Genomic DNA, 71482 nt, shown 5'->3' on the forward strand with positions numbered 1-71482 from the left:
GCAGAAGCACAGACTTCATGAATTGTACAGAGGTTGCAGAAGTACTTTCAATTTTCTCTCTGCTCGGTGGAAAAATGGATAGATAGATGGATTGTTAAGTGGCGGCAACATCCTTTATTTACTCAGACCAGCTGAAATAGTTTGCTTCATAGACAACAGGGCGGCTCATCACACCACCTCCTGGTATTACAAAATGACTGCAATGGTTTGGCTGCTAACCAGCGTCTGTCTTCAGTGTTTTGAAGGACACTTATGGCAAGATGCCACAGATTTCCTCACATTATGCCTATTATCCATATCACAATATGTCATTTTCAGCTAGAATGCGGGTGCATGTTTCAAGACAATGCGCTGCTATATATTTCTATTGTCATCATACTGATTACATCTTCTTCAAGAGAAGAATGGACAAGCTCTTCTTTTCCTTCCTGATAAATTCCACAAAGATGTTATTGTTCCTGTCTGTACAGAACCGACAAAACACATTATTGTAGGTGTGAGTCAGACGCTTTTACCTTGTAAAGTGGAATTCAAGTGGAAATGTCTCTAATAGGGCTGAAACTATAGCTGTTAGTCTGTTATCATTTCAAATCTTCTTCATTATGCATTCACATTCAATTCTGAAAATGTGTCTTTATACATTTTAGGTTTAATCTCCTCTTATTCATTTTTTAATCAGTATTTTTTGTGGAAAATTCTAGGTATTTAGTTCCTCTCTAGGCTGTTTCAGCTAAAGATTAACGAACCGTTTTAATTGGAGCAGCTGACCAGTCCCGCTCAGAACACTGGAGGGAGTGGAACTCACAGAAATGTTGTGGCTTGACAGTGAACAGTGAACCGCGGTTCTCTGAGCGCGTCTCAGCTCTGCACCTCTGAACAGTGTTTTTCAGGTAATGGAAATAAACCACAGACGTCCGGTTATTGGCGTCCTGTTCATGTCTGCGCACAATGGAGAAGTTCAGGCACGAACAAATACTCAAACTCTTAATTGTTCACGTTATGTTTTGAACGGCATCAGTAAATCAAAGTGACAGGGAGGGTTTAGTGTTTTCAGATTGACATGCAGCGATTACAGGGTGGTTCAGGGGAGAGGATGAAACATGACTCTTCCTCAAAAAGAGGTGTTTTTAACGGAGGACAATCATTCGATACAAAAACGGTGGCGTGAGCCGAGCAGACGTCACCAGTCCCCGCCTCAATTTATAAGAATCGATTGTTCGATATTTTTTTTCTTTCTTTCTGTCTTTGTGTTTTTTATTATTCTCCGGAATCGGAGTACATGATTGGAGGCGCTCTCTCTGTTCGGCACGCAGAGCGCGCGCAGCTCTCGGACGCACCAAAACATCTGGACAAGTCAGATAGAAATTAAAAACTCTGATCAGCGGACGCAGCAGCTGAAGCGCCGTCTGGATCATTTTCAGTGGGAAACAGTTGAAAAGGTGTGAAACGATGCGTCGCACCTCAGCCTGGGTTGGTTATGCACTGTGCTTGTGCGCATCTCTGGCCGCGTGCGCGCAGGATTATCCCGAGGACGACGAGACGATCCCGGAGCCGATCCGCGAGGACGAGACTCAGTCTGACACCAGAGCCGAGTCCGCTGCAGAGTTCCTCAGGTGCAACAAGGTAATGACACAATCACGAGCCCTTCACGGGCGTGAAGGCGCATCATCTCCATCCAAAGTCTCCGTGTCATTAATGCAGAACACCCTCCCGTGATGCGCATCAACCTCCATGAAATGTGCGCACCTTCACCTCCAACCGGCTACTTTTATTATTTTCTGAGGTTATTAGGAGGAAATCTGTCTTTCAGGCTCCCGGGAGCACGAAGTCAGTATTTCGCGAGAGCTTTGACTAGTTTGTATGGAAATGATTTCGAAAGCATGTCTTGAATTCGTGTGCATGTGGACACCACGCACGCAGACCACCTGTACTGTCTGTTCTCCCGCGCTGCGCTCCAGGTGGCGTGGCGCGTGCCCGGTCAGTACCTTGTCATCCTGCGCCAGGAGACTCACGAGTCTCAACTCCAGAGGACCGTCAGGAGGCTGACAGCCAAAGCCACCCGGAGGGGCCACAACCTGGAGATCCTGCAGACCTTCTCCGGTCCACTGCGAGGATTTGTGGTTAAGATGAACAGTGACGTCATTCACCTGGTAAACTCACCGGACAGCATGCACCTCAGATTAAAAAACCCCAAAACAAAACATAGAACACAATGGATAGATAGACGGCATTGATTTGATGAACTGATCCGAGAAGTAACAACCTGACCATGATCAGTCTAAAAGTGCCCCCCCAAAAATAAAATAAAATAAAAAAGAAAAGAAAACGGAAAAAGAAAAAGGAGAAACTCTGGACCTGTCAGGTGTCTAATTGGGACCACGGGCTGTCATAAAATGATCTTGAGGCTTGTCAAAAGCCTGACAGTTTCTTGTAGCAGCTGCGGTCTGGTTCGTCTGCCGAGACCAAAATAAAACGGATCACAGCAATAAAGCCTGGTTGAGATGAAAGAATGTGTGACCTTCTGAGAGGAAGAAGGGGAGAGAGAGAGAGAGAGAAAAAAAGATTTCCTTATATGACTCATATGAGAGAAATAATAATGCAAGTCTTTACACTGTTAAAAATGCAGACGTGGAGACTAATGGGCTTTTAGGAAACCCCGCATTTGGAGAATTTCAGCAAAAGCAATTTAAATCCTAAAAGCAATATTAAGAGTTTTAGTGTTGCATTAAGGCTTCATGCATCAATGAAAGTCTGTATAATATGAGTCAAAGAAGGGGGATCATCACCAAGTGTTTGGTGTGTTTTAGACAGCTATGTAAAAGGAGTTATTGAATCTGTGACGCTCAAGGAGCAAAGGAAAACTCTGCTGGGAGAAGTTCGGTCATCATTAGATTTCAGTGAGAACGATCCATTTAAGACTGATTGTGGAAATAGGCTCAGCGACCGACACGTGTTTAGATTATGATGGGAACAAGAACCAGCTCTGAACAGCTCCACTCACACCCGTTTAAAACCGTGCTTATATCTAAACTTTTCTTTCTTCTGAAACTCACCAGTAAGTTTCATTTGGCTTCTGTCAGGCATTAAAGCTGCCCCACGTCCACTACATTGAGGAGGACTCGTCCATCTTTGCCCAGAGCGCCCCCTGGAACCTGCAGCGGCTCCTGCAGCCCCGAGGCGTCTTCTCTGAGAACGGGACGTACAGGCCCCCGAGTGAGTCTCCATCCAGCACCCAGCGCTCTTTACGTGTCACAGATGATTAGAAAAGCAGCGGTAAACAACAAGTCGAACACAAGTAAACATTCTGTTCTTTTCTCTGTAGTTGTGATAACATGAAGTCAGGCCAGCGAAATGGATGAAAACTTCTGAGCAATAAGTCGGAGTTTGAGATGAGCCGCGCGCGGTGTCGTCTCAATTAAATGGCTCGGCAGTAACTCAGCGTCGCCATGGCAACCCAGGTGTTTCACATGAGCAGATTAGACCGAGGTGTCTGTGTTGTTTACCAAACGCTTCACGACAACACAACCCAGAATATCTCAAGCCTTTTTAACACTTTGAGTCATAAATGTTTCCCAGTGAAGCATATTCAACATTTACAAATATTTATTACGACTCTTTCACTGCAGTCATCAGGTGGATTTGGACTGTAGAAATAAATACATTATTTCGGTCCCATTAAAAGTTAAGACGCGAACATGTGCTTCAGGAACTACATAGGGAATTAGATTGTTTCTGTAGCGGTGAGCAATCTGGACTCACAGTGAGAACATACCCAGTCAATACCTTCCTTTGTGGGCTTTGCATGTTCTCCCTGTGCATTTGTAAAACTCAAAGATAGAAAATGTTTTGTTTTTTTAATAAAATGTATTTTATTTTGCAGTTTTTATTGCAATTTTTTTTTTTTTTTACATTTTAATCTCCTCCACATTGACTACATCCCACATTGTCCTTGTGTCATTATTCCCATTATTCACTTTCTCCCACGTTATCTGGCTTCTTTCATTCGGTATAATTCACGTTTATTTCGCTGCATCTGCAGAGTTAAACCAGTTCAGCTTGCAGCTCCAGGTGCAGCCCTGCAGCTGAATATATTATTCTCACCGTCGGCTGAAGCTTCAGGAGCAACTGTTTTTATTAATCACGTCAGATCCAGTCACTCACAGTCTGTCCTCTGCAGATGATGGAGGGAAGGCGGAGGTGTACCTGATGGATGGCAGCGTTCAGAGCTCTCACCGGGAGATTGAAGGACGAGTGCTTATCACAGACTTCACCAACGTCCCCGAGGAGGATGGAGTCAGAGTTCACAGACAGGTCACAGACGCGGGCAGGGGGGGGAAAAAAAAAAAAAAAAAGAAAGAAAGAAAGAATATGTGCACATTTTTCACTGCAGCTGAGCAAGAAAGAGTTCATGCTGCTCTGCTTCGCTCAAGTCGTCTCTCCTTTGCAGGCCAGTCAGTGTGAGAGTCACGGAACGCACATGGCAGGGGTCCTGAGTGGAGCGGACTCAGGTGTTGCTCGCGGCGTCGGCATTAACCTGGTCCGTGTGCTCAACTGTCAGGGCAAAGGGACGCTGTCAGGAGCTCTGGCAGGTACGGCTTCTTCCAAACTCTACTACTGCTACGAATACTACTAGTAAGAGTACCACTAATACTACTATCAATATTACTACCACTACTACTACTATTACTACTACCACCATCTATATACCTACTACTACCATCAGTTTAGTTATAACTATGTAATAATTACATGATCATGTATTGATTTTGTTAATTGCTTTTTGTAGTGTTTTGACAAAAGCATACATAAGACAGTAAAGATTATATGAACAGAACATGAAACAAATAAATCAAAGTATAATGAGATCCCATAACAATATAAAATGTGATTAAGCATCATCAAAAGAATAACAAGGGAATCTCAGTGAAGTAATGATTATTCTTTATAAAGTGGTTCTCTTTAATTTGTTGGTCAGAACGATATCTGGATTCTTGACATCTGAGATTTCCACGCATGGTTACGAGCTGCGGTTTACATCCTTCTGGAGCGTCCCTCTCCCGTCTGTTTCAGGGTTGGAGTACGTTAAAGCGACTTTAGAGGCACGTCCCGTGGAAGCAGCGGTCATACTGATGCCATTTGTCGGAGGCTTCAGCCGTTCGCTCAACGCAGCCTGTGGAGTCCTGGTGGCCAGTGGAGCCGTGGTCGTTGCCGCTGCCGGGAACTACCGAGACGACAGCTGCCTGTACTCCCCCGCCTCAGAGCCCGAGGTGACCCAGCACTTCCTCTGAGGAGCCCGGTGTGTTCACACACACAGTGCAGACATGATCGCTTCTGTGTGTGCAGGTCATCACGGTGGGGGCAGTTAACTCGGCCGACCAGCTCATGTCACAGGGGGCAGGTGGCAGCAACTTCGGACGCTGCGTTGATCTGTTTGCGCCCGGCGACGACATTGTTAGCGCCAGCAGCGACTGCAGCACCTGCTTCACCTCCCGCAGCGGAACATCTCAGGCTGCAGCGCATGTGGCGGGTTGGTGTGATGCCACACGTCTCCAAGCAGACAGCACATCAACCAACCAACCAACCAACGGTTCTACCAATGTAGATCCCATGCTTTAATGCTTTTATCTATTTGCAGGTATAGCAGCAGTGATCCTGTCGTCCAGTCAGGCCGTGTCCCCGGTGCAGGTTCTGCAGATGATGCTTCATCATTCCATCAGCAACACAATCAACCTTCTGTCTCTGACTGAAACACATCAGCTCACCACTCCCAACCTGGTAGCAGCCATGCCGCCCGCCAACAACGCCGCTACAAGTTGGTGACTTACCCCCTGTAACTTCACACACACGTGCCCAGAGACCACGAGTCCTTCACCCTCTGTGTTTTCTTTCTTCTCCAGACGAGGAGCTGTTGTGTCGGTCGGTGTGGTCGGAGAAGTCAGAAGTGGTCGGTGGCGACGGGGTCGTCAGCCGCTGCCGTCGGGGCGAGGAGATGATGGGCTGCAGCAGCTACGCTCCGCACGGCGCCCGTGTGGGAGAAACCATCACTGTGAGTTCAAACACATCTGCCAACATCTGTAAAAAACAAACAAAAAATAAACAAACTCTGACCTCAAGTCTTCATCTACGCGCTTGCAGGTGACGAACGGGCAAATGGAGTGCGTCGCATATAACGGCCCTGGAGGTGGAGGCGTGTACGCTGTGGCTCGTTGTTGCGTCATAAGTGGTCTGCAGTGCCAGGTCCACGCCAGTCCTGGACCGGGACACGATGCTCGTTGTGTCGGGCCGCAGCACCACCTGACCGGTGAGTCACAGCGACTCCACGTCAAAATGTCAGGAGAGTTTAGGAGACACTTTGTGAGATCTATCTTATTGCTTTGTCCTCGAGCTGTAAACAATGGCGGTGACACCGCCACACATGGCTGCTCATAGACGTGAGGCTGCAGCCTTCAATGGGTCGATGGGCCTCTGCTAGAACAAGTGGGGTCTTTCACACTTTGACAATATAACACTGTAATACGCTATAATATGTTACCTGGAACCAAACTGTCAGGCTGAAGCAGGGGTGTCTAATCAAATACACACCGGGCCAAAACTTAAGAAGTTGCTCCAAGTCGACGGCGGGACTGAAAACATATTAAAACAAGCTTATTGTACATATTCAAACATTTAATAGAATTAATTTCTTATAGGTTAAAATCACATCAGACAGTTTAGGGCCTAAAGCACAAATAGACTTTCTGTTATGTACCAATTTCCAAAATAGAGATAACAGTAATATTTGAATATTAAAAATAGTGGTCCTTGTGGCTCGGTGATGGGAATAAAATCAAAGAAGTTTTTTTGGCCAAATACCTTAAAATGTGTGAAAATGTTGTGAGGAAGACAATTATAGAATATAAATAATCTGGCAGAAACCCAAGAGGTTCAGTTTGGGGTGTGGCAGTGTAACTTTTCAAGTTCCACTGCTCAGACTTTGTCTTACGACAAGTAGTAATGTTTACTGGAATGCCAGACTTACTGATATTTTTCACGTGATAAGAGCTTATTTTTAACCAGATATTTAAGCAACAAAAAAAACCAACTGTTTGCTGCCCATTAGATGCTTCCTCTTCAAAACATCCAACGAGTCTTTATAAATCCCCTTTCAACTGTCATGACGGTTACTTTTTAGGTTTTGTACTGAAGCTGATTTTATCATTTGTAGTTATTTTTCCTGTTTCAGACTTCCTGTTTATTCAGTTCTAGGAGAAGCCACCTGCCTGGCCCCCACATTCTCATGATTTTATTTTTTTATTTCTGTCATGATTTTGATCCTGACGGGCAGCAGCTCTGTATTCTTTCCACCTTCCGTCCATTAGTGACAAAGATAGATCGATGATGAACAATCCTTTCAGACACAAGTGGATGAATTTATCTGTGGCCTTATTACACCCTGGTTTATCAGATGTGAGGTCATTATCTGTCTGTGTTTCAATTTTTTTTTTTTATCTAAAAAAAAGGCTGACTCCTGGTAAAAGGATATTTCCTCTTAATGGACGCTGATGCGGAGTGGTGAGACGTGCTCTGAATCCGTATGAAACTCTTGGCTTCGGCATAAAGTGTTAAAAAGCGGAAAAAGCATGAAGGCAGCTGAAAGAAATTGTGTTTTGTGGCAAAAATATGTTTGCATGAAGCTTTTATGAATAATTGGAAAGTGGGGGAAAAAAAAAAAATCTTTTTTTTTGAGAAAACTTAATCTGAAGGCTTCAAAGTTTCAAGAAGACGCGTGCATGTGTCCATCAGCATGAGAAATAAGCACTTTGTATTTACATATCTAAATTGCAAATTTTGAGAAAAGAGCTGGATTTGATGAGGCGAGTCGTGGCCGAAGCGTCCCACAGAAAACACGAGCTGAATTACTAATGCTGACTTCACGAGCGTTACTTCTGGTTTGTATGTGTAATGACAGTATTGTTTTATATGCGCTGGATTGACGAGTGGTCACACCATCACGCTAACACTCCCGACTCAATGCTTGGGAATCTCCCAAGTGGTTTGAGTCACGTTGTCTTTTCTCAAAGGTCAAAGTTTGACAACGACGCTTCTTTATCCCGCAGGAGAAATGGTTCTTCTGATGAAGCCGTTTCCAGATGATATTCCTCACTTTGAGCTAGTTACCATGGCAATCAATCTGAAAATAATATCCACTCCCGGCTAGCATAAATAGCCGCTACTGTATCTATGTGTGATGTGATGTGATGTGTTACAGCACTTAAATGGTTTTAGATCATAGCGTCCATTTACCGCCTGCACAGTGATCCTGCAGTGTCGGTACGACCTGCTCAAGCTTCAGTTAAACCTGCAAACACATCAGGTCTTTTCTGTCCAGGTTGCACATCTTGGTCGGCGGCTGAGATCCCGGCCGACTCGCGCCCGCATCACGGCCACAGGAGTCGCTGCACGGGTGGAGACGGCGTCACGTCGCACGCGGTGTGTTGCCACGCTCCGTCGCTGGAGTGCCGCATCCTGGAGAACGTGTCGGCAGACGAGCGCCAGGTGATCAGACTTCGACGTGACCTTCGACCTGCGGGACCGGCGTGGAGAGCAACACATTAGAGACATAATCAAACAGGGAGCGCAGGCCTTCGCCAACGCCACTGTTTGTTTGCTTTACCCAGTTGAATCGCGAGAATTAATGAGACAGCTCAGCTCGTTGATACAACTGTGTGTTACTGAATGGACACGGACATGCCAGAGACAGAAACGTCCTCAAGCAGCAGAGTAGTAGTGAACATTTTGACTGGAACTAAAGTTACTTTGCTTAAAATGTACACAATCACAAGTGAAACTAATGTTGATATCAAGAAAATTGCAATATACTCTATGAAAATGAACTGTATAAAATAAATATTCGCTACATCAGAAGGTTTAAATGATTTTAAAAGTATGTATCGATTAAAATGACAAAATACTGTGTACATTACATTTTATTTCCAGCAGACAGCTAAGTAATTGTAAGTGACGTCCATTTCTGTCCTGCAGGTGGAGGTGTCCTGTCCCTCCGGATGGACTCTGACAGACTGTCACGCTGTCTCTCAGGACTGTGCTGTTCTGGGACCCGTCGCCAAGGGCAACAGCTGCCATGTCCGCAGCACGGCGGCGGCGGCCGGAGCCGGAGGGATCGCCGTCTGCTGTCGCGTCAGACCACAACCCTTCGCCGACGCAGCCGCACAACACTTTGCTGTCCCATAAACAACATTGTCGTCTTTTCAAATCAGTCTTCGTCCCGTTTTCCCCTCTGAAGACTCTTTGTTCTCCTCACGTTTACATTAACGCACTCGCGTAGAGCTGTTTGTGTTTCAGCTGTAGGATTGAGCCGATACGGTTGCCTTGACATCCTGTCTGTTATTTTTAAGTCATCTGCCATGCACAGTTTGTAAAATGTAACCAGATATTTTTGTATCTTTTTACTAACCAAGAATAATAAAAGAAGAGCTTTCATGAACACCTCACCCGAATGCCGACCTGCTGTTTAAATGACCGGAGCCGGAAGTTAAGGTTATGTGCTGCCTGATTGTGGGAGGAGCCAAAGGGAGGGCCTACCTTGATTGGGATTGGACAAACCCCCGATGACACTATATAGGGTTTGATTTCTGATTCGCTCGTTAGAGCAACACATTCTTTAAAAACTGAAACAAGCCAGGAAGAGAGAGGACAGATTGTTTTCACTTCTGGGGCGTCATTCCAGGTATGGGCACGATTATTACTGTTGGAAAACCTTTAGAAATTTTTTTGCCTAATATGACCCCTTTATACAAGGATTGAATGTGGCATACAATGCGCCATTAAGAGGTGGGCAGTGGTGGATTAGATGTTAACGAGACAAGCTTTCAAGTTTTAACAAGGCCTGGACTGATATTAGATTTTAAGTGAAAAGCCCCAGCAGGTCCGCTCCTTAATTGCCTCCTCTGTGGACCCTTGAGCAAGACCTTCAAACCCAACGCTCCTTGCAGAGAGGTCAAATTAAACGTCACCACACTAATGTATAATTGTCATAGATAAAGGATAAAGATCAAACAATAGCACGGGCATCTTTTTTTGCGCGTGTTCCTGTCACATGCATGAGGCTGTGTTGTTGTCAGGAGCAGCTGCAGGTAACCCAGCCTGATGAGCAGCTTGATTAATTATAAGCCTTCTACCTTCAGCTCACACTGTTTCGCTTTTAGCGTGGAAAAACAGCAGGCGCCAACAAGTTAAATAGCTGATGTTAAAGGGGGATGTTAACATTTCGGTGTGCAGGACACACTCTTCTGTACTGAGCAGTGCAATGCATCAACGCAACAGGAGCTTCTATCGCTCCACAGTTCATGAGACGATCAATGAGCTAAGTAAGTTGCCTGTGTCATGACAACCAGGGACGTTCGCTGGAATTAACCCTCTATAGGGCAACCAAGAGCCCAGAGGTTTATTTCAGGATACTTGAATACAGAAAAGTCAGAGTAAAAGACCCATGAATACATTTGGAAAAACATCATTCTGACCAAAATCACACATATTTCAGCATTTCTATTAGAATAATACATATCTTCTAATAAAAATAAAAAAAAGAAGTGACTGAGCCACACTGTGCAATGGAATGGAAGGTTTGCAACAAACAATAATTAATATGACTTATTAAACAACTTCCACTTGTGCTTGAAATACTTCTATTTTGTATAATTTCTAAGTTAGATGCATTAATACACTGATTAAGAAAACGTGTGTTGCTACAAACAATGGCAGCAGCAGCTATCTCAATGCTTGGTATACACTTGCCCGATAAAAGATAAAATCTTACTGCCACAGAGGATGAGATCAGAGCAGGAGTTCCAGAAATTGTGACGATTATGAAAATGACCAAGAATTCTGCTTCACATTTCTTCAGACGACATCGGCACCAATGTCTTTCGCCCTACCGACACCGTGATTGATGGTGAACTCTGCCCCCGTGAAATTTGATGCGGGAGACACTATTTTTCCATTTTCACTCATTCACTGAAGCCGAATTTATCAAAACAAATTGAATAACTTTGCATATACACTAACTGTAATAATTATTAGATCAGACTTTGGAAAGACATGGATAACCTTAAACAGAAGATTCTTTTCCCCCCCATAGAGATATTTTTTAAGTTATTAGACATTAAATATCAGCTGATTATCAAGTATAATGTGGCACATCTATTTGTCCTCAACTATTCCGCAATAACAAGGTGAAAATTTCCCAAGTATTTTATTGAGCTTCCTATAAAGGGTTAAAGTGACTAACACAGTGGACAAAGGCGCCAAAAAAAAGTTGGGACGTTGTGTGAAATGCAATTAAAGAAGTGATCCAGTGATTTGTGAATCTCAGAAAGCCGTTTTTCTTTCACGGCAAATCGTAGAGCAAAGATGTTGAAAGTTAGACATTTGATCCTTATTGATAATCCGTGCAGTGAGGAGTAGGAGCAGTTTCTGCTGCTTTAGGAGAGGATTCTGGATGGCCCCTCCACTCTCAGTTTTCCAAAAATAATCACCAATTTAAATGAAACATTTAACCACATGGCTGAGGTCAAATAGCCAAAATAAAATCTCATCAAACCTGCTCTTTGTTGGCTGTGGGCCAGTCTCCTCTCCGTCTGGGCTGTTTTATAGGATTACATTCAGTGGACGACACTGTTGTCAAAGCAACATGTGAAAGCTGCAAGTTGATCGGTTTCAGTGACAAAAAATGTAAATAGATGTTAGTTGAAGGGCACATGAACCATAGGATAAACAACCAATCCTAGTCGGCATTACTGTATTTGGACTTTACTGTGTCCTCATAGCTCATCTATGACGCCGATGACTCTTTAACCTTATAAAACTACTGAGCAGCCGGTGTTCCTTTTGTTTTCATTTGCAAAATGAAATCGATGCACGGAGAAACCAGTTCGGGTCCCAACTGTGCAAAGAAGGAGATCCGGCATAAAAACTTGTCACGTCTACGGTGCAAGTGGCGAGATGTTAAATTGACACGATAAGTAGACGTTTCATCCAATTCACTTGTAAAACAGATTATTAATCTCTTATGTGGTTCTCCTGACTAAATAAAATAAAATGATAATTCATTTAACAAATGTTGCATGTTTAAAGAAAAATAAACTTTATCACCAGCTGTGTGGAATCAGGAAGACAATTTCACCAAATAGTAATTTTTATTTTATTTTTTTAACGTGGCTGTTAAAGGTTAAATGATCTTTAGACAGGTATTATTAGACTGTGGGCAAAAATGGTAGTTTGCCTTTAAATGATTTTGTTAAACTGCTCACAGAAATTGATTTCTGTGTCTGTTGGCCCAAGCAGTAGTTTCCAGAACAGAATATCATCTGTTCTTAATGCAGCAGCTTCCTTGTGCACTGATTTATTACACAACTGATGTTATTATGAGTAGCGGGTAGCAGGATCATTGTCCTCTTACCAATTTCACATAAAGGAACATTTGTCATAAATTCAACTACTTTTCTATGTTTGAAAGTTTCTGTAAATTGCTGCCGTTTCTTTTAACGTGAGAGTTAAGTTTTATCTTCCACCTTAAGCTCATTTTAATTTCTTTGAAAATGAAAGGAAGAAAATTATTGTGCATTTGAAATCCACCGTCGTGGGGGAAATAAAGAGTAAACGACATACAGAAAAACAAGGTTTACAAAAAGTTGTGCATTCCAGTTTATTTTATATCAAATTTCCCCTTAATCAAACTGATGTACAAATCAAAATTGAATTTAACATGCAGTACAGAATCCTTTTGATGTCAGAAGAGCGTTTCTAAAATTGAATGACAGTAAAAACCCGTAACAGATGCCAATCCCTACCCACGCACTCGCCCGTCCTTCCCTGCATCCCAGGATTAAAACAAAAAGATTGTTTTCAAGTTGTTTTTTTTTCTTCTTCTTTTTCTCGTGTATTTTTGAGTAGTTGGATGACGTCGCAGAGGGCCGCACCTAATGACACACTCTTGGCTAAACGCGACTGGTTTCGCCAAAGCTTTGGCACAGACGACATGCAGCTTCCTCAGACAGCAGAGAACCAGCCAACAGAGAAGGGTCGTGTTTGTGACCGTTAAGTGCGAATGACATGGGAAACAAAATGTGTTGGCGGGGGGGGGGGGGGGGGGGGGGGGGGGGGGGGGGGGGGGGGGGGGGGGGGGGGTGGGGGGTGGGGGGGTGGGTAGACAAACTTTCACCACTTACTGCCACACATGCAAAAGTGCTGGAGAGCACAACGTGACATTCACATCTAGAGAGATAGAGGGAAATGAAGCTTGTGTGAAGTTGGCGCTTGTTTATGTGTGATCTTAAAAAAAAAAAAACTCAACAAAAAACTTTTTTTTTTTTTTTTTTCCTTCACCCAAACTCTCCTCGAGCTCTGAGGATGCAGAGGAGACTTGGTGGACTGACTGCAAGCAGATGCTGAAGGGAAAATGAATTCTGCATGATTGCCCTAAGGTCCTCACACTGTAAACATTGACCTGTTAAAGCTGAGAGGCTAATCTGCTAAACTAGTTCAGGATCATGTCTTCAGAACAAGTGTGACCGAGCACGGAGTGAAAAGAAGCAGCATTTATTGTATTTTTCTTAACCTTCACCTAAACCTGCGCTGATGCCTGCACCCTGTTTCAACAGAGTGAAATGGACCCCCCCCCGCCCCATCCATCCATCCATCCATCCATCCATCCACACACAGAATCAACAGTTACATTCCTACAATCCTGTGTGACAACACAGAGGAAAGAAATTCCCTGTCTTAGTTTGGGGAGTGATGGACATGAGGCAGCCCTATTGCACTCCCACAGCGAAGCACTGTGGCCACAGGAGAGGCTGGTTTGGTGTCACGGATGCTGACGCACCACCTCCGAGATGTAGCGGGTAGGTAAGGGCGGGTGGTATCGGGAGGTTAAGGCACTTCAAGTCTCCCGAAGACAAAGGTGGGGGAGGTGGGGGTGGGGGGGGGTGATGGTAAAATGCAGGTGTTGCTCTCCAGTGAACACCGGAGCGATATTTGCGTTCAGCTCCTCGACGCGTGTGTCCAATGGTAAGACGAAATGAAAAAGGCAAAGAACAAGCAGAACTGGGGAAAAAAAACAAAACAACCCCAAAACGATAAGAAACCTGATAAAGTGGAGGTAACAGTGACGCGAGGACAGCCTGTCCTGTGAGCGACGTGGATGAGCTGCACACACGCTTGCATGTTTTTCACGAGTTTTATCAGCGTTACTTGTCGTGTTTTTAAGTGTAGAAATCCGCAACCTTGGCACCTAAAATGAAAAAAAAAATAAACATACTCTTGAGCCCCCGCCTGAGGGCCCCCGTGCCCTCAGGCGGCCCACCACATCTGATCTGTTCGCTTTGAGATCAGCTCGTCTTGCATAAGGCTTGTGAGTCCTTAAAAATATACTCCGGCATTCAGTCCGTCCAGAGAAACAACAAAAATGGCAAAGAAGAGTAGGGACGCACTGATACCAGAAGAAATCCAGTAATTTCCCATAAAAAGCATCTTGTGTTAATGGCACGTTTATTTCAGTCGATCGGTGAACCTGGTGTCTGCAGGTGTGCTGCAGTCTGCAACACAACGTCCACAACAACGCTTTGTGGTCGGGATGAAATAATAATAATAATTAAAAAAAAATGCAATGCATGGAAAGAGTGGTAATAAAAACATTTAAAATCAAAGGTTTTTTTCTTTCTTTCTTGTTTTTGTTCAATTTACCCACACGAGGATGTCTGAGTGTGTAGCCATATCTGAGAAAAAACAAAAAACAGTCAATGATCAAATGTTGGCAAAAGAAAATTTGTTAAGTCGGGGAAATTCAAAAAAATCAAGAAAAATGATAGCAAGACACAAGTTTAGAGATATATATATATATATATATATATATAAAAAAGTGGTATCTATGCACCCCTGAAGATGAAACGCTGCGATAAAAAGAAAAAAAAAAAGTTGCACATGAGGCCGGCTGTCAGCAAGAAGAACAAGGATGAGGAGGAGTGGAGAAAGAGTGCTGACTGTGGCACTGCTCATTTCAGATTTGCTGAGGGCCTGAAACTGTCCCGTTTGTGGGACAGTGTCTGCCTCCATACTGCATAAACCCCCCACCCCCCCGAGGATACAATGTGATGGCCAGGGGTCAAAGGTCAAGTTGCAGCCTTTGCCATTGGTGGCATCTGCATGTCTGCATATGTGGCTCTGCAAGTATAAGTTTGTTAAAAGCAAAAAGAAGAAGAGGACACGAGTGCGAGGACGCCCTAGAGGAACTGACCGGAGCTGCTGCTGCTGCTGCTGCTGCACGTCACCACGGACCGGGCTAGACTATAAAGTGCATACTTAAACCCCTCCCCCCTCCCAGGTGCTTGTGTGTGTGTGTGTGTGTGTGTGTGTGTGTGTGTTTGTGTGTGGAGGCGTTCCTGTACAAGTGAGCACGTGTGTCTGCGGGTTCCTCTAGAGCGGCTGACGTGACCTCTCGCTATTCGTATGGCTGTGGAAAAGAGCACAGAAGACTTATACTATCTTACACTGGAAATTACATATCTTTACAGTATGAATATGTCTTATGTAGGTACATTGGCAAATATGAGCAGAAAATTGTTAAAACACAACCCAAACCCATCCTCCACCTGGCTGTCATTCTGAGTGAATGAATGATTAAAAAGATAAAACAGAAGTCAAGATTGTGGAGGGTTATTTGCTCATCCCACCCGAATCAACTCTGCTGCCCTTAATGATGATGCGTCTGTCGTCGCCCCCGGCTGCTCTCAAAGGAAGTAATTCACCACTTATTCATAGCTCCTTCGTTGCCGTAGCGACCGCGAGACAAACTGTTCTGATTGGCTATCTGTGGAGTCCCTAAATGTCCGGACCAATCAGAGGTGAAGTGCAGCCCTTTTATTTATTTATTTTCTCGTATGGCTGCCGGAGCTGTGCTTCGTCTCCGCGGGGGAGGCGAGGGGGGTGGGGGTGGGGGTGAGGGGCGAGGGGGGGTCCCACCGGCTGGAGGAGCTAAGAGTCGACGTCTTCTAGGTCGCTCTTCGAATCGCCGAGCATCATGGGAGACTCTGACCCCTGTGGAGGAGAAGAAGAGCGCGATAAATACATGAGCGTCTCATTGTCACACGTTTCCACACTCATTAGGAAACTAAAAGGTTTCAAGCATATTTGGACAATTCTGGACTTTGCCTTCAAAATCACTATAATTTCAGGAACTATTGGTGAAAATGAAGATTCCTGTTTGTAAACATTTCTTAAATATATACAAGTTTTCCTGATAGAACTTTGTTCCATAATTTTCAATTTGTTTTTTGAGAAGCATGTACTTTCACGTGAATCACTTTTAATAAATATATAATTTGCTCAATTGCACCGTCTATCTTGTATTTACTCCACTGTAGTTTCCTTTTGGGAATAATAATGTGTAAAATTCTTTAAATATGAAAGCAGAGACATTTTTTTTTTTTTTTTTTTGAGAAAATAAAATTGAAACATCCACGTTTCCAGCAGTCACAGTGGGATTACAATTTCTCTAAACCACACTCATTATCCAAGGCGCTCATGCCAGAACGAGTCTGACAATCTCACATTGTGCGAGAATCTTGACGAGCTCAGCGGGAGTCAAAGAAGAATACAGCGGCTTCCAATCTGCCACTAATAACAACCGTGGGAGGCAAAGAACTGCCGTCACAGCTTTCCGAGATGCCACAGAGATGATCCATTTTCTTGCCGTTCGTCTGCGTTTGGCGGCTGGAACTCGATGAGTCACAGCCACGCTGCGGCGGAGGTTTACCTGTCGGAGGCTGCGGTCGGCGTTTTCGTTTGCTGGGCTGCCGTCGGAGCCGTTACTGCTGCCAGACTGCTCCTTCTCGTTTAACAATGCTGTAGCATAGGCCAAGGTATCCTGTGGAGTTACACACACACACACAATAATAGATCTTGTGTTTAGCTGAGAGAGGCGTACAATAACAAACATGTTTGTCAAGTGTGTGTGTGTGTGTGTGTACCTGTGCGGAGATAGTGCGCTGGAAGGTTTTATTGGTGGAAGTCTCGTTGGAGACGTTGCTCTGCGGAGTCCAGTAATGTTCTGTCATCTGAGAAGAGAGGGAAATATGAATCACTCCGAGCAGACGGGATGATTTAATCACAGAACGTGAACTGTGCTGCACACCGGGGATTTCTAACAACGAGGTACTTGTAGCGTTGCTGTAGGAGGTGGATACCTACCGAAAAGCTCAAACAATGTGTAAAATAAAAATCACGATACAGAACAACACATGAGTTGCGGGGCCACAACAGCACGGGGAAGAAGAGGCTTTACACTACAGAGAGGGAGTTCAAACAGCATTAACTTTTAGTCAAATGACAATCACATGAGTTAAAGTGAAAAAAAAACCCAATATCAGCAGTAGTTTTCCTGCCAATTCTTGCAATTGTGTGCATACAATGCATAGCTGCAATAAAACATTGAAATATAAGACTTATTTATAAGCTTGCCTTTTTCTGCAGCCACTGCACAGCCCAGCTCCAGTGACCAGACAGGTCCTTGAAGTAATCCTTGGCTGGAAGACACCTGGAGGGAGAAAGGTGTGTTTGTGTGTGTGTTGTTAAAGAGAAAATAATTCACAATAATATACAGGTTGTGGGGAAAAAAGAAGGTGATGTTTGATCTCTATTTGTACTCACTTCTGGGCTAATGTGACCAAGAACTTGACACACTGGTAGCAGCGCCGACTGTCCACGTTGTTGCTCTGATGCATCAAAGCTGTGAGAGAACACAAATTAAATGCATTCATATTTTTAACTAAATATGTAAACAAAGCTTTTTTTTTTTTTTTTTTTTTAATAAGATTTTTTCTCAATATTCCAGTGTCTCAGTTATCTGCATTGAAGCAATAAACATGCAGGTAAATCATTTATTCAACTATTTGTACAAAATAAAAATGTTAAAATACTTTAAAAAAAGGTATTGTTTGGTTAATATGGCATATGGTAAAAAAAAGTAGGAAAAGATTTGAAAATATAAGACTGTATTCTTAATTTTATTGACTTATCTACACTAAAGTTAAATGGAAAAAACAAAAAATAATTTATGTAAAAATAATTTTCTCATTGTATTTTAACTTTGTGAGATGAACCTGTATGTATATAGAAGCAAACAAACAAAAAAACCCAACACATTAATAAATCACCAGCCGTACCCAACAGGCCTTTCTCTGATTCAAACGCATATTTCAGTCTCTGGGTCTGTAGAGGATCTTCCACAACCTGAAAGTAAAAGATTTTCTTGAGGTTAGTAAAACACAACAAAAGACTCTTCCATACTTTCTGCAATGTGCATCCGCAGACTGCTTTGACTTGTGTGCGGACCGCGAATGCGCAAACAATTGCATTCATACTACACTTCTGGGTTCACGCAGGCGCAGGTTCCATAACGATCCCGAAAATATGTCCACTTCTGGTGGCCGGCGTTCTCTTCCTTTCCTAAAGTTGTTTGTATTTCACTCCCGGAGTTCTGAGCCGTCCGGCTATCTCTGATTTCTTTTTCGGCGGATCTCCCCATAGAGAATCCTCTGACTGCAGTGTGCAATTTGGGGCGGAGCTCAATGTAGGCGGAGCTCAACGTGGCTCAACGTGGGCGCAGCACCAAGTTGCCTCTGGCGCAAGGGCGTGGATAACAAAATTTACGTCCCACGGACCAGTGCAGACTCTGCAGACATGCAAAGTATGACCCTGCCTTAACATTGGTGAAACGGCGGCGATGTGATGGACGAGAGGTCGATGAAGACGATGACTCACCAGCAGCTCCTGCAGCATCTGAAAGACGTTCTTCAGCTCGTGAGGTGGAGCAATCTCCAGCTGGGTCTGAAACACAGAATGAGCATTACGAGACGCACTCGTCTGTGAGTGAGTGAGTGAGTGAGTGAGTGAGTGAGTGAGTGAGTCTGCTGCTTTTTGAGGGTTTCTTACCTTCAGTAACTGCAACACTCCCAGAGAAAAAGGCTCATTGCAGAACGAGCTGTAGGTCACCATCTCCATAAGGACTGAGAGTGGCCCCGACAGCTCACGCATGGCGAACATCACCTGGCAGAGAGCCACAATGAAGAGAAAGACATCGGTGACTTTCAACCATGAAAGAAGATCAGAACAAAAGTGGGAGTTGCAGTTTCTTTCGTGCTACCTCAAGAAGATAAGGTTGCCCCTCTGGCGTGAAGAGTGAGGCCAGGATGTCTGCGTGGAGGGGGAGGAGCGGGGTGGATGACGGGATGCTACCGAGACGCAGTTTGAATTCTCCTGGAGCTACAAGGGACAACAAGAGACGTGAAAATGCATTTGGACCGAGAGCCGGATGGGATGAACGTGTGGGAGTACCGGGGAGAGAAGTGATGGTCTCACCGTGCGTCTGATGGGGGCCGAGGTCAGAGTGCAGCGTGATGAGGGCCAGAGTGGTGTGGAGGTGAAGAAACTCTCGAGCCTGAGCGGGACTCCACCGCCGGTTCTGGAAAAATACAAAAAACTCTTTCAATCATCTCCAGCAACCAGATAATTTATGGTACTATTCCGTCTGGCGTCTCAAACACCTGTAAAGTCTGTCTGACAAGAAGAGGCTGAACATTGTAAAATGACTTGGATTTTAGGAGCAAAAGTGAAGGAGTACGAGTGTTTTAACACAATCTTCCCATATTACTGTGCAATACTGAACACGACGAGTGATCTCTGTACCTGGTTGTTCTGCCGATTCGGTCCCAACAGGAAGACGAGCATGCGGCGATACGCTGAGTGTTTTAGCAACAACTGACAAGGACCACATCCCTGTGAGAGAATGGACAAAAACAAACCATTCAGAAAATGATTTGCAGAGTCTTTAATTCTTGCCTTTCCACCCCCCAACTAAGTTTCAGGAGTGAATATAGTGCAGCCGGGTAACATTCACACTCTGGAAAGAACAAGAACAGAAACACCCACACCTGCTTGAACGGGTGATACTGCAGTGGGACGTTGTGAATATGGTGTGAATGCAACAGATCCAGGCTGCGCATTAACTGATTTTAGTACTCAGCTCATTGGACTACTAAAGCCTTTAAGCCCAAAAGTGTGGTGTTACAAAAGCAATGAGCACATTGATATCCGTCCTGTGGCGTTAACAGAGAAATGCAGATTTACCCTTTGAGCAAAGTTGCTGAAGAGGCTGAAGTACTGCGCACAGTTTTTCACATTCTCTGGGACATCTTTGTCCAACAAGGAGAGCAGAGCGTCTATCAAGTTGTCCACCCCCGGGTCTCCGAAGTGAAGCGCGCTCTCCAGAGTCTTCTCGAGGATGGATGCGACGACCACTCGCACCTCTCTCACGCTGCATTCCAACAGACAGACCCTGAAGAGGAGATAACATGATAATCAATACCTGCATCACAGTGAATGAGCGCAAACCGAGCAGTCTTGAAGCTGTTGTCTTGTGATGTGGAAAGTAGTATTGTCAGGATTTTATCAATACTACTGTTTTTATCTATATGCTCCTGGTTTAGTATTTAGGTACATTATTGGCTTGTATTTTTATTTTTTATTTTTAAAGAAATTCAAAGACTCTTTTTTCTTCTTCTTAAAAATATATTAATTTCAGAACAGGGTTAAAATATAACTTTATGCATCTCCTCGTCCATTTTCTATGATGCTTCATGTTCATGCTTGTGGGGCTGGAGCCAATCCCAGCCAACTATTGGAGAGGTCACCAGTCCATCATCACAGGACAAAAACACAGAGACAAACGACGACACACTCACACCTCTGGGAAATTTAGAAGTTCGAAGGGGAGAACATGCAAACGCCTAACCAAGACCTGGCCTGTTTATGAACCCCTCTAGAATAAACAAGCTTTCCAACAGTTAACAACAAGTTTGAATTGCCCTTTTTTGTGTGGTTTTTTCCCCACTTGAAAGGAAGACGGGATGTATAAACTAATAAAAGAAAGTGTTGATTGTGTGACATCATTATTATTATTAAACGCTGAACATTTCTCTCTCTAATCTGCAGAGTCTGTCTCACACCATATTTGCTTGTTTGCGAGTGAAGGAATTCAGGCCGGCAACATATAAAGCAAACAGAGGAGGGATAAATAAACTACTCCAGAAAGAAACCCAAGGACATCAGGAGTTGTTGTGAAAACAACATTTAAAAATGGAGCCACAGGGAGTCAGAACCAAGTTTTGGGACCCGTTCCCGTCGTAACAACGTTAGTATATAAATATTGCCCACGCTCGGTATCCCGGGAGGGAGAATACATCAAAGAAAGGAGAGAAGGTTATAAAACACGTTCATGTGCTGGCAGATTTTGGTCTTGAGACAACGAACAGAGCTGAGAATGACACCGTCTACCTCCTTTCTCTGTGAAGAGGCGTGTGGTATGTGAAGGGGGGGGTAGTATTGCCCAAACATCTGATGTTCAACAACCAATCATGTCTGAGGACCATATGATCACCCCATGCTCCAATACTAAGTAGTAGAAGCAAACACCTTTCTCTGGAGGACACAGTCCTCTGGCTCTGCATGCTTACATTCCTGAGACTGACCGGCTCTTTCAGCCAATCAGCGCTCCAGCAACATGCACACAGGTGTTTTTAATACCCGTGCCGTCAGTGGAGATGCAACTGTAAGCGCACTCTCAGAGGAGTACTACAGAGGAGTACTACAGAGGAGCAGAGAGTGTCTGTGTGATGACACCATGTTATACAGTAATGAGGACACTTGTGTATCGTCAGGCGAAGCTCAAGTATGTGATTATATGTATATAAGAGAGAAGCTTCAGCAGCTCGAGCAACATTTATCAGGCCGCATTTGACCCTGAGAGTTAAGTATGCATTGATTAGAGTGGGAGAGCAGCGCTGGCAGCTGCCAAGCCTCTACTATCGCATATCACCGGGACAGCTATGAAAAATGCTGCAGTGATTAAACCCAGGCCAAGTCCCTGTAAAAATCACTGCTAGAAAAAAACTACACCAGAACTATTGTAGATGTTTCTTGAGTCAGGACTGGGGGATTGCATCCTCTCATTTGATCTATTTGAGCAGCAGCATTTGAGAAAATGAAGCATCACAAAGACACAGAAAAATGTTTCTGTAGCACAGATTGAAAGATTAAACGTACGACCAGCAGGTCAACAGTGGGTCAACAGTGGTCCCCCACCAGGAGGCCGAATCCAGCCTGTGGGACGACCTTCCTTCCTTAAAAAATTTTTTTAAAAGGGTGTATTCACTAAGAATTTCCTCCGGGTACATGGTTTTCCTCCATATGACCATGTGCCTCTCTGTATCTGTGACTGGCGACCTGCTCGGGGTGCACCTGGCCCTCACATTAGCTGGGTACTGACCTAAGAGATAAAAAGATATTTCAAACTGTCAAATTGCTGCTCTAATCTTCTGATCAGAATGTGTCAGTTTGCCTGTGGATGAAAGATCTGTAATTTAGCAGAGACCGAGCTACCTCATCGTCAGTGGAGCAGCTTTACTATCAATGCCATAACACAGCTAGAATCATAAATAAAACAAAGACGTATAATTTAAAGGTTAACATGTAAACCTTTTTTGGTTCGGCCCAGTTAAGATTGAATTTGTCCCTTTGTCTCTGAACTAAAATGGTTTTGACACCCTGTCCTGAATGAGCTTGTATCACATAATTTGATGAACCACATTGCGGCGGGCGGCTGTGTGGGCTCCAGCAGGTAGTTAACAAGTGACTGACCTGGTGATTTCTCGTCCCTCCTGTCCCACTAGGTACTGCACCATCCACTGACATGCTTCACTGCTCTTTGACAGCAACACCTCCACTGTTGCCATCCACTCCTCAGTGTCCACACTGCAGGAGAAACACACATAATACACTTAATGGTGATTGCCACGATATTCAGACTCGGCACACGTTGAGTGTATGACTGCGCGTCCTTACCGGAGTTTCTTTTTGGTGTGCAAGTAGGTGTGGAAGAGGAAATTAACGGCCAGCTGAAGACTTTCTTTGGCCATGGGCTGATAGCCCGGATGCTTCAGCTTTGTCTGAAAAAAAAAAGTCAACGTTTTTTAATATGTGCATTGTGTACATTGATGGAAGAGTACAAATACTGTATTTGCAAACAGTGCATAAGCATTTTTTTTTAAAATATCGAATATCATTGAAAAGTACATTTTATTTCACTTCTGTGAGAAAACTCCTGATTCACATGTAGGAAGACAGTTTTTGTTCAAACCTGAGAGGAATATTCATCTTTGATGACTACAACATCTGGTAAGTAAATGAGGCTCGATACCAATTTGTAGCTGGTGATATATATATATATATATTTTTTTACTACAGCCCTAGCAGGATCTTGTGCCCTCTTTCAGTAGCTGTCACTCAAATGACACTTTATTTTGCTGTTAATTTTCTGAGAAATTGCCATGTGATCTGAGTCTTTTTAAAATAATATTTTGTAGGAAATCGATTATCACTGCATCCCAGTTGAAAATTGAAATTTCCTTTAAAAGTCACCTCTCAACACGAGTCATTTACTTTCCTGTTGTCATCTTAGTTTCAGAGAAAACTGAAATGGTGCACTACATTTTTTTTAAACAATAGCCAAGTCTGTCCTCTTCACTGTTTTTGATGATGTAGTAACCACTGATGATGGTTACTTCCTGTCCAATTTTAGGCAACAGACAATTTTTCTTATGCTTTGCAATGAAGAGGCAGTCATGAGAGGACTTCTGCTTGCATTCCACCACAACAATGCACAGACTGCAGAAAATTGTCATGTGAGACGTTTTGGAATTTCTTTGTGGTGTTATGCGATTATTTGTGTCAGCACATGACAGCGTTTTCCATCTATATTGTACCATTACTGGGAGTAATGCAACATGTTTTAAATATTGTTTTGTGTGGGACAACTACCGGTCCTCACAGACCCTTTGTCCAAGAAATTGTGATCTTGTGACTAAAATGATTGACAAAGTGACATAATTAGACAAGGGGTTAAAAAAGTGTGGGGTGCCAGAGAGCATTTGGGGGCACGTAGAAGCATAAAGATATCTGATGGGTCAGAGGGAAGACCCTAGGGCAGGGTTTAGCCACTGTGATTCTGATTTCATCTTCTCTGTCAGAAGGCGAATTTATAACATCATTTCTACCAATGAATGATAATTAGAGGTACCAAGTTAACGTAGAGAATTAATGGAAAAAGATGTAAATTAATCATGTTGAATCAAAATCCATGCATTTGTTTATGTCTTCCTTAAAATGCATTTAGTTTAAATACATACAAGGATTAATGGCAGTTGGCAATTAGTGCAATTGTTTTTTTTCCTATTTTACGTTCGTCCTTGCACCGTTTTTGAAAACAGTCTCTTGCGGGCTTCCGTTCACTCATGTCTGTCCTCAAGGTAATTTCCAGTATGTTTGTAACAGTTACAATAGTTGCAGACTTCAGCTGTGTTTTTTATTACCTATGATTCCCACGAGCCTTCTATAAATAATGTGAAAAACATTAGCAAATCAGCTTTAAACCGGAAGTCACTACTTGGTGTGAAATGGGGCATATGCAGCACGACAGTGGGGGTTCTTTGTTTCAAGTTGTGAGGTGGGCTCATCCTTCAATGGTGTTAAAACCCAAGATTAGACAAATCACATACTGCATTGACTGAGGCCAGGGAGAGGGTGAAGTTGAAGTAGTCGCTGTTGTAGACGTCTCTGTTCCTCATGAATTTCAGATTCTCGTCTCTCACCATCTACACAACACACAAACACAGAAGTCAAACCCAATCGTTTGTGACAATTCTCTCTGTGTGGCTCACAAGCCATTGAGCAGATAATAAAGACCGACTTGCTTCTCTTTGAGCTCTTTATTCCGCAGGCAGCTCCATGTCACTTTACCTGATAGATGCTGGCAGGCATCTTCTCCACAAACAGACCCTTCTTTTCCCCCTTGCGAACCAGGCGGGTGAGGATTGTGAGGCGATCATTGTTAGCTCGCGGTGGGCGAGGAGAGGACTGTGGGGAAACATCTGGGGAGGATGGGGCAGATCTGGGAAACCGACATGACATAGCTAGTAGATGGAACTGATGAAATGGGGCAACATTGAATGCTGTTGTGTTCACAATGTTCGTGGCCATATAAGTACAAAATAAACAACATATAAACATGACTGATAGCTGTGTCGATTGTCAATATTTGTTTTATTGCATTAAACCTGCCCTATGTGGGGTTTTATATATAGATATAACCACATCACAATTTTCCCTCAATATCAATATATTTCCAGAGTTCAGCACACTGCAGCAGGGAAAGTTGACTGATGTGCTCTAAATGATGCCATGACAAAATGCTCACAAAGTGAGTGACGTTGATAAATTATAAGTGTAAACCTGACTCACAGTGTGAGGTCCTCGGCCTCCTGTCTCATGATGCTGACTCTGCTTTTCTTGGGCAGGACCGGCGAGTTTTGATCGCTGATCTTCTGATAGAACAGCATGTAGGCGTTCCAGTATCTCCTCCGCACATCAGGGTACGGATTCGCTGTGGGCACAGATGCATACATAAACTTGAGCATGAGCAAGAATCCACATTCATGCATATGCTGTCTAAAAGGGTTGATAACTTACACTGGTCGTAAACTTTGGGTCGATACTCTCCTCCAAAGCACTCATATTCCAGAGTTTCATCATTCATGTCAAACTCCTCCACCACGTTGTCGTTGAACTTGTACCAACGTCCACGGGCGCTACCACTGCCAGACACATAAACATGGAAGAAAAGCAAAATTGGACTTTGAGAAAATAAAGTCACAAGAGAGAAAATGTGATGAATTACAAGTGTTTCTAACTGAACTGGAAAGTCAGCAAAAGTGTAGATAAAATATGTACTCTTTCTTTTAAAGTTTAAACTTTGCAAGACGTCTATTGCATCCTGGTGACAGATGAAACTTTAGTGCATACCACAGGAGATTACAGCATGTTGCACATCTGATAAATCTCCCACAGAACAGGTTTTACACCTTATCAGTTTCCACCTGTGACCAATCAGACTCTGCATATTTTTTTTCTGTTGTTGTCTAGCAACACAAACAAAGATCCTGACCTGATATAAATTATAATGGACTGTGCATTAGCTCTACAGTGTGTTGTACGATCTGAAAAGTGCTCAGCATCTTGTTGTAATCCTGAGCGAGGATATGAGCAGGAAAGTAAGTGACACCAGGGTGCCAAACGTTAGCGGCTGTGGTCTCTTTCCACTTATCCAGCGAGCATTCCTGCCTGGCAGAGCCAGACATCTGGAGACACTTAGAAGCTAAACTCTGAGCCCACACAAAGCCTGACGCTGCATTCATGCGACCCAAGGAGGTCTTCTGATCTAGTCTTAAACTACAAAAACAGTTTATTTTCCTCCACTCATCATTAGATTCAAGAAACTCATATAAAGTACAAAGACAGAACAGAGAAACAAACAGCCAGGGAATTCAAGTAAATGTTTCAGTTTCAGAGTGTGTTACCACTTCATAAAGGAAAGTAGTATTCTGATGAGTGAAGTGTCTCACCGTCTATCCTTAATAAAGGAGTAGTAGTGTCCAGCGTGTGCCTGTCCACTATGGACAACAACCCCAACGAGCTCATAGTTCTCAGAGATGGTGACTTTCTTTCTGGGTGACCCTCCTGAGGCACCATCGCCTCTTCCCTCGCCTCCCTCTCCGCTGCAGTCTTGACGAGCCATTCCAGAGACGGTGTACGGCTCCATGTTCAACACCCAGGGGAACTATGCACCAAATAGATGAGGCAGATTTAGTATCATAATTAGGAAAATGCTTCAATAAATGGAGGTGTGGATCACGGGATCAGAGATACTGCTTACTCTGATCTGTTCATCATATTTGATGGAGCGTCCACTTTCCCAGTCAAAGCCAAAGCGCATAAGGTGAATACAGAGAACACTGGGCAGAGACTTGATGCACGTCCTCTTTACAGTGGTCCTCTGTGAAAATTAACAGACACACAATCATGGTTAGTACATACAGGGCCTGATTTAATTTGGGTGCCAAATCAAATGTTGACAGAAACAGACTGACCCTTTGGTTTGTGCCTGATCAACTAACAATGATAGTGAGATAAAACAGAAGTATGTGATTGTTTTACATATGTTGCTGCTTCTGTCTCCCATGGGGAGACTGGATGAAGAGATGAATGCCCACAAGCTCAAAATAAAATCTGACAACTCGGAGTTGCGCATCTTTAGGGAGAACATCAACAAACATATTTAGTTAGAGTGAAAAAAATTTCTTGGCTGAAGAAAAGAAAAAGAAAAAACATAGTATAGGAGATGACAGACCTAAGAAAAACTAAATTTTCTCCATAGGGTCAGCAGATTTGAATCTTCTTTTCAAGTTATATATATATATATAGAGAATTATAAACAACTCAACTTGTTCCTTCTCTCGGTCATCCTTCCGGATCACATTAACTTTTTTGGTACATAATTTAAGGGGTAAATGTATCAATTAACATAAACTCCCTTCAATATTGTCTGATAGAAACACAGGATATTCCATATAGTTCAACCATGGTAACCATGGTGTGTTTCTTTGCGGTCTGTCAAAGAATTCTCAGTGTGTCCCCTTAGTAGATGAGCTTCCCCATGTGTTTGTGCACGATATCAAGCTTGCATTTATTTTTTCAGTAAATCAAGTCAAAATTTTTCAGGTAGCAGGGTAAAAAGCTCATGTCGCAGTATACCCACCTTCTCCTTGCATTTCTCACAATAGTAGGCATTGCTGCCCTCGAGCACCTCTCCTCTGACAAACTGGTCCAATGAAATCTCCAAACTCTGACAGGAAGTCACACCGAGGTTCAGCGCCATGAAAGTCTCCTCACGCTCGTATCTGTGAAATAAAAAAGGATGATACTTCATATGTGGAAAAAAAAGAAAAGAAAGCAAGTTTGAAGCTTTATTAGGTCAAAAATTGAGGCTCACCGGTGAGGGCAGTCCTTACAGATCTTCTGGTCTGAGAAAATTCCCTGAAATGTGTTTTTAAAGATCTGCTCCCGACCCATTTTCTAGGAGGAAAAGAACTGTGTGAATAATCATATAGTGACACAAATACAAAGGAACTTCAGTATTAACCTGGCTTAATGATTTTGTAAACCAATGTGTGAGTTATACCTTGAGATGCTCATCAAGCTGATCCACCAGGCTGGTGAAGAACTCATAAGCATCCTGCTGCTCTCTCACATAAAGCTCTTTATTCCACATTTTGAAGATCTAAAACACACATGACACAGTTGCATGAGGATGATCATGATTGTATTCACATGTTGATTGCATTGCTGAAATGACTCAACAACATGAAATAACATGTTGATAAATATGAGTCATTAAAACAAAAGGGTTGTTTTCCACAATTTTTTTTTAAAATGTTAACAAATCATAAAGTGGCCCTTTAAGGAAACAGTGAATGTATTACAATCAAAACACTCAGTTTACACTTAAAAAAATGTATATTACTGTGTGTTTACCTTCCAGAAATTCTCTGGTATGTAGTATTGCAGTTTGCTCTCCATCAGGTGTCCAAACAAAGACTGCACTTGGTAGAAGACACTCTCCTCTGGCTGGTCTGTGTCATCCTCAATGGACAAGAAAGCCTGAAACCAAACATGAACACTTTAGAAACCAACACTGGCTTAACCCTCTGAATAAGAGTCTGCCCACAAATAGGAGACCCCATCTAGTGAATATACGCTGTCATGAGGGCACCGAAAACCAGGGTACCTCTGGTAGGCCAGGCTGCATGTAAAGCTGCTGGAATACAGCATTCATGTAACATGTAGCTCCGCCGTTCTTCAGTCCAACAAAACCCGAGACAGACCGGCTCTCCACTGGGGGCAGATACTGAGGGGGAGACAACAGGAGGTTACATTTTCAGGCTGACACTAATTCTCAAAAGTATATGCATAAACAGATTATTAATGTCAGTAGTAGTAGTGGCAGTATCAATAGTAGAAGTAATCATATTAAAAACAGTAGCAGTGATAACTTTGGTGGTGGCGGTGTTAGGTATAGTAGTATAAGTAGTCGTCTCAGTATTAGCGGTGGTTGAAGTAATATCATTGTTAGTCGAAAAGGTAGAGATAGTACGATTACTATCAATAATAATCATGGTGGTCATATTGTTATTCGCACTGATAATATCAGTATTAGTAAGCTTTTAACCACTATTATTATTTGCAATACTGTGTTTTCTTTTAAGACCACTGCTAATATTACTAACAGTGGTAGTACCATTGGCGGTAGAAGCAGTCCAGATGCATAATTAGAATTTGAAGTTTTGGTCTTTGCCGAGTAAATGCAGAATTTTTCTGAAACAATCAAAACGTTGTCCTATAAATGGGGCATTAGTTGTAGTATTTCTAGAAGCAGTGGTAGAGGTAGTATTATTGTTAGTAGAATAAATGATAATTTATGAAGCAGTAGAAGTAGTATTTGTGTTAGTAGTGTTAGTAGTCATAGTGGTGGTGGTGGCAGATATTGCATTAGTAGTGTTATTAGTGTTAGTATTATTAGTAGTATAGGTAGATGAATTCTTAGAAATGAAAGTAATAGTAGCTGTATTATTATGGTGGTAGTAGTAGAAATAATGTTAGTAGTGGTAGTGATCGACGGCTTATTTAGTATTAGTAGTCAGGGTAGAGGTTGTATTAACATCAATAGTAGTACTGGTAGTAGAAATTCTAGTATTAGTAGAAGTAGTTACTAGTAGTAGGATTAGAACGAGTAGTACTAGTAGAGTTGAAAGTAGCAGTGACAGTATTAGATGCTTACATCAAACTCCTTGCAGATTGAAGGGTCTGACTGGTGATGCATGGAAAGCAGTTCTTTGGTGATGAGCTGCAGATTGGAGAGCGAGCTGTCTGCCAGCATCACCAGCACCTCGTATGCTGCCAACCTGCTGCTGGCCGTGCTGCACCTGACAGCACATGCACATGATAAAGTACAACTGTCAACATGAACAGTCGGGTCTTTGTCCAAAACACAGTGGCTTTGTGCAATAGTGCCGAAAACAAAAACCTGACAAAAGAAATGCCTGAAACATACTCGACGGAACTAAAAACACAATTTTTATTTATTGATTTAAAGAAGAAAAACTCCGTACTTGGGGTGGAAGTCGTGACTCGGGGCCGGGGAAGGTGTGGGGTTTGAACTGTTAATGATGATGCGTGAAGCTCGAAACAGGAAGTCATCCAACAGCTGCTGGATGAGAGAGGGACCTGAGGAGAGTTACACAAAGTCAGATTAGAAGCTCCAGGGACTGTTTGATAGCTGTGAACATGAATGCACGTATTCTTCCGACGGCTCACCGAGATGCTCTTTTTCGTTGCCGCAGAGTGAGAGTAACGTCTTGATGAGTCTGAGGTGTCCTGCCAGGAGGATGTTATCCGCCTCGCTGGTCTCCATCTCGGAGCTCCAGCTGGGTTCAAAGTTGTCGAGCCAGGAGATCTCGTCCTCCAGCATGGTGGCTGCACTCACTTTTAGCACCTCCATCTCCGACGCTGTGGGGAGGTCAGGTAAAGTGGAGAAATGCAAGTAAGAATTGTTTGATACACTGCAACCCTGTGATGCTACCATTTGATGCCCTGCTGCCCCAGAAAGCTGTTAACATTGCTTCATTTAGAAACACAAACAGTTGGGTACAAAAATAAGTTTAAATGCAAAATGTTGCTCGCCACTGAATCTAAGAAGACAATGGCTATGGTAAGCTTCAATACGAGCCAGCGCCTCCACAAAGTAAAGAAAGCTATAAATAAATGAAGGAATTCCAGCTGTTATTTTTACTGTTTTATACAATTTATAGGCTGTCAGTGAGTTTTCAGTTTGTAAAAATCCCACTGAATGATCTAACAAGCACACATTGTGAATGTTACATTTCAAAATAAATATCGCATTTAATCATCTGGTCATGAGCAGGGTAGTATTATCAACACAAGTGACTCACTGGTTAGGTCATCCAAGAGCTGACATCTCAGGTCAAAGTACTCGGTGCACTGGGACAGCAGCCTGACAGGAAAACAAAACCAAGGTGAGATGTCTGCAAAGGTTTCAGTGATTTTGTATCTTGCATTGCCTTTACTCAGTACCTCTGGTTGACCCCTCTCATGACAGACGTGGGGCTCCATAGTGGCAGTTGGGCAGTGAGGACGACAGAGAGAAGGAACAAGTTGGGTTTCTGGACATCAGGGAAGGCTGAAGTGTCCGACTGACTCAGAGTGTACAGCTGATCACAAGCTACGCGGCGGATCTGACAAGCAGAAAACACAGAGGAAAGATAATTACAGGCACTGCTGTGAGAGATAAATTACTTCTGTGCTTCTATTGTCATTTATGGAGTGTGCTGTTTACCTCTCCACTGGGGGACCCCAGTAGAACATCAATAATAAAATCACTGACAGACGGAAGATTGTAAAAAGAACCTGTACAGAGAGAAAATGAGGTTTAGTGTGACAAGCACTGATGATAATGTGCAGAAATGATGAAAATATATTGAGCTGTTGTATTTGTGATCATGCACTAGACTTACACAGCTGCTGGCAGCGTAACTGCAGGCAGGTAACCAACAGTGACAAAGCCTCCCTGGCAATGATTGCGTCTTTAATGGAGACGCTCTGCTGTCTGACGCATATCCCAGCATGCAGTGCTGTGGGCGTGGTTTCGCCCTCGCTGCTGGAGCTGCAGTTGCTCCCTGTAAAGGCACACAACGATTTTACTTTCATTTTTACCGCAATTTTCTTATAGTCAAAAGAGCGACAGGACATCGGTGCAGGACATTAATTAGGATCAGTACAATTTTTGTGTTTATGCACGCTGAAGAAACAAATATACAGAAAGGGAAGTGTCTCACCAGTACTGCTGACCCTAGTGCGTACTCCATGCAGCAGAAGTGTGCCGTGGCTCTCTCTGATTGGCTGTGGGCTCCCAACCAGATCCAACCGGCCTGCTGCGGCTGCCCAGGTTAGACGCATGAAACAGGCCACTGTAGATGTAAAGTCTCCCACTTCCATGGTCTACAAAAAGGACAGCAAACATTATATTTGAAAAAAATGCACTGAACTGAATGAATTGTGTATTGGTGGTGGAAACCATTCGGTATTACGTCTCGATGATTGGAGGATTCTTGTACGCTGAACTTCCCAGAGGAAATTTGTAAGACGACCCATAGGGGATGCAGAGAGGGAACTAAGCACCAGGAAAGGAAGTTGCATTGCAAAAACAGAGGCAATGGCGACTAGAGGTGAAGAGGTGTTTCAAGCCTCGTCTCCGATCTGTCATCATGCGAAAAGTGAGATCGCTGGCGAATGAGATGGACGAACTGACTGCACTGGACCCGAGTTAAAGATCAGATAAAGCTCAGAGAGGCTACGGAAATATAGCAGGAAGCTGGAATGGAAACTCCAGCAGAAAAACACGAGGTCTGGAGTGGCATGAGGGGTGGATGGAAACCTGCGCAGGGCTGATAATACCAGTCTTGTTTTTTCAAATATTTGATACTGAGGACCCTGCTCAGGATAGACCTCAGTTGGACCTCTCTGAGACCACCTGTACAATGACTCCCACCCCCTCCATGATGTCCTGGTGAACTGCAGGAGCAACTTTAGGAAGAGACCAAGACCACCCAAGTGCACTACAGAATGCAACAGGGAATCCATCCTTCCTACCTGTAACTAATATACTCTATAACTCTTTTTTGTAAAGAGTGCTTTTGTTTTTACTGTCAAGCCATTCTTCCATGCATATTTTAGTCACTGTTAAGCCTTGTACATCATAATATATTTTTGCTTTAATTTTTATTATGACTTATTTATCGTTCCATTTATTCTATTCTGTGTGAAGCATTGTTGTAAAAAGAATTTGCCTCTAGGATGAATAAAGCACTTTGCATTGTATTCATACTGAGAATGCTTATTCAGTACCTGGATAGCGACACGAGCAGCAGGTATGATCTCCTCCACTCGTATGGACGAACGCTCAGACAGAGACATCTGCCTGTATGAGGACTTCTCTGGAGTTCCACAGAGAGACAGTTGTCGCCCGGCCCGTCCAGCATTGCGGAATGGACGAGACGATAGCGCCTCTCCATCTCTGATTACATCATCATCCAGTACTGCAGGCATGCTCTGACCAACCAGAAGGAACCTGCAAAATAGCAGCCATGTGAGTCCTGAAATCTGTCTTAGCATTTAGAGACACAATTTTCCACCTCTGAATGTTTTAAGGAAATATGTTGCACCTGGCCAGCTGAAGACAGATAGAGTAGACTCCTTGTCTGGTCTCATAGTCCACTTCTGATGGAATAGAATCTCTCTGCATAACATTCACCACCAGACTGCAACGACAAGACGAAAAAAATCAACGCATGCTGTCAAGACTAAAAATAAAACAATACTGTGAGGCGATTTGGACAGAAGCATATGCCATGTGACATATGCATGCTAATAAATAATGTAGGTTGACAAGTGTGCCGACACTTCCCACACAGGGAATAAAGAATGACAAAGGTTGCGTTCTTTCAACAGGACTGTGGTCTGTACTGTTACCTGAGGCCTGATGCCTTCAGGAAGTTCTCACAGAATGACTTGCTGCTGGTTTTGGCCATCTCATCATCAGACGTGGGCATGAGCTTTGAGCTCAACACCTGAAAAACAGGTTGGGATGACAGATACAATTGAAATCAATGTAAGTCTCCACAGCTACTGCAAGGAAGAAGAACATGTACAAAAAACAGAAAAACATGGATGATAAATGTGTAAGTACCTCCAGGTTGTACAGCACTCTGAATGTAGACATTCCAGGGGCAGAAGATCTGAATAATGACTCCAAGATGGATGCAGCACTGGGCTGATGTTGTTGCTTTGATGACATGGATGGAGATCGAGAGCCTGCACCCTGGCCGAGGGTGAACAACGTCTTCTGCAGAAAGAGTTACAAGAGTAACAAAATAATATAAGTGGAGGAAGGATAAAGAAAAGAAACACTGACTGATAGAAAAACCCTACATTATCATGTAAATATGGCAAAAAAAAAAAAAAAAGATTGACTTTTATACTTGGGTCAGATCGACCTGAGAATAACAGTCTGTCTCAACTCTGTCATATAAAAGCCTAAAAATAACATGGATTGCTTCATACTCTGCTTTTTCGCAAGTTAAAAAGATGAATTAGAGTCACAGCATCCTGACTAAAATTTGTGATATTCCAGTCCGAAATATTATTTCACCTTGAATGTCTCTGAAAATAAATGTAGAATTAAAAACAATTCAAGTTCAGCATTTTCTCACTCGAAATTTAAGTTTACTTTTATGTAAATTAGCTTTATATGACACATTATAAAAATAAGTGTATAATATATGTTAATATGCTGTAAACCAATTCAGTAACATCTGAATGCAAAAACTAAATGTGATCACTTTATATTTCTTCATCTTAAAGTTACGAAGATTACAGATTTTTTACTCTCCAACAGCAAGTTAATAGAAAAGAGTGATCGTTTCAGTACGAGTTACCTGATGGCTCCAGACACTGGATTCTTTGGGAACAAAGTTATCAAGAGCATCTTGTACTTCAGGATCGGTTGGAATCAGCAGCAGCAGCTTCCTCACACGAAGAGTGATCCTGGGGATGATAAATAAATAAAATTCCAAGAAGGCCTCCTGCTTACTCAAAGGTAGCCTCAGTGACTACATTGCTACATAAATAAAAAAAATTGTTATCCAATTGTAAAGCTTGAAACATTTGTATACCATTAAACATTCCCACTAAATCACATTTATCAATCAACGTGTGTCTGGATCAAAAGAGTATCAAACCTGGTTTCATCCAGGTTCGCCAGCTGGTAAAGCATCTCAAATACATTACAGACCAAAGCCATCACCACCCCAGGTAGCGATTTCTCCTGTAAACAGAACAAAGCGTTCAAATGTGTTAACTTCAGGGAGTACATGGTCTGTGACTGCAGTCTGTGTCTGAGATGCTACCTGCTCCAAGGCATAGGCAGAGTTGAAGACAGCAGAGCTGGAACTGCTCGAGGCGGAGGCTGAAGACTCGGAGCTGCCAGAGGGAGTGCCAGTGCCTGAGCTTTTCACAGTAAGGCTCTGCTCATCGTTGAAGCCAAGCTGGGACAGAAGCTTCTGGTCCCGATTCATGGTCAACTAGCATATGGTGAAGGGGTAGCAAAGAAAAACAAAGTCATTCAGTTGTTAAATCTACACATTAAATTCAGTGAGCTAATCTTTCAATAAGAAGTAGCAGCATCTCGCTCGGAAGAATGGACTTTGCATTGAGAACACCAACTAGATAGAAGAGTGAAACATGGGGATGAGTTAAATTTGAGCATGTAGATTAAAAGAGAAACACAGAGTCATTAGCACTTACCACGCTATCATTGGCAAAGATCTGAACATTGTCCACCGGACAGCTCAAGTGCTCGGCTATTTTCCACCGGATACTCCCTATCGTCTCATTACTGTGGGTCTACAAGGCACAAATACAAAATGAGAGGACTCATTTCCTCTCTACATAGTAAATACACAATAAATAAATTACTTAAAACATTTTTTTTTAAAAATCACAGAATATGAAGCCACTAAATACCTCTAAGGTGAAAGTGTCTTTGGTTGACTCGTAGGTGATGTGAAGAGTGACAGGGTGTCCGTTAAACGAGGCCCCGTGAGGTAGAATAGTGCGAGGAACAGAGTACAGGTCCTACAAAAACACAGAATTTATGAAAAAGGTAGCATTTTGCATCATGAATGTAACCCACTGACAAACTATGCAGCACAAATATTGTTCATGACTGCAAAGAATCATGGAGTTATACCTCTATAGTGATGACGTATCGTTCAGCCAATAGCAGCAGTCTTTCAATGATCACCAGCTTTGTGGATCTGAAGATTAACATAAAGGAAACAGTTTCACAACCACGCAGCAAGCAAAATCATATTATAATCTATATTTTCTTATGTTAGTAGCAGTGTGAGAGGTATAAAGGCTCCTGCAGACTGTGCGATTTTAACAATCGTAAAAGTTCACAGCCCGACACACTGTACGAAACGAATCTAAATAAACTTAGGCCACGACATGAAGTTTGCCGTGTGCAGACCGTATGATGCAAACGCGAGCTGAACTGCAGCCTATGACGATGTGAGTCGACATGATTGCACAAGAATAACATGTCTTAAACATTAAAAAAAATTGCACAGTGTGTAGGGGCTTAGAAAGGATGAGGGCACTAGTGTGCTATATAATAGGTTTAGTAACAATGTCTTACCCAAACCCCCCTCTGTACCTGGATGGTGATTGTACAGATGTGGCAACTGTTGGCATGGCCGTGGCCGTCAGCATCTTGGTTGCCCTGGTAACAGCATGTGTTAGAGTTGGCCCACCCAGGGCCGAGCTGGCTGCCTGAGAAAAGAAATGCAGAAAAGCACCGTTGGGGGTTGATTTTCTCTGACATGACACAGTAAAACATGGATAATATTCAACCACTTACCTCTAATCGCTTGTAGCAATCAGCAATGAACTTCTTGTGCAATGACACTGAGTCCTGTAAAGATGAAACATTGTGCTGCTTGTAATTTCACAATTTACCCACGGCATACTTGCTGAACATGGCTTTTTATATGCCCTTATTCCTAATAGTCTTAAGTTATATGCTTAATTATTCACTGACCTTCTTCATCTTGGGATTGAGGTTGGTGTAGCTGTATGTGATGATAAGCTGGATTGCTTCATTTGCTATCTCTTCATCGGGAGTTTCCATGGCGATGCGCCAGATGAAATCCATCCCTGCGAGGTCAAGGCGCTCCACGCACTGAAATCAGACCATGGAGATGCATCCAATCTAAATGTCATCCAAGATGTGCTTTACAGTGTGCATCTTTTTGAGTGCATTCCAGCTCTAACTGACCATTGATTCAGAGAGTTTACACAATAAGTATGGAGAAAGTAAGGAAGAGACTGACCAGCTGAGTTCCCTGGCGCTTCAGGCGATGGTCACAAAGATTAACATTCTCAAAGAAGGTCTTAAACAGATTGAAACCTGAGACACGCAAAAAACATAAGAAATGTTAACTGGTGGATCAAATTCTTGCTCAACGGCTATTTCTGCAAAGCTGTTGGTCGATACAGCGTCTCCTGGTGGAGTCTCTCACCATTCATAGTGATCTCATAAGGCTCCAGTTTTAAGATCTTCTCCTTGAAGAGCTGCTGTTGCACGTCGCTCTCGAGGTCATGTTGTCCTTTGGTGAACCATTCGAAACACATCTGCACACATTAAATACAATGTGCTAAAGCTAATCTGAAAGCAGAACTTCACCGAGACAAAACTACATGCTTTTTGTTTATCTTCAGTTCGTTAAAAGTAGCTTTTGATTGTGGATCCAACAGAAGACACAGCTGGGTGGAAATAAATGCATAATTTCAGATATAATATAATCTAAATGCGAGGTAACTTTATCTGTGTAGAACATTCCAACAACAAGGTCATCAGCAAGTGCTTCTCCGGGATTAAGAAAGCATTTCTATGAACATGAATAACAAACAACACATGCAAGCAATTGAATAGAAAAACAAAAAATACTTAAAATAATACAAATCATAAACACTAACAAGAATAGAATTTATGGATAAAAGTAATACAAGAGTTATAGAAACAGTGCCTTTTTCAACGTAGTCCAAGGGAGAACTATTCTGCAGGTCTGTGGGAGTTTGTTGCATATATTTGGTGGATAAAAACTAAAAACGTGCATGTTTGGATCCGAGTCTGGAAACCGAAAGCGGGTTTGATAGATGAACCGAGAGGTCTGGATTATTCAAAACATGACAGAAGCTTAGAGATATATGCTGAACCTGAACCATTCTGAGGTTTGCAGACCAGGATTAGTATTTTGAAATAAAATCTGTGAGTGACAGGAAGCCGGTGCACAGACTTGAGAACTGATGTGATCCATTTTCTTTGTCTTCGTCTGAAAGTTCTTAGAAAAGCCAGTAAAGGGAATATTAAATTGGTTCGGTCCACTGAAGATAAATGTCCCAATTAGTTTCGCCTTTTCCCGCTGAGACATCAGACCTTTAATTCTTCAGGTGGCAGTAAGATGTCTTTATTATTGTCTTGATATGATGGCCAGACTCGGGAAGTCTATGACCATACAAAGGGTTTTCAACCTCACGGATTGAAGTTGAGCACTCGCTTCCTGCCTCTTTTGCTCCAAAAGCCACTACTTCATGACAAACAAACAAATCCCTGAAGACGTTTCATCTGCATTAATGGATTCCATACCTCACGGTCAAGTTCACACACATCCGGCCCCGACACCAGGCACTCCCAGAGCTCTTTGGCCCTGTTCCAGGCCAGGTAGAGGCTGGCCTCCTGGAGGAAGAAGGCCAGGAAGCGCAGGTGGCTGTCCAAATACTGAACACAACCAATGAGACAGATTTATGACATTTTGAATCGTGCACTCACACAAAATCCAAAACATAAACATGAAGCGCTGTGCTAAACTGAACAATAGGTAGAATTAAGTACCACTGTTGTAATTGAACAGTTGTCTCATCAATAATGTAATTTATAGCCGTAAACAGTATATCTGACTCGCTTCCTGAGATAAAGTCTGACATGATCGACAAACCTCTTGGTAGGTGTATCGTCCATCCACCATGGTTGAGCCTGAGAGGCTGTTGTTGCCCGCAGCCGTCACGGCCAGTCGATGGCAGCACACCAGGGATCCTGTGATCAGCTTGACGATCTCAAAGTTTTTCTTCAGATCCTGAATAATGCTCTGGCAGAGTTGAAAGCGAAAGAATGTTGCATTAACACTGTGGGTGCTGCCGATCATTGAGATGATGTGCTCGGTTTTATGTTTATGGTACCTTGTCTTGCTTCTGATAGGTCTGTTTAATGAAAGAGCGGGTGATCTCGTGCAGCTGACGGAGAGCTGGAACAACCCAGACCGTCTGAGGACTGCTCTGCTGTGAAGCCTGTTGAGACACACAAACACTTAATTGTCAACTTTAATAACTTTTCGTGTTTTTTTTTTGTTTTTTTTTTATTTGCAATGACTATAAAAAGTTTTTTATGGAAAATATTCAGAGCTAGGTATATAAAGCACTTAAGTTCAAATTGGTCATTTTCAACAGGGCACACAACAAATGTAAAAAAAGTAACTCTTTTGGGTACCCATGGCTCTGAATATTTTCCTAGTTGTAAGAGTATATGTGCTTGCACTTCCACCAAAGCTGACCACTCATCATCCAGCTGCCAAATCACTCATTGAACTGAGCCAGCTCCCACATAGGACAAGATCAACACCACTGTGTAATCATTAGTAAGTGCCAAAATCCTCTCAGTGAGGCAAGCGGAAGATTAACACACACCTGGTTAAACTAACTTCGCATCGAAACAATGTGCGAAATTATCAACCTGTGACCAGTGAAACCCCTTTGTTGGCAAGAACCTTCCACCACGATTGGATGGCAGGCAGGAAGCAGCGAGATTGGAGCAATAGTCAGATTATGGAAAATACTTCTCTTACTTTAGCCAAAGAGTTTGATTTCTTCTTGCCCCAAGTGCCAATATGAAATGGGATTTGACTGTCGTGGCCTTTACTGTCCTCTTGAGTTTGAGTCTAGAGACATACATTTTATTTGGACAGGGACATTTGCACACATCGTGTATACAGCCAATAGCATGTGAAATCTTTAAATCATATACAGATGTGGTTGAAACGGTTTCGCTGTTGTATTCAAGTGGACGAGTCTGTCACACTGATGTGCCGATTGCTTTATGATTGCCGTACTAGCTCAGTGACGCTGACAAGAAAAGCAAAAAGATAATATACACACAAACCCTTTCAAAAAGACACGCTGATGCATCTATTTAGGTCCATTTTGACATTTGTAAGACTTTTCAAAAGATTACCTTCTTATACTGTTAAATGAAATATTGTCTTTAAAGTTCAATTTACAAATACCCATATATATATACATATATATAGAATGTTTTTCTATTCAAAATATGTGGAGAAATTCTTTATTAATAAGGGATTAACTTATGGACACGTTGTCCTGCCACATCACAAGCCCTTGAAAGTATAGGAAAACAATATTACTAGTATCCTACAAATTAGTATAATGTGATTTTTTTTGTTCATACATCTAAAATATGTTATCATTTTTTATTATTATAATAACCATGACCTCATAATTGTTTTGATGGCTGAATTTCATGGTTGCCACAGGGGGTGATGAGAGCTGATTGATTTGGCACAGGTTTCTCAATGGATCCCTTTAATGGCACAACCTGAGCAGTTGAGGGCTGAGGCTCCTGCTCAGAGTCTCTTAGAGGGGACCTGCAGTTTGATTTGAATCAGTGAATGTCCAGCTAAAAGCTCACTTCACTAAGCTGAAGGCCATTGATTCTCAAACGGTGATGCTCCCTCTAGTGGTAGTCAGATATATTTTTAAATACAATAGTCATTCAAAATGGAATTATTTTTATATGAGAGGATTTCTAAAAACATATGAAACATTTTTGATGTTTTATTATTCTGTTGGTCAAAAGCAGTAGAATAATTTGTGACCTTGATGAGACAAGTACTTTTCATGATGGCACTATCAGCTTACTGAATCCAAGTGTGAATGAGTGAAGGATATCTGGTGTTCTCATTTGTTTTATTCATGGGTGATGGAGACATCGAAAGGAAGAATTTAAGAGTAATTTAAAGTGTGGCTGTGGTTGGCAATAAATAATCCTTGTACAAGAAGTAAACACTTCTCCTTTGTGAACTGTGAACAGCCAATAAGATAAGCTTTACATAGTTTGCTGGTACACATTGTAAAATGTTTTATAACCCACGTTTAAATTTTCCACTATTAAATTTCTTTAACATTGATTACAATATATTGAGTTATCATCTTGGCTGTTTTTTGTTCTGCAATATCAGCAACATAACATTATATTTCTAATTATTTATTTTTCAGAATAGATTTAAGCTGTAGATGTCTCAGTAAACACAACCTCTGGTATGCATGGACGACCTGTCATTGCTCTTCAGCTGTTGCACAGCAAAGAAAGAACTCACTGATGGAACAAGCTGTGAACAGACACAACCACTTCTTTGGGGACAAAACAAAAAAAAAAAAAAAAAAGATGACCGTTTTTTGTTTGTTTTTTTATTACCAAATTGACTCGGCAAAGAAAAGATTATTTAAAATAAGTAATAAACTTGCCGTTTGATTGTTATTAAAAATAATATATACCCGAACTTTATAACCTGCTGCACCTCCCACTGATTTCAGGACACTGATGCATGAGTTCAGCAAACTGCTGCAGATGTTGGGGGTGTTAATATGCAGCACTAACAAGGACGTGCTAACTTTAGAACAAAACCGTCACAGCAGGTTGAAAAATGCAGAGGCCTCGCGAAGTGTCCTTCTACACAATCACTCTATGTGCAACTACCAAACAGGCAATCAATGCATCTGGCCTTAGTGCAATCCAGCAATCCAACATTATACCACAATTGACAGGAGCGCTCACATGCGGAAATAAAACACTGCAGCATCTGTCTCACCTTCTTAATGTCCTCAATACATTTGATGATGTAACTGCGCTTCACAGTCTCCTTGACAGCATAGGCATCACTCAGGATCCCCAGGTGCTCCTCCAGAGCCTGCTGAACCAGACTGGTGGGCAGAGTAGGGAGGTGAGCCAGCTCCCACAGCACCTCCAGCACCTAAACAGACACACAATAACTCAAATTCGAGGCCGAATTCAACGCAGCAGTCAATCTTTTATATAGTTTTCCCCCCAATTACTTTTTAATAGAGTTTGGCCTCGAGGAAAAAGGTAACATACCTTTCCTGTTGTAGCTTCGGAGCGAGCTTCTCTGCCTATCCTCCCGATAAGACTGAGCAGCTTTTGCCTGACACGGTCACTCTCAATCTCCCAGCTCTAAACAACATACAGATATACAATTTGTACCCGTATACAAAAACTACATTAAGAATTTTAATGTCAAACCACACAAGAGAAAGACCGACCTTTTGGATGAGGACGAAAAGGTGAGTGAGTTGATCAAAGCTGAACTTCACAGCAGCAGCAGCGATGATTGTATGAATGTTTTCTATGACAGTTGAGGATTGGCCTGCCTGAAAGAGCAAAACAAAAGAAAAACATATTCAGTGTTGGATTTGGAAAGTGTCATTTGTCTAACTCGCACAAACAATAAAAGTGCACATGCAACAAAATTTGATTTAACTGAGCAACCTGCAAAGGCGTTACAATTAAATGTATTTTCACAGCTCACTATTATACACAGGTGCATCTGAAAAGTTTGAGAAACAAAAGGATTTGTTCATTTCCCCCATAATTTCCAGAAACTGAAAAACATCAATACATATTTTAGATTTATCACACAAACTCAGTCTTTCTGTACATTTTGTTATCATGGCCATGAATAATAACTTATTTTTATTATTATAAATATGTCATACAAAGCCAGAAATTAATCCAAGACTCCGGCATCAGGCTGATAAAGCACACTCTTTCGTTAATGAATGACATAAACTGAACCTAAACCGCATTAAACCTTTCCTTGAATAACTCCACTGCAATTCTAGAATCCATATTAATGCTTTAAAACTCTAACGGTCAGATTCGTCCTTATTTATGGCAACTTTAAACTCATGAGACTGTTCACTTTGACTTTTAAAGATCTTCTTACAACTCCCTTTTGTCATTTGGTGTCTGATTGATCACATTTCAGATAATTTTGTCCCTTTTATGACTTTTGACTCGATATTTGTATTGCTTTAAACTTCTGTTGTTCCAGTAAACCAGATTGTTTTTGAAAAGTGTTATTTTAATAAATGTGACATAATTTTCTTTGTATTATTGGGAACTTCTAGGAACTAGGGAAATCTAATTGGAGTTAAAACTCTCTTGTCCAAAAGTTTCCTGAACAGCAATTGTAGCAGGACACAAACGGTCTCAAAACTTGAACGAAGAACAGTTTTCACAACACAACTACTCATCCCGATATTAATAGAAAATGAGGAGGGAAAACTGATACAAACTCTTAAATTACATAAACCATTTACATCAAGACACCGCTTAAATGTAATAGTTTATCAACTTTTCAACGTAGATGTTTTAAGAGTAAAACACCTGGCAAAGATGTTGACTTCAAGATCATTTTCAAGATGCACTTCTAAACAGTTCCCTGGTTTTTACCTGTATTCTCCAGATCTTGGAAAGTTCATCCAGCGACAGTTTGCTGCCCAGCAGTTCAATGATTCCCTTAATCCTCTCACAGTACTGAGCCTGATCAATGTTTCCTGGAATGAAAAAAACCCCAAAAAACAGATCCACAATGTATTCTGGTTCCTTGATTCTTTTGGAAGTAATAAGTCTCGTACAAAGCACGGTGATGCAATGAAGTAACATTCAAGTCAATGCCATAAAGGTGTAACGCCTTACCTTCCAGTGCTATTGACAGGACCGAGTTCTCTACAAGCCAGTCTAACAGTTTATCAGTGTCGATGGCATTTTTCACAGTCTTTGACACCGTGCTCTCTTCTATTAACTTTGTCACCTGAGAAACAAACATACAGGACATGAGATCAACAGTTGCTTGAAAGAAGTCCCAGAAAAGTTCAAGCAAACAGGGCGAGCCCGAGCCTGACCTCTTTGAGAGAGTTCATCTTGGTGGAGAAGTGTGGCGTTTTGAGCATGCGCAGCAGCGTGTCCAGTCGCAGGTCATCTACGACCGTGACCAGCTCCCTCTGGAACCTCATACACAACAGCTTGATGGCCGACAGCAGATCTGGGATGCTGACGAGGCGCTAAGATGAAAAGAACCAATGATTAAGTAATATACTTTGGTTATGTACAATTGATCCTGAAAAGTGGTTATTCTGAATGTGACTTTCAGTGTTTAATTATGTAGCTGATCCCAAAAGTTAAAGAAAATGTTTTTAAAATAAAAGTTATCTGATTTAAGGCAAATAAAAGCCAAAGCCTGGTTTGACCAATTCCTTGAGTTATCTTATTTCAACTTGAAACCATTTATATTCTTTATTTTTTGTAAAGAGAAACTGGAACCACATGACTCACTTCCTGCAGTCAGCGGTCGATACTGTGTCACTGTCAGCAGCTTGAAATCAAACTTTATCCACACAAAAGATTGTATGTATATTTTCACTTTAATTCTTTAAAAAGTTTAAGAATTCTAACAAAAGAAAAAAAACAAACAACCCAGAACATCACCACAATTACGGAAGAGTTTTAGGGCCACTGAAGAAAAAAAAAAATTTGGAGGCTAAAAAAAATTAAAAAAAAATTGTGGCCCCAGACAAAGTCGAAAATCAAAGTCGAGATTTATTTATTTATTTTTTTTCCACGGAGAGACGTCAATCCATCCCTCATCATTTGCCCGTAGATGTGAATTCACATTAAATCACTTAATTCTGACTATATCGGGTTGCTTACTGCTTATGGACATGTGATTTTACACAGGATTTCCTTGATTAATAAGAACACATTTAAATAAGCAGCCCGGGATCCGTGCCTTTGTCCTTCGTACTCGACGAACTTCCGCGACGGAACAAGGCAGCAGGCTGCTCTGTCTCTTATAGTCCTGATACTGATGATAACTGCACCGTGTTTATGAGCGACATTCGGTCCTGAAGCATCTTTTCATCACTTCATTAAACCGCCTGATATGCATTTTGAGGAAGCAGTCACACGCGCTGGCATGTGGATGGACGGACATTTTTTTCCACCGTGAAAAAAAAAATCTCGACTTTGATTTTCGACTTTTTCTGGGGCCACAAAGGTTTTTTTGTTTTTTTAGCCTCCAATTTTTTTTTTTCCTTCAGTGGCCCTAAAACTCTTCCGTACCACAATACTAATGATAAAGTAACAGCAATTGTAAAGTTGAAGTAAGAACCAGTAGTGTTCAATTGCAGTGGTGGTCGTGTGCAGACAGCGTTGTGACTCATATATATTATGTCTGAACTGTGGTTTGTGACAGCAGTAATAAACGTGGTTCACAGTATTACACCTGTAATCTTACCAAGGTTGTAGAGGAAGTAGTAAATGTTACCAGCCGAGTGTCGAAGACAAACCCACACATATTTCTGAACAATTACTGCATTTTCTGGGAGCACATCAATGTCAGATGTGAAAATACAGCACAATCACAAAAAGTCTCCGGCAACAGTATCACGAGAAGGTCCAAATAATAATCAATACCTTGTCTTTAAGGTCCTTTTCTTCCAGGTTCTGCACGTATGTGATCATCTTGTGGATAACTGGATCAAGCATGGGCTAAAAAAAAAAAAGAAAGAAAAAAAGATCATAAGAATCTTAGTTCATTCCTGTAGAGGAAATAAATGCCACTGCAGCAGGATGGTAAGAAGATACTGCGAATATAAATAGAATAGAAATCAAAATGTAGAGCAAAGGTCATGTTAAGAAACGTGCACCTTAATCCCAGCATTGAAATACATCAATACTGAGACACAAAGAAAGGACACCTTAAGCTATAAAATTGAAGGTTTATATTTTCTGTGGGGACAAAAGAACTAGTTCTTTGAACAATTTATCCAAAGACACGGTTTAAAGTTAGATGATTAAGGTTAGGGTTAAGCCTCAATCTCAATGGGAAAATTGCATATGTAATTTGTAGTGATGCATGACACTGGATAAAGATCGATATTTTAAAAACAAAATAAGGCCAATTGCTGGTTTGGTGGGCTGGATTGAACACTCGTCTTTTGCGGGCTGTTTTTTGGGCCTCATGTTGGACACCCCTGAAGTCTATATGATTTCTCCTCTTGTCTATGGCGTGGAAGACAGCGCTGAACAGCCGTTCACTGTCAACACATGTACAGGGCGCACCGACATACCGCCGTGCTACAGGGACCAGAACCGGGAAGCGAGCCTGGTTGGATTTCCAGGAATCTGAAGCAGTGAGCTTTAACTCCCCCTGAATGACGTTGAGCATTAATTTTCAAATGGCTACTTTGTTTGCAGATTCTCAAACTAAAGAAAAATCTCCAGAAGAGGCATGTTTGATCTTTCCTGCTCATCAATGTAATGATGTCTTTTTTTCTTTTTCCATAATGGCCTATTGTGCTCATGGTTGTGCCCCAAAAAAAGAAAATAAATCAGTGTTTATCGGCTGATAAAGGACGTTGCACCAATATCATCATGCAGCTCTAGTAATTTGAAAAGAAGATCTCTGCAAAAAATCTTGAAATGTTGATAGGAATTCGCAATCATCTCAAGCAGGCCAAAGCCTAGCAAACATGTCATTTCAAATTTGAACATACAACAACTTGCGCATTGTAAAAATAGTATTGGTCATTTTGGATGTCTCAAAACTACTTTTCTTTTTGTCGGCAGTAAGACTCATTGTACAACACCAAATGGCGTCAACGTTTTATGAGGTTCATGCATTTGCATTTTCATTTTTGTTGCAAAAACTATAAAGATTCCATTGCATGCGTACGAGCGTCACCGGTCTTCAGTGGGGATAATCTAGTAAAGCTTTTTGAGTGTGATTTCCTATCGTCAGCGAGAGAGGCTAGTGCCAGACCACAGTGAATCTCGGGGCTGGTTGTTGTGGCACAGCAGAGGATCTTCAGTGCTGTTAATATGTGAGTGGGATTGAAATTGGTGATAGAAGTGGGTCTTGGGGAGGGCCGGGTCTTAAAAGTAGTTTTTGTGAATTAGAAAGTGTGTGAAAAAGAGAAAACAGCCTTCAGCAGGTCAGTCTGGTTTTCATCCTGCAGCCTCTACATGCCTGCAGGACTTTGATTTCACTCGACGTTTGATGACAACACGATTGCTGGACTGGGGGAGAAATGCTGCTGCATCTATGGAGAATTCTGTATTGTCACGCATTACTGTCGCATGACTTTTGTATATGGTTGCAAGCATAAACAATTCGTATGATGAATGTCAAGTGACTCCAGCGAAGAACATGCACATAAATTCCAGGTGAATTTTGATTCAAACGACATCTCGTTTATGTAGTTTCTCCCATTTCTATGTCTACAAATAGTCACGAGGTGTGGTAGTCCGGGGAGACACAGGCTTTTAGTTAAGTTAAGGGTTTGGAAAGTAGTTATAGTTCATATAAAATTAAGTCAGCAGGAGACAAACACAAGTTAATGTGATGTCCCCAGTGAAGGATGAATAATAAAAGTGTATGTGCTAATCAATTATGGTAAAGACCTGTTTTAAAGTCAGACCTCGTCAGTCTGAAACTAGTAGAAAGTAGGGCATGAATGATGAGTGTCCTCGCACAACAGGACATTTGTGTGCTCACCTGGACAAGGCTTGAGTTTAGATATTCAGCGCAAACACCGAGAGGCTGAACCAGAGCCGACACGCACTGCAGAGGAGGAGAGATGAAACAGAATAACTCAAACATGATTCAAACCAAAAGAGGAACCAAATAGTCAGTACCCGATGTGATATGACAAACTATTACAACTATTTATTCTTGTGGTATTTATGGGTGTCACTCTTTATTCAATAACATCATCCTAGTTACAAGTGTGTAGGCGAGAGGTCACACAACGTGTTTAACCTGACACTGTTTTTCTTAGTGCACAGGATTGAGAGGCTCTGAGCATTAACAGGCATATGCCGGGGTTTCCAGAAACTAAGCCCAGCTGTCATCTGTCATTCAGTGCAAAATGACATGGGTGCAGAGAAAGCTTTGAGAGTGTATGCATGTTTTTTTTTTTTAAATGTCAAACTCGCACGTTCCTTCTCCCACGCCTGCATTAAGCTTCATTCTGTAACCACCACCCCATTGACTTCCTGTTCAGAGCAGACAAATGATGAGCCGCCCCTGGGAGTCAGGAGAGGACGGAGCACTCAAGGAAGGAGCACTCCTCCTATTATCTCTTCTCCTTTCACTTTCGCCGTCTCGTTCTCCGTTGTTCTTGGAGCGCGTTAGATATCTGACGGCTTACTCACTCTGCTGAGCTCCCACCACTACCAACAATGCTCCTCAATGAGCCTTTTCCTTCTTAATATTCTAATGGTGTGTGTGTGTGTGTGTGTGTGTGTGTGTGTGTGTGTGTGTGTGTGTGTGTGTGCGCGTTGAGGAATCAATGGCTATGCACTGCAGTGCTTCCGGCCAGGTTCCCTGAAGGAAGCATCAGCACAAGGATTCCTCAGATCACATGCAACAACAGAGTATTTCAACCATCACACAGCAGGCGGATGAGAGTGTGTGTGTAAGTGAATATTACTGAGAAAGACATTCAGCACCCTTCAGCTGAGAGCAGTGGGGTTAAACATGGTGACCTTTCGCCTGTATAGACTTTCAGTCCATCACCAGAACAGGGACCATTTCTTTCCTTTTCACGCACGTGAGCACAAACAAGAAGAAAGAGGTGATGATGGTTATGCTTACAGCGATCTCGATTTCATCAGTGTTAAGCTTTGTTTGGATGGCTGTGAATCCTCCCAACTCGCCAAACTACACACAACAGAAAGAAACATGTGAGATGGGGGGGGACAGGTCCAACAGCAGCATATGGAGAACTTGTTGACAGATCATCACTCACTCGATTCACCAAATCAACTAGCCAACCGTGAGGCTCCTGAAACAGATAATGAATTATGTTTTCAGAGGATGACACTGCAAATTGTTGTGACACACATACACAGCTTGGGTTTTATGACAGCTGTGGTGTGTCAGTCACACATATTTCTCCCGAGTCCCCACGGCCCAGTTACGCAACACTTGGGATGAAGAGCTCGCCTGTCTGCTCTTGAATATGGATGTAAACTGTAAAGATTGGCTAATCAGTACCATGTACATACTTGACTATACATAAACTACACACAATAGTATAAACAACCCTGCATTGAAAAGAGAGTACAATGAAATCAGGTGTTCCTTACTTTTTGATAAGTGTTGCAGGGAGAGACGGCAAACATGTTGGCATCGTCTCCAAAAACTTCTGCCCAATTCCTCTGGCAGGCCTTCATCCGGTTCTTGAAGTGATATTCATTATCCGGGTTAAGGGCCTGAACACAACAAAAGAGAAGAATCAACATTTACCCTCTTATCAATAGATTAACTGGATTTGACTTTATGACTTTGAAGGGTCAAAGATGTGCAATTTGAGCTTCTTCACCATTGAACCAATATGACCTCAATATCTGGCAGTTTTTCCAAAATTACCAGGTTTTGCTTTGACGATATGGGAAGTTCGTGGCTGAAAGTGTGCAACATAATGATGAGTCATGTTTCAGATTGGACAGTCGAGTCCAATCACGGTCCTTAAATTGTCTAGATATCATAAACACTGTTGGAGTTATGGAGATGTAGTCATACCAAATCCTATCAGTGGCTACAGCATAGGAGCTTCAAGGTTAATACAGTTAAACTGATAAGTGTCATGTCTAATTTCAAAATGTTCCATAAAATCAGCAGCCTCGAGTCAAGAGGAAGTAGTTTTGTTCAATATACTGATTGACCACCAGTGAAGTGTCACAAAAAGTAATTTATTAATTCATTGTCATATCTCTTAACAAGGCTTGTTCCTTCCATTATTTAGTTTATTTAATATTCTCAATTTAATTTCTATTAGTGTTTTACTTTCAATTTTCTAATATAACATCAGTTGAACTCTAAATGTTATATCGTTTTTCTCTACCAACTGTATCAATTACTCTTTTATATCATATTTCGTCATTTTCCTTTTGTCATGTTGCTCTCTTGTCTTTTTTGTCTTATTTTATTATCTTATTGTCAGTTTTATTCGGGCATTATGATGATAGTACAGAGTTAACAGCGACAAACACATTACATACTGTTCTAATGTATCCAATGCAAAACAGTGAAGCCGATAAGGAGACAAAACAACATAACTTTGTAGATTTCAGGAGAGAAACAGTGTGTTTGTGTATATTATTGATGCAAGGCTGACAGAGAGCTTTATTGAACAGCTAAGAGCTCATTTAAACCGTTTCAACAAAGTCTTGCCTCAGGCATTTCATATAATTGATCCATTTAATCTAGTTGTCAATAAAAAGAAATCTGAAGATAGAGAGAGGAAGTGGTTCTTTCTATATTACAAATCTCATTTAATTTTTTCAATGTTGTAATTTGGGTGGCTCACAAGGTAACCGAGCCCTTGTGACTGATTAATGAATAAAAGGTTGATGGATTAAATGAAAGACGTGTCAAAGTGAACCCCTAAATCAAAAGGGAGCTTTGCTGCAATAGAGCTTTGCTCATAAAGCTAAAGATTTTATGCCTTTTCCAGCAAATGCAACTAAATTAGACAACGCACCATGGTGAGAACTCCCATCAGGTTCACTGGCACAGGATCCTGTTTCACCCTCTCTGCAACCAGCTCTACCAGCAGCATGAGCATGTTGTAGATTCCCTCATGTATCTCAGTGCCCCACTTGTGCACGGCACTGCTGGTCAGCAACTGGTGACACCGAACAAGTAAAAGAGAAAGCAGGAAATTAGGGTCATGGATGCAAATTACTCAGTCACATGTAGCTCAGTATTTTTTCTTCTTCTGTCGCTCACCTTTTTAAAGGCCTCTGGCATGCATCGGTCCATAAATCGCTTGCAGTTCTCATCCGCGTCAGCAAGACCTGACAGGGAGGAAGATATTAGACTCTGATTCTGATTTCCACCACACACACATTCACACAGGCGTGGACTCACCGTGTCGGGCAAGGCAGGTGGAGGCAATAAGACACTTGCCCAGGGACTCCTCTCTCTTGTAAGGTATGGACCAGTGGTCAGTAAAGACTCGACTCTCCAGCTCGTACAGGTTGGTGGTGGGAAACTCCATGCTGACTCCAGAGCAGTTACCATTCTCGTCATTGTTCCTCTGTAATACACAAACATGACAAAATGACTACCGAATGCAGAGGATGACTTTACTCTATCCAGCTGGTGTCATTGTTTTATAATGGCGTTGCAGCTGCGCGATGCTATGATAATACAAATGGCCTCTGGCAAAGATAAAAGTCAGACAGGATGATGCCCGATTCTTTTCCCCCTCTGGGAGGGACGCAACGGCAGAGACTCAAAGTGTGTCCTCTTCTCAACAATGTGCCCTTCATCCCTGCATCATTCTCCCTCCTTGATTACCTCCTGAGAAACTCTCAGAACCGATCAAGACAGGTGCTTGATTTCAAGTGTCTCACCAGTGATTAAGACTAAAGCAGTTATGATGTGTAAGGCAGTGCCTGAGAGCAGGAGTCGAGTTTAATGAACACCCTGCACATCACCACATTGCCAACTGCGCCATGCTTTCCCTGATGACCTTTTAAACTAGTCAAATCCGAGCACACATTGAAACAGGTTAGAGCTTAACCCATTTGTAACTACTCGCGTCAAATTTCAAAAAGTCCACGCTGAGCTGCACCAAAAACCAGAGGCCGTAAATCCTTCAACTCTGTGTTGTGAAAAGCAACAACAAACAAAAGATTGTTGAATTATTCACATCATGAAGCTGCACAATCAAACCACTCAAGCCCCTCCTTTGTTCACTGACACATTACGAAAAGCAAATCCAACACTCCAGCATGTCATACCTTAGACGAGCGAGTGATTTACAATATCTTCAAACTACTACGGTGCTATGTAATCAAGCTTGACCTAGAGTCTTGTTATAAGAAGCACGGAACACTGCGAGTGAGCCCCAGGATTCAGTTCGCACTACATTATAAATGACCCACACTATTACGACACATTTGTCCATTTTGCCTGTGGGTGCCGCACAGTATAAATGTTAATACAGCAAAAATAAAGTTAGGTCAAATCTTACCATTTGGAATACATCTCCACATATTACCATATATAATTTTCAGAGTGTCCACTGTACTGCATACTAATATAAGTGCAGTAAAAAGTGCAACACTGAAGTCAAAGTCTCAAAGTGAGGAAAACAAAAGAGACAGAGGGGGTAGGGATGGAGGAAGCAACAGAGAAGCCTCATATTTCATCTCTTCCCTTTCTGAGAAAATTACAGACGACAGAAAGATGGATGACAAGAGGGAAATGGGGAGGGAGACTGAACCAATACAGATCTTAGAAAATTTCTTGTTCAAAGTACAGCAGTAAAGAGACATTTCAATGCGGACAAGACTTACTAAATCCCAACTCAACAGTGATCTCCACAGAGTGGAGAAACTGAATAATTATATTAATAAGCATCCAGAGGAGCTACAAAATGACCATAAAGGATGCATCGAAGCTGATGATTTTTTGTTTTTGTATTTTAAAGACTAGAAACCTTCAGGGAACAGTCTGTGTGCCCCAAAGGAATCGTGCACATGTGTATAGTTGGGATGGATCATGAGGTAACTCAGTGCCTCTCTGTTACTATGCACCCGTAACCCTCCTGGGAATCACAGCTAAAACTGCAGTGTGTGGCAGAGAGACTGCAGGGGCTATATTTAGGAGGATAACATGAGGCCAAAGACCTACGAGTACGACAGGCCTTTGACAGCGAACGGAAGAAGAAAGAGGAGGAAATACAGCACTTTCACCCCAGTGACATTAGATGGTTGGTTTCAGTGCTTATGCAGGCCGCTAATTTTATCACCAATTTCTGTAAATGATCAACAGATATTGAGATGGAAAGAAATCCTAAAGGTAAATGGTCATTGAACAAGTTATAGGTTTGAATTGCACTTATGTGGCAAATGAAAAGTAAGTATGGATAATAACATTAAATAAGCACTTAAAATTAAATAATCAAATTAATTACGGTATGGGCGTGTTAAGTCTACGTATATGTAATACATAGAATGTTTGTTTACAAGTTTATTCCACAAAGAACATAACACAGGCTTCACTGGGCTCTGGTCCGGCTATATCGCTGATGTCTGATTTTGAGGCACGTAAAAGTTATTTAGGTTGAATTTGTACGCACTTCTTCAGTTTCAAACTGATTACATTAGAGAGATCATACAACAAAAAGAACACAGATTTTGTTAATCTAATCTGGGAAAATTTCGGTATCTTACAAAACAAAGCAAAAGCTCTTGTTCTCTATGAAGCACGATAAGAAAATGTAACACTTTACAGCAATGGTTCAAGGTTGGAGAGGATGATTACGAATGGAGAGGTGATTTGAATCTGAAAATCCCTGTTTTCCATTCAACTTTTAAAAGTTTGTGTTTTCATTTGTGTGTTAAAACTGTGGAACGGCCTTGGTTGTACTTTAGAGTTCATTGATAGAAACATTTATTAAATTGTATATAAAAAAAGCACATTTATTTAAATGAAACACATTCAGACACTCTATTCGGTATACCTGTTCAAATACTCGTCAACAAAAATAGTTAACCAATAATACAGCAGCAACTCTATATATTCAATTGTGTAGACATGGTGAAGTTGAACTGCTTAAGATAAAACTGAGCATGAGCATAGGAAAGAAAGGTGATTAAAGCTTAAACTTTGGTCGTTGGTGCCAGATTATTTGATCTGATAATTCAGAAATGGATAACTTAGTTTGGCATTAATTCTAAGGGCAAAAAAATGTATGTGGATGTCAGTGGAAACTGGGCAACAGTAACTCCAACTCTAACTTGTTACAACCGAGATATGCAGAAGAGCATCTATGACCACACAGCATGTCAAACTTTAAAACTGTTTGGCTCCAGCAGCAGAATATCAGACCAGGTGCCACTCCTGTCAGCTACAAGCAGCAAACTGAAGTTCCAGATCTTTCAGGCTCACCAATGCTGGATGATATAAGATTGGAGAAAAACATTGTTTGGTTTCTGCCGTCACATTCGTATGGTCAGAATTTGGTGTAAACAACATGAGAGCATGGACCCATCCTGCTTTGCATAAAGGCTGCTGCTGGGGTAATCGTGTATGGGGGAACTTTTCTTGACACATTGTGAGCCTCTCTGTAGTAACTCAGTATCATTTAAACACCATAGCCTAACCCGTGTATTGTTGCTGACCATGTCCATCGTTTAAAACCACAGTGTAACATCTTCTGATGGATACTTCACCATGACGCAAAGCTCAGATCCTCTCAAACTGCTTTCGGGAACATGACAGTAAGTCCAATACACAATAGTCTCCACAGTCACCAGATCTCGATCCAATAGAAATGTTGTGATTTGGTGGAAGAGGACATTCACATCATAGATGTGCAGCTGACTAATCTGCATCCAATGTGCGATACTATCATGTCAGTATGGAAGAAAATCCGAGTACTGTTTCCAGCACCAGTTCTGAAAGCAGAAAGGGGTCTAACCTGGTTCAACAAGGTTTATCTACTGAAATGGCCTGTGAGTGTATATAACTCAATTGTATGAGGCGACAGTGGCTCAGTTGGTAGTCCCTCACTCACAATATTGCAGGTTCAACCCATCAACTGTTCATATGTCAGAGTGTTCATGAGCAAAACGCTGAACCGCCATACATAAACATTTGTGTGTGAAAGTTAGGGGTGGGAATTGATAATTGTTCATCATCTCCTGGATGGCCTCTTTCATATGCTTTGCTGTATAAAACCAATCTGGTATGCATGCAACACTGCTGGATTTAACTGAGAAGTGTCAGTATCAATCCAGTTCACAGTGAGGTTCAGCAGTAACACGAGACAAATGACGGCCCTTCAGATCAGATTCAGAGTTAAACAAATGTTGGTCATTTCTTGTTTTAAATAACCTCACCTCAGATATTGTCACGTTTTGTTGTACAGCTGTGGTAAAGCGGTGTCTGAAATATACCGTCGACACAGTAAGTCATCCCACAGACACAAATTCTTTAACTCATGGCCAGACTATTTCTTGCTTTTATGTGGATTTAGCAATTAAAGCCTCTCTCCGTGAAGCGTTTACTGAACATTGAATACATATAACTATTCTTGTGCATTCTGGATAGCTGTGCATTTATAAAGTCATCTGGTTTGCTCCACGCCTTGTCAGCTCAAACTAGTAGTCTACTTGCTTTCACACACTTTATAAATATCCAAACAAATTTGTTGTACTGAACAAAGCTTTGCTTGCTTCGACCTGTGCTGGTATTGTAGCCAGTCCATGTGACCATAGGACTGCTTTGGCTTTCTACTTTTAAATACCTCCACACCGCTTACATTTCAGCCACTGTGATGCCAACGGTGCAATGGCGAGGTTTTCCACGTGGTATCTTACCACTATGTCGTTTCCAACAGTGGCCAGCTTAAGGTAGCGGTCACAAAGCTGATTGGCTGAATTTTCTCATTGCTGATCAAATGAAATAAATAAAACTAAAACTGGACGTGATCCCATCAGGAAATCCCTAATAGTTTCCTTTAGTTCAAACCTTTCAAAATTTTAGTATCTTGTGAAATACAAAACTGGGCACATTCTCCATAAAGCAGTAGTTGAAAATGTACTCAACACAAATGATTGAAGGCTAAGAGGGTGTATGAATTAATAGATAATTCTGATCCAAAAAACCCTGTTTTCCCATTACAATTTTACACGCATGTGCATTTCTTTGGGAATCATTTGTATTGTTAAACTATGCAATTGCATTGATACTTTAAAGCACACTATATCATATTGACACGAAAAACTTCCATTCATGCCCATTAAAACAATTTTCTAGTGGCAACTCTTGTCTTCATTGTGTGAAGTATAATTTGAACTATAATAATTTAATGGTAAGTAGAATGGTCATATGACAAATGATAACTACCCATTGAAGAAAAGGCTTTTTTTAGGGTTAAGGTTAATGTGTACATTTTCGACTTCAGGTCTTTGTGTCAATGTCTCTCTTCTCTAACACGTAATGTGTGAGAGATATATTAATAGGCTGCCTGAAATTAATTTTATCTTTGTGCTACTCTACCTAAATGTGAAATATGGAAGTGTATACTTGATTATGTTCCAGACTAACAATAGAAACAATATACTTACAAATAATTAAGAAGAGAGGAACTGCAGTTAGATCAAACTAAACATTTACCGAACTAACAAATACATTTCTTGCCGAAGAATTCCAATTTAACTGCCATAACAAGTACAATTTATACAAAGCATAGATATATGTGTCAATCATTGTTTACACTTTCCAAACCTGGATGTGTGTGAGTAAATGATTGACAGAGGGTTAGGGAGAGAGCGAGAGGGCTTATAAAAATAATGTGCAGGGATGGGAGAAACAAATTACAAATATTCAGATCACTATAATTAAGAGGCTTTTGGGTACTTTGTACTCATAAGTACTAAAGTAGGGAATTACACTTCAGTACCATTGAAATAGCTAGTGAGTACACTTACATCTTATTTCACTTTTCAAACCTTTCCTTCTGCCTTAATAAATGTTTTAAAAGACATTTCCTGTTATGTAGCTACATTTTCTTAGGAATTTTTTTTTTTTTTTTAATGTGCTTTGAATGTTGATATTACATACATGTAGACTGGATCAAATGCTTGGTATCACCCATGCAATTATGTGCAGTTGGAATGTAATCCATGCTTGGAGAAGTTTTTGAGAAATGTACACCCATATCACTTGCATTCCAGTAGAATTTCAGCAACATAATAGATTGTTGCTCCTCAAATACAAATTTCCATCTGGAAATCAGAAGAGAAGAAATTGACCAGTGGTTTGTGTTGTTCTGCTTGACCCACATCCACAGCACCGCAAACAGCATCAAAGACCTTCAACAAGTGCTGGAATAAATAATCCCACAGCTGAAACGATTACAAAGCCCTGCTTTTGGCTTCACCTTCAAAGATTCTGGAGATCTTAGAAATCAACAGGTCGAGTCGCTGAAGGAGAAAAAGAACAGATTGGGCTTCCTCGCGGTGCCAGTCAAGGCAGTCCCAGCAGGTCTGATGTTGGACCGATGCTCGGCAGCTGCCGGTGAGGTCTACCGTTTCTCCACCTCATAAACGCAGCAGAGGCTGGGACGCAGTGATAGAGGACCTGTAGGTTAATTACTGCCAGCGACTGTCCTCGACCACCGAGCATCACGGTCATTTCATACGTCGTTTGAAATGAGAAAAAAATACTTACAAAAAAAAAATGCATGCATTGAGGCACAATGTGACAGCTAATAATGATTAAATAAAAAGTGGGGTGATCGGAGGAGCCACGTACACCAAAGACATTCCCTCCCGATGCCGGTGCGAGCGGACTGCGGCGGTGGAGCCGAGCACGATGGACCCTGTCACACTGCCTCCGAGCTAGCGCTAGCCTACCGCGCACACCACGCTTTGTCGACCTGGCCCGGTGCCCGCTGGCCGACTGACTTACTACCCCGCGGCCGGAGTGGAATTGAGCGGTTCAACCCTCCCGAGTGATGCCGCCGTGCTTCCACTGCTGCCACTGGCGCCTTTAACTCAACGTTACGCGAGCTAGCCGCTAATGGCTAGCTGCGTTAGCTGGTAAGTTAGTCCAAAGAACACCCAGAGCGTATTTATCTACGAAACTGCGCTTAATATTCGCAGTTATCGGCCGCGTTTGCCTGTCCCGGGTGACGGGAGGCTGTTTCGCCTCCTGCTCTGACAGCTCACGCTGGCTCCCTCCCTGCATGTAGCGCCGAAACCGCTAAGTTTAGCTCGTTAAATGGGCGAGCCCCCTCTGCTCCGCAACTTGCAGTTAACCGTGGTTTCCCGTCGCCCTGCGAGCTGATGCTTCGCAGGTGGCGCTTACCTCGCTGTCCACCACGTCGTGGTATGCCGGAGGGGGGTCGAACCCTCCCGTTCCAGTCCGCCCGCTGTTTTCCCCCTCTCCGCTCGAGCCCAAGCCGGGAGCAGGCCCGCTCTCCATCGGCTCGTATCCATACCCGAGTCCGGGGCTTTCGTTTGTCAGCAGCGCCACTGCCTCGTTGATGTCGTTCTTTGCCAGCCGGAGCGCTTTCCGTATCACGTCGGGGTCCGGGAAACCCATGCAGAGGAGCGTGGTGATGTGCTGCTCCTCTTCGGTCTCCATTTTCGGGGTGTCTCCGCCTCGCAGACTAATAGTAACGGGGTGTTCGGCACAGCCCTGTAGCACTGCACGCCGCCATGTTTACAGTTCAGTGCTGCCTGCCTGTCACGATCCGACTTCCCCCACAACAGCTAGACACAGGTGTTATGGAAAAGTCCGCACACCAAGAACTACGTGCTGCTGACATGAGCGCGCACAGCGACAAGTCCGAGAGCCTCTGGCAAGGCGCAACGACGTTTTAAAGGACCTACTCATCGATTAATAGTTCCTTTTTATGGGCAATTTAATTTAATCCATGCTGCTCAATACACTTGGTTATTATCGATTGTTTTATAAGATTGATCTTTTTCACAGTTTTTAAGTTAGAGGTTTGATTTTTTTTATATATATTTCAACCAATCTGGGTATCAGTTAAGGAGTATATGTTTATTCTTGATAGCTGGTAATATACTAAATTGAATGTTCTATTTTTTTCTAAATTGTGCATAACTATTTACTGCAAATCATATTTAATGAAAATAGTTTTTAACTGAAAATAAAGAAGATATATCCACAGTTTCAACTGTCTTTTTTTACTATCAGAAACAAAACCAAATGTAAAGTCATTATTATATTTTGTAACAATGTGTATGTGTTTTACTCTGGTCTTTGCGGCCCACAGTCCGAATGACAAGCTTGGAGAAAAAAAAGAACGGGCCCCTCATTGCAAGCAGGTGTGTTGCAACTACTGTATACCCAAAACAGGCAGGACTCTGGCCTCCATGACTAGGATTGGATATCTTATTGGCAATAAATTGTTTATCATTTTGGAAACTTGATTATTTTCCTATAAAAATTTTGTCATTTGTTGCGAACATGCCATTGTAAGATGAGCTCGATGGACTGCACACATGAAAAATGTCCCAAAATCTTTTCAGCCAGTTTCAGCTTCTCTTCGCTTCCTGCACTGTTATTTGCTGATGATTAATACTTGTGAGCATGAACCCTGCTACAGTGGTTAGTATTGTGTTATTTGATGATAATTAATACCTGTGAGCATGAAACCTGCTACAGTGGTTCGTATCTTGACCAAGAAACCAAGTGAAACAATTTCTCTTTATTGTAACAGCAGAAATGCAGAAGGTGAACAGAATAAAAAAGTAGCCATGGAACAAAGTTTAGGTATATTCAAGCACTGAAAAGCTAATTAAATGTATAATAATATAATGTCGTTGTTTTTTTGTTTTTGTTTTTTGTCCAATCAGGGAAGAGGAGATGCTTGATTTCTGCCTTATCAAATCGCCATTAAACTCCACTAGTAAACTCATTCTGAAGTTTACTTTTTTAAACCATGCAAGCACTGTTGTACTAGCTGGCTATCATTATTCAGATGACATACCTGACATCCAGCTTGCTTTAGACCAGAGGTGTCAAACTCATTTTAATTTCATTTGGGCCAGGCCAACTACGCATAGAAAGCCAATTGTGGATTTGTCTCTTTTTCTTTCATTTACTAAATTGCAATCCATGTCTATTTATACTATAGGCAGGATAAGACCCCTGGTAGGCAAGTGTTGGCCCCCAGGCTGGTTGTTGGACACCACTGGATACCTAAAGAAAACAGCCGTTGTCTCAGCTTGATGCACTTAAGCGTTTATCACCATCAGGGTTCATTCATATTTTAAGTAGCACTCTGTTTTGCACCTTTAAATCACAACAAAGTACTATTAAATCAAAGCAATTCCAAATTGAAAATTGCAATAGACACACATGAATTATGAAACAGGTAACAAGAACAAGATAAGTACATGCAATAACTTATATTCAAAATGAGTTTATAAGTTATGATGGGCATTTTAAAATATGCATTTATCTTAACAACTTTTATGTTTGCTTATGTATGTTCTCATTTGTAAGGTCAAAGTGACTTTATCATGTCTTGGAAGATGTTTCACCCCTTATTTAGGCGAGTCCGAATAGCCTAGGGAACAGCATGAACTGATGGAAGTCAAGCCAAGGTTATATGTCTCCTAAGATATAAAACCAAGTCCAGCAGACCGTAAAACTTTAGACCAAAATGGGAAAAGTATGTTCAATATTTCTTTCTATCTTCCTTCTTCCTTTCTTTAAATTACATAAGTATTGTAATTGTATCAGTAGAACAAAAATGAATAAGCGATCCTTAAGGTGCATGTCCATATATAACAAAATACATAATTAACATACCGAAACAGGTGGGCATGAATTTTAATTCATCTGTTGGTTTACAGTCTGCACACGCTCACTGCTTATGATTAAATTCACTCTTTTCATGTGCAGACAGTCAATCTGCAGACCAACATGCTTGCTACAGTGTGCAGCAAACACAACAGAAGGGCGTGGCTGTGCGCGCGAGCAGAAGGGGGGGAGGGGGGAGGGGCGGCCTGTCACGTGCAGACGCGCATCACGTGACGATGGCTAATCAAAGACATGGCTGCAACTGGCGACGCAGCCGCTGCAATGGACAGCATCTCCAGAGCCCCAGCGTCCCATTTGGTCACCCCGAACACGACGGCAAGCAGCAGCGCTCCGCCAGAAGGCCCAGAGGACGCCGCGGAGTGTTTACCTGCTGCTCAACGGAAGCCGGGAGCGAACGGTTGCGTACAGCGATCTTTGTTGTTCCTTACCTTGCTAATGCTAAAGTAGCAGGCGAGAAGCCAGTCGTTGCTTGTGCTTCCTCGTTTATCTTGTAGATGTTTTTTTATTTTCAAGCCGCTCTGTGTCGTGTGTTGGTGACTCTCTTGACCAGCCGTGATTTGAATCTATGTGTTTTCTCTCTGGTCGCGTCCAGGTGGCGATGGCGTTGAGACTGCAGAGGAAGCTGTTGAACCCGCCGAGCTCGATATTAAAGAGTTGTGCACAGACATGTTTGATAAGATGGGCATCTTCCTCCAGGGGGAACTCACAGGTGATTCTTTATTTGTATTTCCATTTCATTTGAAAATCTTTTTCCTCAGTGCACCTTTTGATGTTTGCCATTTGCAGAAGTTCATCTCAGTATTGCTCCATTGCAAATTCTGTCTTTCCTCAAGACAAAGAGTAAATCATGAGGGCCGTTCTAGTTTGATTGTCAAGACCACCTAACCAGAGACTGAGTCAGGACCAAGACCAGAGCATCACAAGACAAAACCAAGATTTTAGGGGACAGAGATCAATCAAGACCGTACAAATGTAGTCTGGAGACCAAGACTGCTCTAGAGTACAAGAGTAGTTCATAACTAGTTTTGAATATGATATTATGCAACTTGCAAAGAAAATAATGCACAAAGACTTTGATGGCACTCGTATTTTACAAGATTCTTGTATTAGGATGTGCAGGACTATTATGGTAAATAGATATAGCTAGACACCAGAAATACTAGTCAGTCAGTGTGAGTCAAGCATTAATTTTCATATGATTCACGTTCATCGTGCTGCTGAAATGTCAAGCAGCCGCCTGTTGATAGTCTGGCTTTCCAGCCCTGAGACAGCAGGCCCCTTCCCCATAGTAATGCTTGAATAGAGTGCAGTTTAAAAACGGCAATTGCAGCTAATGAAGACGCGTCATTTCACTGCACTTGTGCATTTTGCCAGAACCTTTGTCTGCAACACATTAACAAAGCGCCATGTTGACCAAAAAAAACCCCACTCCATATCTGGTGTGTATAATCACTCCACTTCAGAAATGAACAATCAAATTGAAGCCAAATCCAGCTGCGGTTTTGTGGGAGTAGTAACATCGTGTTCATTTACGCAACCCAAATTCAAAACCTGGTGACACCTCTGTCGCATACTGTGACATAAATCTCCATCTCCCAGAATCTTTCTAAATCTCCTCTTTGGCCTGAGTTTTCAGATATCATCATTTTTGGTGACTCGTCGCAGTGTTAATGTGTAAATGTAATGCCCAAAAGCATAGACATTTCTTGTAAATACCTGATGTGTAATTGGGGCCTGACAGTGGGTGGACATGTCCCCAATTGTAAATATGCCCTGTCGTCACTGACTTATAAGGAGCTGTGGTGTCTCAGGTTCAAGCCTATGTTGACCCACAGAAACAGAGCATGGGCTGGGTGAGCCATCTCTGAGCATGCAATATGCATTCCAGCTGAAATGCTAGGTGTTGATTGGCTTCATGCAAAAGACTCAAGAGCCAACGATGCCTTCTGGAGCTCTTATGACCTGCTGCTGTGAGTTCCTCTCTGCCAGGTTGGTACTCTGATGGCACTGCTGCCAAAGATCTGTTTTGATGAGACCTTTCTAATCAGTGGTTTTTTGACCATGTCTGGCCTTTATCACAGCATTGATCACATGGGACAGTGTATTTTTCATTTGCAGTATTTTAAAGCCTTTAAAGCCTTTAAAGCCCTATGGCTGGCTTATCATACCCCTGGTATGATTATGAAGTCACCCTTCATTGCACACAGTTGACTAGATCAGTCTGATCACATCCAGTAGTTTGTTCTATTTTCTGAAGCCAATGTGCTTCTGTTATGCAGAACTATGTGTAACATCAGGAGATGACTATTAAACTCCACATATAAGACAACACATTTCCTCCCTTTGTTACTCCTAAGCAGTGTAATAAAACTCATGACAATGGGTTGTAGATCAAACGGAGTTGCTTAAAATTTGATGGAACTGGAGCGATATTGTCATCTCTGAGAATCTAAGCCCCCAATGAACATTTCTAGTTCATTGTTGAGTTTATCCCTTAGAAATTAAGGCATTAACAAATTTGAATTAAAAATGTTTACGTCAGAAAGCTTTAAATCTGTGGATGCTGTTTTTCTTCAATTTTACTATCCCCCCGTGTGCTCTCAATATCAATCCAATCTGTTTTACTTCTCAGCCACGTGTGAAGACTATCGCCTTTTGGAGAACATGAACAAGCTCACCAGTCTGAAGTACATGGAAATGAAGGACATCAGTATCAACATTGGACGCAACCTGCAAGATCTCAACAACAAGTGTGAGTGACGTATTGCACTTAAAAAGACTTGAATCAAAAAATAGCAACATCGTCTCTCCACATTGTCTCTGGCCTATACTTCAATGTCGGCAACACCTGGCTGACTTGTTTTCTTGCTTCAGATGCGAGTCTGCAGCCCTACTTGGACCAGATCAATCAGATTGAGGAGCAGGTGTCTGCACTGGAGCAAGCTGCTTACAAACTGGATGCATACTCCAAGAAACTGGGTAAGACAGTTTCCGTAGCAAGTCTTTGAACATGATCTTCCAAATTAAAATACTGTTGAAGGGTAATCAATCTATATATTCTGTATATTCACGCACCACCTTTTAGATAATACGTTGAACCACAAGATGCTTCGCAAATGATTGATTGACACAAACATTAAAAGTAATATTTGCAAACGTCTACATAGATGGATGTATAGACACACACACGGAAGAATCCAGAGCACTAAAATTAAACTGCAAGAATGTGTTGAAAGAAATGAGATTGGATTCCATGTTTAGTGTTATCATTTTGATATTTCTTTACTGTTTGATTTAATTCTCATATTTCAACATATTTTGGTCATTGATACCGTGTTTGCATGACAACATGGTCATATTGGGGTTTTTTCAGTATGCCCACTGTCTAGTTTGGCATCAGTGATGCAGACTAATGAGCAGGATAGAGACATATCAACTTGTTGACCAACAGATGGCGCTGTGGCACGACAAACATTACCTGACATGAGCAGTTCTACTGGCTGCTTGTACATTCAGCCAGACATGCTGTGGTTGTGCTCTTGTTTCCGCTACAGTGAACAATTTTACTTTCCTTGTTTTTAACAGAAGCCAGATTCAAAAAACTGGAGAAGCGATGAAGGCGGCGAGGAGGCCGACTGACGGTGATCCTGCCTTCACAATTTCTTTCACCCTGCCTTGTCTTTTGCTCTGTCTGCCCTCTGGGGCCAGAAGCTTCGTAGAGGATGTGAACTGAGACTGAAAAAACAAACACTTAGTCACTTTGACACCAAGATATGGACATTGCCGGACGCAGCTGAACGCGCATGAATTAGTGCTGCCCAGTTGGCTTAGTTTGAACCAGAAAACCTGATTTTGGCAGCAGTCCTACAGTCGAGGGGTATACAATGTCCGCCTGTATACTTTTTGGAGATATTTTTATGTCAAGCACTTCTCCCTGATCTCCTGTGGGTCCTGAACTCGATGACGGGATACACTAGCTACCACGATTCACAATGGACCTCTGCAGATTGGAAGGGTCTTCATTCCACAAAGTGTATAACATTTATTTCTTAATGTCTCTAACCTACATTTGAGAGCATGGTCAATGTTCATTATGTGTTTCCATCTCATCTGGTTAAGTTTTAGGTACCGAGCTCTTGCATTTTCACTTAGCAATTGTATCCTGCAGTGTAGGCGGATCATTTGTGTTGCTTCTTTTTGTCATGCCGTGGGATCATGAGCACAAAATAGTCATCTCAAAGGGGATTTGGGAGGATTGAAGCTACTGTGTAGAGAGCAGCTGATGAAGACACTGGTTCAGAAGATTGAGTTAACTTTACCTTGTTTGAAGAGAATACCATTTGGTATGATTAAATTATTGTATGTTTACCTGAGCTTTCTGAAATAAATCATTGGTTGTATAATTGTGGGACTCCTTTTTCATTCTAGTATCAAACAAAGTGGCTCATAGGACAAAACCAGTACAAAGTAATAGACCACATACATTTTCTTAATTTTTTTTTTTAACTGTTCCCAAACCATCCACTGGGTGTCGCGATAATCCAGTAAGAGTAGCGCACACCTAATCTGAACAGCAGCACGCACAACTGAACAAGAAATCACAATGTTAATTAGAGAATTAGCATTAAAACCATACTGTAATAGTGGATTTGTGACATGTGTGCTAAAGGATGTAAAAAAGGAAATCTGGCTTTTTCTACATTACCCTGAATACAATGGTGTGTGAGTATCATTTCAAAATGTATTTCTGATAAAAATGTATACTTGTTCCTTATAGTTTTGGGAAGTGTTGCATTGAATGTGAACATTTTTAGGGATTGCACTGTACTTATTTGTACCTAAACTGAGGATAACTTTTCTCGGTGCCGGTTTTTAATACATTTCTCTTGTCCAACCAATCCAATGCAGAATCATTTGTTTTCAATTGGAGTTTGATGCCACTGCTATGGATGAACCAACCAGCAGATGGCAGTGTTGCACTATGAGTCGCAGTATGATTGCAGCATGGTTTTTTTTAAAGCCCCTATGTGAGAGTCTTGGACTATTTAAAAAAAGTTTAAGCTTCTGTGTTCTAAGACAGAACAATGCAAGTGACATTGTAAGGTGGGCGACAAGTACCTGACAATTTGTGCGTGTGTGTGTGTGTGTGCGCGCGCGCGCGCGTGCGTGTGTTCTCTCAAAACCTTCTGTGCTTCCACCTTAAAAGTTCGCAGAACACTGTTTGCTACAGCCAAAAGATTATCTAAACTGATAGGACCTCCATCGTGTGTGTGTGTGTGTGTGTGTGTGTGTGTGTGTGTGTGTGTGTGTGTGTGTGTGTGTGTGTGTGTGTGTGTGTTCATGCACATGTAAATGTGTGTATTTGTGAAAGTCCTAATCTAAAACAGGTCTCTGTCATTAGTCCAGTCGAGGCCCTGGCACAGAGGGAGCTCATTATTCATACTGTAACATTATTTACTGTTGCACTATGATCCTTCCATCTTTCCCCTTCCCAGCCTTTTTCCAGGACCCTGGGGCATACATTCAGCTCCCCTCCAGAAGGCTCTCAAATCAGGTCTATTAAATGATTTTGGGCCGTTTTCTGAGAGCTGAATGTGAGTGCCAGGAGCCAGTCAAGCGTGGAGAAGAAGGTAACATAGTAATCATAGGTAAGGCATTCTTGTATTATGTAGTTTGGGGAAGTACCACAAAACTTGAACATGCTGTTGCAATGTAATGTGGGTGTAGTATATTCTCTGCTAAGTGTGTGGCTTTCAGGCCTGGTGGGTAAAACTTAGAGAAGACAGACTTTGTATAGGTTCCTCGGGCCTTTATTGTAGGTGTGACTCAGCTTCGTGATTAAAATCTGATGCTGAGAGGAAGAATAAGGGAAACAACCTATAATAGCCATGTTTTCACAAGAAAGTGCTGTTATTGTAAGGTGTTGCCGTTACACAAGAGGAAGCAGCGAAACAAAAGGAATACACGTCATAATAAATGATGTGATGTGAAGAAACGATAGATAGATGGATAGATAGAGAGAGATCGAATTTCGTCTTTGCCATAGATTTCCTTCAAAAATCCAATATGGATGTGATTCCATAAATTAACTGAGACTTCAGCCCAAAGCATCAACACAGTAGGAACAAGTGAGTGAATCTGTAATGACTTCATGGTTGTAACCAGAGAAAATAGGTTCCACTTAATGGGATTATTTGCTTCTCTACTGGAGTATATATACTGTATATATACAGTGGCTTTACCCTCATATCGTGGTCCATTGTGTATGGAGTGGAACTTTTGAGGAGCGCAGCAAGTATTGCTGCTTTGCTATGTTTTTTAGATATAGAAGTTTTTCATCAGCAAAAGTTTAAAGGTTAGAAAAAGGTGCAAACAATATGGGCTTGTATCGCCACTAAAAACTATAATGCTGTTTTGTCTAACACTTTCACTAAAGAGAGCTGCAAAGTGATTCACAGAATCATAAACAATTTGATAAGTCATGTAAAAATAATTTGTGTCAAATGACAAAGTGTCTCTCCAGTTGCTCAGTTTTACTGATGTTGCCATAACATGTCATGCAACTTGGTCCTTATATTGGTTTTTATCACCAGGGGCCCTTTTCAAGTGATTGGCTCGGCTCAGTGAGATCATCCAGGTATTTGACTTGCGTGCCCCTTGGTCAGCGTCACTTCGAAATCTGCTTCGGCAGGTTCGGTTGAGCTGAGGCCTCGGTGTTGGCCCAGGACCTGATGAACAGGGCATAGCTCTCTTTTAAGCTTACAGAGGTTTGTGCAACCTCCTGAAAAGCTCGGAGAAAGTTACAGGGGACAGAAATGTCTGGGAGTCTTTGTCCTTCCTTGGACAGGAAATGGAAGGGTAGATGGAAGATGTGATATGCATAATAATTTCTGTATTTTTCTGCTATTTGGCACGGAACATCTAAGAGAGAAATTGTCTAAATATATAGTAACACTGGATGGTATTACTTTGATGTCCAGTACAACTGTGAGGAACCTGGGAGTTATTTTTGACCAGGACTTAGCCTGCAACTCGCAGATAGCTTTTAAGGTCCAGTTGAACTCTTTTCTATTTAATGAAACTTACAGCTCGGGTTCAGATGACCCCGGACCATTTTCTACTGAAGCTGCTACAGGTTTAGAGATGGTGGGAGACTTGCATGAAGTCATTAAGCTCCTTTCCTTTCTCACTCTCTGCGTTTCACTATTACTACATGTCACTAACACACTGTAACTCTCTCTCTCTCTCTCTCTCTCTCTCTCTCTCTCTCTCTCTCTCTCTCTCTCTCTCTCTCTCTCTCTCTCTCTCTCTCTCTCCCTGGTAGGATCTCTGACAGTGGAATTGAAGGTTAGTGGTCTAAGGCTCCTGCCCCCATCAGGTATGCGATTGAATTTATGACTTTGTTATAACAATGTCTTTGTCATGATAACCTGCTTGTTGCCTTTTACTTGTGTCATCCTTTACCCGAACCAGGGTTTGTGTCCTTCCCCACAATCCCTATCTTTGAGTCTAGCCTACTGCATGAACCCCGCCCCACCACACACACACAGACACACACAACACCCACTTCGCCAACTTTGTTATGACAATCTATTTGTTGCTCTTTGCTTTCTGTCGCCGTCCTACTTTTTTCTGTCTTCTTATCCTCTAACTTCAACCAGAACAGCAGAAACCCTCCAGTTCTGAAATTCTGCAGTTGTGCAAAGGTTTCTTCCTGTTAAAAGGGAGTTTTTCTTTTCCACCGTTGTCACTCCTTGCTCATGTGGGGTAGTTGCGATCTCTGCAAAAGTGCCTTGGGGTTCACCGTGTTGTATTTGGGGCTACATATGTAAAATTGAATTGAATTGAGCAATAATGACTGTCACAAAGGTAACAAACTTCACTGGTAATAATGCTGAAAACTCACAACATTACTTTTAGTATATTCCTGACGTTTTGGTTCTGGCAACCTCACAGCTCACCACATGAATCCCTGCAACACAAAATCTGGAACCAATAAAAACAAACAAGACATAACATGTTTCCTGCCATTTTAAAGGTGCTGGAGGAAAAAAAATACATTCGAGTGGAGCCTGACTCTTTATACTTGTATTTTCATAATGAATTGGTTGCCTTAACGTCACTCCTTGTTGTGTTTGTCTTCTCTCACTGATGTAACTTCATGATGTATCAGCTCATATCGTCAATCTTCCGCCTGCATTCAGTGACTAGGAACTCATTTTTCCACCTGTTGCCACCTAAAGACGAAATGTGCTTTTCCTCGTCGTTCTCTCGTACCAAACCCTGTTGCTCGATAGATTCTCATCCACACTGTAAATGCTGATTCTCAGCATTAACATACAAACAGCAGGAAACACTGCAGGCAATGAGTCCTGTTAAAATGGTCTCAAAAAACGATATTGCAAACCTCATCCTCTCCACAGTGCTTGCTTCTGAACAGAAAGGTTGGGACAATGCAGTACCTGTTACTGTAATCTCAGGGGACATACTGTATCAGCAACAGAGGAATCAAACTGACTGCCTGACATCCAGCCGAACAGATTCCACAAAACACTTTGAATATACTTAACTCAACAAAGGAACTGGCCACATTCAGATTTTGTTCTCGAATGATATTACCTCAGTTTAATTTGGTTCGACAGAGCTATGGAGATTTGAAGAAATGTGACTGAGCAAGTATCAAATACATGTCCATCATCAACTGAAGCAAAAAGACTTCTTTCCCCTTGAGTCTCAAGTAGAGCTGAGGCCGGCTAACAATAACCGGGCAGGATGCCACACCACACTGTTGTGTAACCGACAAGCAGGCAAGAAGATTGGGGATTTTTTGTTGTTGTTTTTTTGTTTTGCCAGTGTTCATGAATGACAGCGAACAGAGACACTCACAAAGTCATTTTCAAACCACATTTGTTCATTGTTTCTCAGCCTTTCTCAAAGTTAACGTTTCACATAATTGGGTAACGTCTACATAGTAAGTAGTATTGTGAAATGTTCCCTTATGACTTTGTCTTTCACTCATTTTCACACAAGCAGACAGTAATGACATAAACAGCAACTGCACTTTGAGGTGTTTAAATGCCCCGTAGCCCTGTAAAGCGGTGACACTATAAAGGCAATGAGGTTCATGTTTACATGCATTTCAAAGAAGCCAATAGATCTGGGAGGTATTTGGGTGCAAATATGAGCCACATGTGAGATCTGAAGAACTGAGTCCAACTTAAAATACCTTCTTCCAGAAGGGCATGAAAAGCCACATGAGGTCAGCTTTTGGCACTGCCGTCCTTCACTTCACGCTCACGCACTCACCTTCATCATACACTTTGCACACATGTGAGGTTTCACAAATCCTATATGTGCCCCGTCTGACCTTTCTGAAAACTCGAATCAAAGAGCCAGCGTCTGTCAAATGTGTGGTTCTTGGAACACTTTGAGCAGTGCTGAGCGAAAGTGATCCATTTTGATTATGCCAACATGTCCACCCTACCACTCCATGTCTACAAATCTGAGCATGTAAAATGAGTCCAGATGGGATGGTGGCATAAAGTTGTAGGTGCAGCATTATCCTGAGTGTGGGAGCGAGCCCAGCCGTTCTCAGCAGGTGGGCAAAGTCACGGTGTCAGACCGTGGCTCCGGCCTCAGATCCGGCTCTGCTTCATGGGGACTGGGGATCTTTCCTCTGCAGGAAGTCATAACTAACAACACCTGAGAACTGTCCGGTGTAATCCGGGTTCAAATGTGATATTAGTTGAGTCCTGGTGCGTCTCCCCATGTGCTGATGTTGTTTGTGTTCCCATTCTGACTTTCTGTGAAGAGTCTTGCTTTCATGTGCAACACATCCAGGCACCATGTCTAAATGGACTCAGCATCTCTCAGACCCCTTCAGAAGTCCACTCAGACTCTTCGGCACCGCAGCCAATCAGTGTTTGTCTGTCTGCATGTGTGCTGAGTGCACACAGTCACTGACAAAAACCTGGGAGGACATGCTATCCACAAAACCTACTGAACCCCTGTCATAATAATATAAACTGTCATGGTACTGCTGCTCCCTTCACCAGAAAAGTGATGGGATTCACCATAGAGGAGAACATGCAGTACGCTTTATTCGCCTTACTTTTATTTTATCAAATCATTTCAACTTCAGAAATGTTTTTCAAGTCTTAAACTGCATTTTCTCTCCCTTCGCCTGATGTTTCACGTACGTATAAGAGCTTTTTAAAGTTTCTTTACCAACAAGATCATTCAGATAAAGAAGCAGAAGATACCTACAGACTGTGTTGTGCAAATAGTGTCTTGGTCCTTGAAGCAGCATTGACCTTTGCTATTACTTAATTGAGAAATAAAGTGCTAGACATTGGTTTGAATGAAACTGGTCCAAAAAACAAACAAACTCTAAAATGTATTCCTCTGATGAATAATTTCAGAAGACATTCTAAGCTTCAGTTTTTAGCAGATGGTTTAGAGAAAGTGTTTTAAATGTGACTCTTGGCTTCATGTGTCAAAATGACATTTCGGAGAAGTTTCAGCCTGTAGAGTTTTAAATAAAATGAAATGGCGCACTAATCACTGCAACACTGGCGCAAAAGCAAAATAAATTCTTTGTGGTTATAATGGCCAAACATGTCAAAAAAAAAAAAAGTATTTGAAATTTAAACAGTATAGAAGAGTTTTGGCCGCCGAAGCCGTTTTTTGGGGGGATCCTCTCCAAACACATAAATGTCACAAGGGCGAAGATTCCGTTCATGTTTCACTAGTTTCTTTTTCGTGAATGGATGGCGCACGCTTCTGACATTTAATTCTTACACATTCACGTCCACTCTCGTACGTCGTAGCTTGTGTTTTCATAATGCAATCAGCATCGTGCAATCGTGCCCAAAGTGAACTTCATGTTGTTTCCAGAGTTATAAGATTCACGTCATACAGAGAAGCTAGTTTATAAGAATGATAGAATAAGACAGATTGTGGCCTGCTACTGACCAGTTTCTCCAATTTAACCTGTTTCTATTAAAGCTACTAGAGATTCTTATAAGATAAAAATTGTTCTCTTGATGACTTTTCAATTGTGATTGTTTATAGTTTGAGGGCAGGTTCTTTCTGTAATGACTTACTTTACACTTGGGAATCAGTTTCTTTCCATAAAAGCGTTTTGTAAGCACTGACACTTTGATATGGAGATGGAAAAGAAGATTTAGAAAAGATTAATGTGTTTGGACTTTAGTTTTGTTTGAAGTTTATGTTTGTCAAAAAAA

The 71482-nt window shown here is 41.9% G+C and overlaps 3 protein-coding genes across 4 annotated transcripts; 2 read left to right on the top strand and 1 right to left on the bottom strand.

Annotated features, from left to right (window-relative positions):
• The first annotated feature begins 679 nt into the window (after positions 1 to 679).
• pcsk9 (proprotein convertase subtilisin/kexin type 9) lies at positions 680 to 9491 on the top strand. Its single transcript, XM_080473128.1, has 12 exons — positions 680 to 1623; positions 1959 to 2150; positions 3081 to 3213; positions 4178 to 4311; positions 4448 to 4589; positions 5071 to 5267; positions 5344 to 5527; positions 5636 to 5812; positions 5898 to 6046; positions 6136 to 6301; positions 8369 to 8535; positions 9022 to 9491. The coding sequence occupies exons 1-12, from the start codon at positions 1450 to 1452 to the stop codon at positions 9229 to 9231; spliced, it is 2025 nt and encodes a 674-aa protein (XP_080329254.1). The 5' UTR covers positions 680 to 1449; the 3' UTR covers positions 9232 to 9491.
• Positions 9492 to 15044: 5553 nt separating this feature from the next.
• Positions 15045 to 58137, bottom strand: usp24 (ubiquitin specific peptidase 24). 2 transcript variants are annotated; one of them, XM_080472873.1, is made up of 66 exons: positions 57744 to 58137; positions 50784 to 50952; positions 50643 to 50710; positions 50395 to 50538; positions 48998 to 49123; positions 48658 to 48693; positions 48504 to 48569; positions 47403 to 47468; positions 45320 to 45394; positions 43750 to 43908; positions 43544 to 43658; positions 43298 to 43401; positions 42106 to 42213; positions 41921 to 42016; positions 41637 to 41798; positions 38935 to 39042; positions 38694 to 38843; positions 38345 to 38476; positions 37218 to 37329; positions 37029 to 37105; positions 36737 to 36877; positions 36557 to 36610; positions 36353 to 36468; positions 35885 to 35951; positions 35659 to 35769; positions 35440 to 35538; positions 35043 to 35216; positions 34875 to 34960; positions 34572 to 34680; positions 33824 to 33976; positions 33607 to 33704; positions 33300 to 33395; positions 32983 to 33205; positions 31914 to 32076; positions 31593 to 31754; positions 31415 to 31485; positions 31153 to 31313; positions 31011 to 31072; positions 30376 to 30567; positions 30171 to 30285; positions 29840 to 29984; positions 28790 to 28909; positions 28537 to 28662; positions 28184 to 28282; positions 27995 to 28077; positions 27761 to 27902; positions 26879 to 26998; positions 26568 to 26782; positions 25636 to 25760; positions 25408 to 25549; positions 24907 to 25057; positions 24666 to 24761; positions 22954 to 23057; positions 22750 to 22863; positions 20182 to 20389; positions 19741 to 19830; positions 19414 to 19516; positions 19199 to 19317; positions 18988 to 19101; positions 18817 to 18882; positions 18219 to 18285; positions 17704 to 17782; positions 17515 to 17590; positions 17025 to 17111; positions 16811 to 16921; positions 15045 to 16092 (listed from the first exon to the last, which is right to left on the bottom strand). In XM_080472873.1, exons 1-66 carry the CDS (start codon positions 58020 to 58022, stop codon positions 16030 to 16032), a joined length of 7770 nt encoding a protein of 2589 aa, XP_080328999.1. In that variant the 5' UTR covers positions 58023 to 58137; the 3' UTR covers positions 15045 to 16029. The 2 variants fall into 2 exon arrangements, with proteins under 2 accessions (XP_080328999.1, XP_080328998.1); XM_080472872.1 differs by having other exon boundaries at positions 33824 to 33979.
• A 2305-nt stretch (positions 58138 to 60442) lies between these two features.
• Positions 60443 to 65130, top strand: bloc1s2 (biogenesis of lysosomal organelles complex-1, subunit 2). Its single transcript, XM_080474264.1, has 5 exons — positions 60443 to 60633; positions 60829 to 60945; positions 62869 to 62988; positions 63111 to 63215; positions 63822 to 65130. The coding sequence occupies exons 1-5, from the start codon at positions 60468 to 60470 to the stop codon at positions 63851 to 63853; spliced, it is 540 nt and encodes a 179-aa protein (XP_080330390.1). The 5' UTR covers positions 60443 to 60467; the 3' UTR covers positions 63854 to 65130.
• Positions 65131 to 71482: the final 6352 nt, after the last annotated feature.

The sequence above is a fragment of the Lipophrys pholis genome (genome assembly GCF_963383615.2).
Source record: "Lipophrys pholis genome assembly, chromosome: 10".
Classification (NCBI taxonomy): domain Eukaryota; kingdom Metazoa; phylum Chordata; class Actinopteri; order Blenniiformes; family Blenniidae; genus Lipophrys; species Lipophrys pholis.

Coding starts and splice junctions, on each gene's coding strand:
- pcsk9 (XM_080473128.1), top strand. CDS start 1,450: ATGCGTCGCACCTCAGCCTGGGTTGGTTATGCACTGTGCTTGTGCGCA. Junction 2,151..3,080: donor ACAGTGACGTCATTCACCTG/GTAAACTCACCG, acceptor GGCTTCTGTCAG/GCATTAAAGCTGCCCCACGT. Junction 5,528..5,635: donor GGCTGCAGCGCATGTGGCGG/GTTGGTGTGATG, acceptor ATCTATTTGCAG/GTATAGCAGCAGTGATCCTG.
- usp24 (XM_080472872.1), bottom strand. CDS start 58,022: ATGGAGACCGAAGAGGAGCAGCACATCACCACGCTCCTCTGCATGGGT. Junction 18,883..18,987: donor GAGTGTTGCAGTTACTGAAG/GTAAGAAACCCT, acceptor TCTGTGTTTCAG/ACCCAGCTGGAGATTGCTCC. Junction 16,922..17,024: donor AGCGCACTATCTCCGCACAG/GTACACACACAC, acceptor GTAACTCCACAG/GATACCTTGGCCTATGCTAC.
- bloc1s2 (XM_080474264.1), top strand. CDS start 60,468: ATGGCTGCAACTGGCGACGCAGCCGCTGCAATGGACAGCATCTCCAGA. Junction 60,634..60,828: donor ACGGAAGCCGGGAGCGAACG/GTTGCGTACAGC, acceptor GGTCGCGTCCAG/GTGGCGATGGCGTTGAGACT. Junction 60,946..62,868: donor CCTCCAGGGGGAACTCACAG/GTGATTCTTTAT, acceptor TTTACTTCTCAG/CCACGTGTGAAGACTATCGC.